General features: G+C 38.3%; 1 protein-coding gene, 1 long non-coding RNA gene and 1 pseudogene across 6 annotated transcripts in view; 2 read left to right on the forward strand and 1 right to left on the reverse strand.

Moving 5' to 3' along the window:
* The first annotated feature begins 14,442 nt into the window (after positions 1-14,442).
* On the forward strand, positions 14,443-37,092 carry LOC126590001 (probable leucine-rich repeat receptor-like serine/threonine-protein kinase At3g14840; annotated as a pseudogene).
* Positions 37,093-37,179: 87 nt separating this feature from the next.
* LOC126590003 (uncharacterized) lies at positions 37,180-40,947 on the reverse strand. 4 transcript variants are annotated; one of them, XR_007612021.1, is made up of 5 exons: positions 40,733-40,947; positions 40,174-40,289; positions 39,888-39,977; positions 39,602-39,739; positions 37,180-39,488 (listed from the first exon to the last, which is right to left on the reverse strand). It is a non-coding gene; the product is annotated as an uncharacterized LOC126590003 (long non-coding RNA). The 4 variants fall into 4 exon arrangements; XR_007612020.1 differs by lacking the exon at positions 40,174-40,289 and having other exon boundaries at positions 40,733-40,937; XR_007612018.1 differs by lacking the exon at positions 40,174-40,289 and having other exon boundaries at positions 39,888-39,987; positions 40,733-40,936.
* Positions 40,948-58,096: 17,149 nt separating this feature from the next.
* The window catches only part of LOC126589991 (probable leucine-rich repeat receptor-like serine/threonine-protein kinase At3g14840), a 97,655-nt gene continuing 83,662 nt past the window's right edge, over positions 58,097-72,089 (forward strand). For both annotated transcript variants that reach the window (XM_050255457.1, XM_050255456.1), the window contains exon 1: positions 58,097-58,416. In XM_050255457.1, coding sequence (XP_050111414.1) covers positions 58,314-58,416 — 103 coding nt within the window. In that variant the 5' untranslated portion in view covers positions 58,097-58,313. The remainder of the gene's footprint in view (positions 58,417-72,089) is intronic.

Consider the following 72,089-nt stretch of genomic DNA (forward strand, 5'->3'; position numbering starts at 1 on the left):
AGCAACCGGTGATATCTTAAGTCGGCATAGATAGCTCTGTCACCGTAGAGTCGGTCGGTCTCGCAGTATCTTCCGTTGGCATCAACAGCACTGCGGCGAGAACGGTCGATTGCCTATCCAAGTCTCGGTCGAGAAGGGTTTTCGAATCCTTGTTGGTCGAGGTCATCTCATTAGCCTTCTCGGCGAGGTGAGGTGTTACAGTTATTACATTCGGCACATTGCAAGCCGAATTCGGTTCGTGAACTTTGTAAGAAATAGCAGCCTTGTCTTCAGGCTCGAGAACCCAAGAGGCCGAGACGCGTTCCTTTCTCGGCCGCAATCGCAAGACGCAGAAGTCAGTAGCGCGACCCAACGCAGCATCATCAAATTTACTCCTCGGCCGAGCCTCGGCCGACGAGTTGGCACGCCCCGCAATCACCGAAGGACGTAGTTAGCGTAGAATATATTCGGCCTGCGCGCCACGTAGGCTTTGTAATTTCTAGGGTCAACATTTTGGCACGCCCGGTGGGACCCAGTGCTAAACTACGAAGTTCATGCCAATTGAAACACGATCGGTAAAAAAGAAAACAGCTATGGGAAAGTCGACAACCGATTTACCGAGTCAGAGCATAGGACAGAGTGTGCCACAGGCGCAGAATCCCCTTAGCATCGGTACACCTGAGTCCACGAGCGCGACTCGCCGAGAGAGAGAACTTAATCTCGGCGGTCAACTCCGTGGTTTAGAGATCCCTAACAGAAACACATGCGTTCTCAATGAAGGGATAATAGAGGAATGTGACGAGGATGGTGGTGAAGGATCAGACCCACCAACGAGGTCGTTTCTCCGAAAGCGACTGGACGAGCAGTCTCGGTCAGTCGAGTAGACATTCAGTCGAGGCATTGACAAGCTGCATGACGCGATACTCAGTGCCAATGATCGGCAAACCAAGCTGCTCGAAATGCTGGTTAGTCAAGTTGGTGGCAACAGACCTTTCGATCTTCGCCAACCTTGTTTACCAGGAAACAACCCGGCACCGATTGTACCGGCCGGGCCTATTCCTGCCCTGCTCAAACCAATTAACCTGGAGAAAGGAGGAGGGTCGAATAGTAGGTCAGACGGGACCGACCAGAGGGTCGAAGTAACACCTGTTGATATGACCGAAGTTCAGCGGATGATTGACTCGGCCATGAAGAAAGGGCCGAAGTTTCCTAAGTTTATTCATCCGTACCCAGCTTATGTGGAATCGTTTGGGTACCCGAAGGGTTTCAAGATCCCAGATTTTAGTCTTTTTGCCGGTGAATCGTCTTTATCTTCGTTGGAGCACGTGGCTCGTTTCACTGCGCAATGCGGAGATGTCAATAGTGACTTTCATAAGTTACGGCTATTCAACTTCTCATTGACCGGCTCAGCATTTGCTTGGTACATTAATCTACCCCCCAATTCCGTCCAGAACTGGGAAGAGTTGGTCGAGAAGTTCCATGAGCAGTTTTATCGACCAGGGATGGAGATGTCAGTTTCTTCCTTAGCAAGGATGGCTCAGGCATCTGATGAATCACCAATGGACTATCTCACTAGGTTCAAATCGGCCCGGAATTGGTGCCGAGTGCCCTTACCCGAAGTCGAATTTGTCAGGCTTGCATTGAACGGCCTCGACGTCGAATACAAAAAGAAATTCCTGGGGGCAAACTTTCGGGACATGTATGAATTAGCCCAGCATGTTGAACAGTACGACTACTTGCTCCGTGAGGAGAAGGTTTCGAAAACGCCATCTCGGGGGACGTTGTACAAAAATCCTACTGTCAGCTATGCGTCAACCGAGGATGAATGCGTCAGTGTGGATGCGGCCGAGATAGTGATAGATAAGCCATACGTTTGTAAGGCATTAACTCAGGTTGATTCTAGAGAAGTCAAAAGTCGCTCGACCGCTGAAGGAGTGTTGAAACCATCAAAGGTCTACACTTTTGATATTACCAAGGCTGACGCAATCTTCGACCAACTGTTATCCGCAAGGATTATCAAGCTTCGGCCTGGTCACAACATTCCTAAGGCCGAAGAGCTTAAAGGGAAGGTGTATTGCAAATACCACAATTCAAGCAAACATACGACAAACAATTGTGTCGTATTTCGCGATAGCGTTCAAAACTGGATTGATAATGGCAAACTGAAATTCCCCGAAAAAAAGATGAGTGTGGATACTGATCCATTCCCCGCGGCAACAGTAAACATGGTCAACGCGTACCTGCCCAAGGATAAAGGGAAAGGCAAGGCAGAAGTGGTTGAGACACAACGCCCGCGGAATCAGAATGTTCGGCCACGGTTCATGGCCGATTTTCGTTCAAATAAACCACCTACGGCTTTAACGGGGCCCGCTATTGTCAAACCTATGGTGGATTATAGCGCCGGTGAAGACAGTGGGACGGCGGTTTTGTGCAGGAAATGTAGAGCGGAGGTCGACAGTGAACCAGAGGAGAAGCCTTCTTCGGAGCCTGTGGCCGCAACTCGGCAAAGGGTAGCCAGTGAAGGCCACCATCACGGGGTTTTTGAGAGGCTTGGTTCTAAAGTACGGATGGAAGAGACACCCCCGGTCAGGCGGCGCCTCGATTTTGATGCTTCATTTTATGACGATGATTACTATAAGCGTAATTCTAGCAGTTCAGGATCATCACGGAGTCAAAAGACTTTCAAGCCTCCCGAGCCTAGAGATCAACGTTGGTATACATATCATTCTTCGAAGGGCGTCTACACCGCGTTGTCCAAATCTCAGAAACGCCGGCATCAACGGATAGATTGCATGGCTCGCCGACAAGCAGCCCAAGAAACTTCGGCCCCTAAGTGGCGGCCGAAGGATACAGTTGCCAATGATGAGGAGCGACTACCTCCAGCAATTATGACAGAGTTGGCTCAGGGGAAACGGCTGGTCGATCAAGACATCGAGACCGTGTTTGAAGAAGCTGATAAACGAATCAAACTTCTTATTCGACCAGGGGAAATGAAGGCACGCCTTGAACATTTTCGGCAAGAGGCCGAAAGCAAATTATCCCCGCTAGTTATACAAAAGCCTTTGGTCAAAATTCGACGGAATTTGCACCCCCCGTTCCTTGGGGAATCTTTGGAATATATGCGAGAATTTCATAAGGAACATTCGGCCAACGATTTGTATGGTTTACCGAAGGCATGTCAGGACACCATTGATCTTGTCTTGACTTGTCCGGATGCTGAGCGGATCATCCAGAAGACCTCAGATCCAGGATTGAAAGCAAGGTTCCAGCACATACGAGAAGCTCGTGTCTTTGGATTTGAAGTTGACCCGTATACCGATATCGATGTCGCTGACCTTCCTTTCTCACTAGAGGACCTTCAGTATTTACGGTATCACTTTGAAGTATTTTCGGCGGTTTCTCTCTTCGGCCTTACGACCGATGAAATCGCCCGTATTGCCCGTCTGGATGCTTATCTCGACACTAGGGATGCTCGGCTACACTACCAGGAGCAGGTTCAGGTCTTGACCCCAAGCTCATTGTCAATCTCGACCTTACCTGAGGCGGTCACGCAGAGCCAACAAGTGGCCGAAGCAGCTTCGCCGAGTGACATTATTGAAGGGACGGAAGAATCTCGTGGTCCGACTCTGACGACAACCGAGTCCGTAGTCGCTAACCAACCGAACGAGGAGGGTCTCGACCAGATGGGCCCGTCCGTTCTGGATAATATGGAAATTAGTATGGTTCATGTATTACCTGCCGATTTCCAATCAAGCACGGCTCAACCAAATTTCCTCGATGGAGATGTGGTTGTCGAGGAACCTGGCCATGTTGATTTTATATCGATTGCTGAAGGCGAGTCAACAGCAAGAGATGATAGTCTAAAGGCCGCTTTGGCCGAATTGTTCCCTCGTTTATCATCGGCCAAGCTTCACCATTTAAAGCCATTGTATGTAACGGCACACATCGAGGGATATCCGATTTCTAAAGTTTTTGTCGATTGTGGAGCCACTGTCAATATCATGCCCCTGAACATCATGAAGGCCTTACGCCGTTCAAATGACGAACTTATTCCGTCAGGGATCACAATGAGCAGTTTTGTCGGCGACAAGTCCCACACTAAAGGTGTGCTTCCGTTAACTGTGAATATTGCCGGTCGCACCCATATGACCGCCTTTTTTGTGGTTGATTCCAAAACCGAGTATAATGCACTGCTCGGCCGAGATTGGATTCATCAAACCAGCTGTATTCCTTCCTCATTGTACCAAGTGCTTGTCTTTTGGGACGGCAAATCGGTCACTGTTCATCCGGCCGATAGCCAGCCCTTTGAAGCCAACATGATTCAAGCACAGTATTATGACGATCACGTCGGCTATATTACGTTGCAAGGCTTCAATGAAGAGGGACGGCCGACTCGGATTTCCGTTCAGAAAGCTATCGAGGTTGGCGCCGAGACTGTCCAGCAGGATTCGGCGAGACTCGGATTAGCTAACTTTCTCCCCAAAACCGATGTTTGACGCCGATCGGGAAGCACGTAGGGCCGCGGTTTCATCTACTATGGAACGACTGCTGGCCCATTGGTATACGATATCTAAACAACCAAATTCGGGCGTCAACCTCGTCGAGTTCCTTGCTGAGGGAGATAATGGGCCTGTATTATCTTTTGATAAAATTCGAGCCGCCCCGGCCGAGCTCGAAGATCATCGGCCCCTTGTTAAGGACCCTTTGGAAGAGATTAATGTTGGGACGGCCGATGACCCACGACTTTTGTTTATTAGTGCGTTACTTCCTCAACAAATGAAGGACGAGTTGCGGGCTTTGCTTACGGAATTCAAAGATTGTTTTGCTTGGAGTTATCATGAAATGCCCGGCTTAGATCGTGCTTTGGTCGAGCATGAATTACGTATTAAGCCCGGATTCAAGCCTTTCCGTCAGCCACCTCGTCGATTCTCGACCGAAGTCCAACTCAGTGTTAAGGACGAATTAGTTCGGCTTTTGAAAGCCGGGTTCATTCGGACAGCTCGATATGTCGAATGGTTGGCGAATATTGTTCCTGTATTAAAGAAAAGTGGTGCACTGCGCATCTGCACCGATTTTCGCAATCTGAATCTGGCAACGCCCAAAGATGAGTATACAATGCCGATTTCAGATCTGTTAATCGATGCCGCGGCGAATCATGCGATCTTATCTTTTATGGATGGACATGCCAGATACAACCAAATATTTATTGCCGAAGCCGATGTGCACAAAACTGCTTTCCGGTGCCCGGGGGCACTCGGCACTTACGAATGGGTTGTCATGCCATTCGGCCTCAAGAATGCCGGCGCCACGTACCAACGGGCGATGAACACCATCTTCCATGATTTAATTGGCACCATCGTCGAAGTTTATATCGACGATGTTGTCGTCAAATCTAAACGCCGACAGACACATCTGGACGATCTCCGACAGGCTTTCCTCCGTATGCGTCAGCACAACCTCAAGATGAATCCTGCCAAGTGTGCCTTTGGTGTATCGGCCGGGAATTTCCTTGGTTTCCTCGTACATCATCGTGGGATTGAAGTCGATGAGAACAAGGCACGCGCAATCATCACCGCCCCACCCCCAACAACGAAGAAACAATTACAGTCCTTACTCGGCCAGATCAAATTTTTACGCCGATTTATTGCTAATTCGGCAGGTAAAATGAAAGCCTTTTCCACACTTTTGAAGCTCAAGGACTCCGATAAGTTCATGTGGAATGAGGAGCACCAGGCGGCGTTCACACAGATCAAGGTTTCCCTTACAAACCCACCTGTCCTGGTCCCTCCTCAGCGCGGTAAGCCTCTCAAGCTGTACATTTCGGCGGCCGACGAGTCCATCGGTTGCCTCCTCGCGCAAGACAATGATGCCGGCCGGGAACAGGCTATCTTCTACCTCAGCCGTAATCTGAGTCCTCCGGAGATCAATTATTCCGCCGTTGAGAAGCTCTGTCTCGCCGTGTTCTTCGCTGCATCCAAGCTTCGGCATTACATGCTCCCGTCGGTCACCCAAGTCATTGCCCAGACCGACGTTATCCGGTACATGCTTACCCGGCCAATTGTGAAGGGCCGAATTGGGAAATGGACGATGGCGTTGTCCGAGTTTAGTTTGCAATACGTGCCGCAAAAAGCTGTGAAATGACAGGCGTTGGCCGATTTCCTTGCCCAGCACCCTTCGCCTTACGATTTCGGGGGTGCTGATGTCGAGATTGGCATGGTGGTGACCCGCGACAACTATTGGACGATGTATTTCGATGGTTCCAGTACTTCGTCCTCGGCTGGTGCAGGCATCGTCATTCAGTCTCCTCACAACGATCGTTGATATTTTTCGCTCAAATTGGATTTCGACTGTACCAATAATCAGGCCGAGTACGAGGCTCTGGTCATTGGTCTAGGCCTCCTTCTTGACCTACATGCCACTCGTGTCCTCGTCCTCGGGGATTCTGAACTAGTGATTAACCAAATTAATGGGTCTTTTCGCTGCATGAGTTGTACTCTGGCGCCTTACCACATGATCGCCAGCTATTTGGCCGAGTCCTTTGACGGTATTACATTCGAGCATATTTCTCGGGTTCATAATACCGACGCAGACGAGTTGGCTCAAATCGCCTCCGGTGCACAACTCATGGGGGGCAAGCTAGGCCGGGAGATACCAATATTACAACAATTATACCCGGCCTTGGTTGATCAGCAAATCCTCCGTCGAGACAATGTGATACGCACCAGGGTCATGTCCTTGCCTTCGTTGTTGGATCGGCAGGACCAGGACTCTATAGAAATTTGCGCGGCCGAGGCAGTACCAGATGATTGGAGAAAGCCCATTATGCAGTACCTTGACAATCCTAACGGAAAACACAGTCGCAGGACACGGGCTCACGCCACGAACTATGTCACGTACCAGAGCGAGTTGTACCGAAAGGGCGAAGATGGTTTGTTATTGCTATGCCTCGGCCCTCAAGAGAGTGCTCGAGCGATCGCAGAGGTTCATGAAGGGGTATGCGGAGCTCACCAGTCTGGACGAAAAATGCGATGGCTACTCGGGCGACACGGTTATTTTTGGCCGAGAATACTGAAAGATTGTATCGAGTTTGCACGAGGATGCGTGCAGTGCCAAATCCATGGGCCTATACAAAGGGTCCCGGCCGAATCGCTACATTCGGTCATTAAGCCGTGGCCGTTTAGAGGATGGGCCATGGACGTAATCGGCAAAATCACGCCGACTTCTGGAGCTGCTAAGCATGCATGGATAATAGTCGCAACTGATTACTTTACTAAGTGGGTCGAAGCAAAATCATATGCCGAATTAACGTCTAAAGAAGTTTGCGATTTCGTGGAGGAACACATTGTGACCCGGTTCGGTGTGCCAGAAACGATCATAACCGACAATGGAACAATCTTCACAGCCGAAAGGTTTAAGGAATACACGGCCAATTTGAAAATTCGGCTGGAACAGTCCACACCGTATTATCCACAGGCGAATGGGCAGGCCGAGGCAAGTAATAAAGTGTTGATTGGCATCCTCGAAAAAATAATAAAAGAGAGGCCTGACATGTGGCATTTGAAGTTGAACGAGGCATTATGGGCATACCGAACGTCGTCCCGATCGGCGACTGCAACAACCCCGTACGCATTGACTTACGGACACGATGCGGTGCTACCAGTCGAGTTGAGCATAAATTTGTTGCGATTAATTGAACAAAGTAGTTTGTTTAGCGCCGAATATAATCAGTCCATGAGACAGGAACTAGAAGATTTGGAAGAGGCGCGACTTGACGCTTATAACTTACTGGTGGCACAGAAACGGATTGCCGAGCGAGCCTATAATCAAAAGGTACGACAGAAAACGTTCGGCGAGGGTGAATTGGTGTGGCAAACGGTGTTGCCCGTAGGGATAAAAGATCCTAGGTTCGGCAAGTGGTCGCCGAATTGGGAAGGGCCGTTCATTGTGCATAAGGTATACGGTAAAGGGGCGTATCATCTTAAAGACCGGACTGGAGTAGTTCACAAATTACCAATTAATGGGAAGTTCTTGAAGAAATACTATCCGGTCACATGGGAAATGCGTGAATAAAAAGTTTGTTGTAGAAAAAGTCATTCCATTAAAATTGACAGGTATTACAAAAATGAGTAGGTCTAATACATTCAAGGAGACGAGGGAAGAAGAGTGTTGAGCAGAGCTTTCAACTCCAACCACCGCACGTCGGCCATGATGACTTCGGCTTGCCGGTTCTTTTTGTCCAGCCTCAGGCGCTCGACCCGTTTTTTGGCCGCCGCATACTCAGTTAGGCGATCCTTCCCGCCTGACTCGAAGTCCCTCGCAAGCTCAGAAGCAATGACCGACCGGCGTTTTGCTAGTTCGGCCATCTGACGGTCGAGTTCGGCTAACGCTTCTCCTTTTGCCCGTAGATCGTCAATCTTCGGACGGAGGGTGTCTTGAACGGCCGTGGCGGCTTGCAGGTCCTGTTCGGCCTGCAGAGCAGTCTGGAAGATGCTAAACGTCTCCCGAACGCGCTCCAAGGCAGACGATGCCCGAACAATGGCATCTCCGCTTAGGCGACCGTCGGCTCCAAGGTCGTTCAGACACACGCCGAGCAGATCAAGACCTTTGCGCTCAAGTACTTGCGATGGTGAGAGTGACAGGATTTCTCGCAACTGGGCTAGGGCGCTTGGATCGGTGGCCTCAGTTGGAGCGGCCGAAGGGCCGGACTCTGCGGTCGTGCTGGAGAGGAGAGCTTTGAATTCAACCTCCCATGAAGCCTGCACGAATAAACAAGGTTAAGCTTAAAAGAAGTCATGACAAGAATAGCAAGAGGGTGTCGTTTTTAACCTGCCGAGAGGAGACCTCGGCCATGTCCCCAGGGTCGTTGCTCGAACCTAAAGAACTCAATGGCCGAGCCCAGTGTCTCAGATTGCTTCTCACTTCACGCGGCCGATGGAGGTTATCTACGTTTGATGGCCACTGAGGCGGCCAGGAAATATAGATAACGCCCTTCGGCGCATAGAATTAACGGTGAAAAGAATGTACAGGCGCCTGACATTTAGTTGTTCCTTGTTTAGAATTCTAAAGCAGAAAAGCAATCAGGAGGAAAATTGAAGGTACTTACAAAGGCCGAGGTAACCTCTTGCGGAGGGATGTGGAAGCCTTGGTCTTGAGGATGGATCGGCGATTCCGCCGTGGCCTCGGGTTCCTCGAGCAGGCGTTTGCCACGGTCGGCTGCCGATGGGCCGACTGGCGCAGCTGCTTCAGTGGAGGCAGGGACGCCCTGGTCTTGAGAAGGAACTAGAGGTTCGGCCGCCGGGGTCGGTTCCTCGACCGTGCGCTTGCCACGATTAGCCGAGGAGGGGCCAGGTTGGACCGCCATCTCGGATACTGGAGGAGGTTGTTGACGAGTAGGAGGACGACGCGCCAGCGGGACCTCGTCGCTCCCCTCACTCTCTTCCAGCATGAAGACCGTGGGCTTTGGATTCTTGGGAAAGGTTTCCTCGGTCGTAGGAACCGCCTGGTATGAGACAGGCGCCTTCTCGACAGAGGGAGGTACGACTGATTCGCCGGCCACAGAAGCAGGCCGCGCTGGGACCGTCTCTATGGCCGAAGCCAGCTGTTTCTTGACCCCAGAATGGCCGGCGGCGGGAGAAGGGGAAGCACTGGGAGTCGTCGTGTGGCTGGAAATAACGTGGATCTCCCGTGCACCTTTCTTCGCCAGTTGTTTGACCCGCTTGGCAGGCGGGGAAGGCTCGATAGCCGGCCCAGCCTCTTGGCGAGGTCGTTTGATAAACCCGGCCCTACCAGCAGGTTTGTCCTTTTTGGACACGACCGATTTTTTCCCGGCCGTAGCAGCGGCAACTGCCTCCGTCTTTCTCAAAGGCCGACTACCTAAAAGGATAAAGACATTTCAGTAGGGCGTACAATATGCAAGGTTGAAGAAAAAGGGGGAATTGAACAACTACCTTGAGAATGGGGGGCCGGGGCTTTCTTAGGTCGGTCACCGAAGAGCCTGCTTAGCACATCTTCGACCGGCGCACCGAAGAACTCCTGAGTGTAATTTTCCCACCACTCACCGAAGGTGTCAGTGCAATGGGTTTCTGGGGTGGCCGGTCGTAGGCGAAATCTTTGGCAGTACTCTTGAAACTCTTTCGCGGCAGTCCTGCACTCGTTCTCTGAAGAGTGAGGCTCGCGTCCGCGGCTCAATACTGTGCGGGAAGAGAGAAGGGGGACGGGACAGCCCTGAAGATAGCCGAGCTGACGGGCAAGGAAGTTCGGATGGTACACTTCCCACCCCGACCGTTTCCCGTCGCAGCCGAGAGGAAGGTCGCGAGCAAGCACGAACGACCCCCAGGTTTGGCGAAGAGCGGCATCCTCCTCTGCGGCCCACGCAGAGGTAGGCAGTCTGATGGAGGGGGGGTAATCGCGACGACGACAAATCAGGAATTCGTCGCTTGAGAGATCGTCAAGGGCAAAGAGGTACCTAAATACCTCTTCGGCCTGATGAGGAGGCGTTGGTCGGGAGGCTAGCTGAGGACCAAGAGCCTCTCTTGCTGAGAAATCAGCTATAGCCGGCCGAAAGGAGGCGAAGTACACCTGCAACCAGAGCTGGAAGACCCAGAGAGGGCCATTCTGGTGGGGGTCCACCGTGTGGAGAATTGCCTCGGCCAAGCAACGGAAGAGGTGGGCAAGAATATTGGAACTTAGCGCCAGGACGTGACCACTGGCCAGGGCTTCGGCCACTGGCATATTCTCGACCAAACATTTGTTTGACTTGGTACAACAAATGTATTTGTTGTACCAGTAGAAGAGGAAGGCTTCATGCTCTCCCTCTCGCAGGTCCTCTTCCCCTCGACCGGCGAAGTGAAGGTAGAGGGTGTTGTAGTTGAGAAAGTTCTTGTGGAGCTTCTGTATTTCATCCCTCGACGGGATGTGACCGTCACTGTTCAGGGTCTCGAAGGCTCGACGGTCGAAGAGCGTCTTCAGATCGATATTCGACGGGTGCCCGGAGAGGGTCGCGTCGATAGGGATCCCGGTGGCCGAGGTCCCCAAGATGGCGGTGATGTTCAGGACGGTGGGACCAATGGGACCAAGGGGAAGGACCATTGTGTTGGTGGCTGAGCACCAGAAGCATAGAGCGGCTAGGAGCAGCTCCTTGTCAGGGACAATGTCCATCGACGAAAGGAGGATGGCGTCGTAGATACCCAGGATTTTCCATTTTTCGCCGAAGAGCCGTTCCATTCGGATAACCCAGGTCGCCCAGGTGGTGGTCGTCGAGGGCCAGGAGCCTTGGGGCTTTGCCGCCTCCCATCTCGACCATTCAAACCCTTGGAGCAAGGGTGTAAGGCAGTGTTCCTGGAGAAGACCAGTGATGGTCGGCGGGATTGTTGCCTTGAAGAGAGGACCCAGGATTTGGTGGACGGTGCTCATGTCGTTCTCGAACCGTATAGTCTTGATCGAGCTCCGATCAAGGATCTTTTGATGATGGTCGCATTCCCGGGAAAGCTTGGAGATGAAGGAGGCCATTGTAAAGCACAGCGTAAGGAGGTTTTCTGGGTTGGGGATTTGAGGACGAAAACTTGGAATGGAGGAATGCACTTGAGAGCAAGGGTAGGGGATTTCAGGAAGTTTGAGAACGTAAAGTACAAATGAGGAAATTTCGGTATTTATAGAGTAATGGGAGGAAGAGCAATCGTTCGAAATTCAAAACAAAGGGCAAAATCGACCGGAGGAATCGTTGATCATGATGAGCATTTGGGAAATGCGGTTGAGAAGACCGACGGTTTTAGGTTTTGGGGGCGCACGATCGCGTGTGACGGCGAAGTTAATAACGAAAGACGGTTCGACGCCTGCACGATGACAGGTGGGCTCACGGACTGATGTAATGGCTCGCGGATTGAGATAGTGGTCATAATGGCGAGACGGTTCGGGCAGGCGCACACTTCAGACGTCATTATCGGGGATTGGCCATGTTAGGGGATGCCACGTGGCGAGTGGTTTAGCAGGATCAAGATCGTGCGATCATGTTCAATAAATGCGCCTTGGAACTCGGGTATTGGGATCCTGAGTGGTAGATTCGCTTTTTCAAGGCCGAAACTCGGCCGAAGGTTGCAAGCCGAGGACCTCAAAAGCGAGGGGGCAATGTTTGGGCCCAAAATAACAGTTTGGGCCGAGGGAGGGATCACTTTCGGCCCTGGAAGACGTACGGCGAGAGAGTCATGGGGGCGTTCAGCTCATGGGCTTCTAGGCCTAGATCGGTTAAATCAGAGTGCAAGTCGAGTCCTAATACAATGGGGACCCTCGACGAGATCAGTAAAACTAGAAGGCGAATCCGGCTCAGTTAAGGACTAGATTCGTAGTCCTAGCAGAGATAGGACTGATTGAGGTAACGTTAATCCGGAGAGGGAAACCTAGTTCGAATAGGATTAGAACTCGGGCTCGGTGTTCTGCTACTATAAATACAAGACATTCAGCAATGGAAAAAACCCCTGCAAATCAACACAAAAATTGCCCTGCGCAAACTCTCACAACTTGAGATCTTTTTCTTTTCCTTTTTCGCTGACACATCTTCCGTTGGCATCAACAGCACTGTGGAAGCAACCGGTGATATCTTAAGTCGGCATAGATAGCTCTGTCACCGTAGAGTCGGTCGGTCTCGCAGTATCTTCCGTTGGCATCAACAGCACTGCGGCGAGAACGGTCGATTGCCTATCCAAGTCTCGGTCGAGAAGGGTTTTCGAATCCTTGTTGGTCGAGGTCATCTCATTAGCCTTCTCGGCGAGGTGAGGTGTTACAGTTATTACATTCAGCACATTGCAAGCCGAATTCGGTTCGTGAACTTTGTAAGAAATAGCAGCCTTGTCTTCAGGCTCGAGAACCCAAGAGGCCGAGACGCGTTCCTTTCTCGGCCGCAATCGCAAGACGCAGAAGTCAGTAGCGCGACCCAACGCAACATCATCAAATTTACTCCTCGGCCGAGCCTCGGCCGACGAGTTGGCACGCCCCGCAATCACCGAAGGACGTAGTTAGCGTAGAATATATTCGGCCTGCGCGCCACGTAGGCTTTGTAATTTCTAGGGTCAACAGTATGAAACTGAAAAGAAATGTAACTAAATATATGAAATTGAAATATTTTTAAAATATTGTATGAAGTTGCAATTGATCTCATACCTGAGGAGGTAAAATGAAATTTATCCTAAAAAAAATAATATATTCTAAAAAACGGAAAAATGATTATTTTTTCGTTTTCAGATGGTGTTGGACACAATTGATTTGTTAACAACTTGACATGAACACCACTGTTAAGCTAATGGATAAATTTGAGGCACAAACATGGATTTCTTTTCTAATAAGTTCATCAAGTAGACATTCTACATAATTAACATTTAAATAGGTGGCCAAATTATATCCTAAAGATATTAATTGTATTAAATACATGCAAGTATTGTAGTTAAATTCATATTTTTATCACAAATAATCTCTAAAATTGACCAGCGCATCAAAATGATACCTAAAATTGAACCTTGATCAATGTCGTTTATGAATATGGAGATTGTTGTCTGGTGGCTGGGTTCAAAGAAGAAGGAGAAGATGAGGATAGTTAGTTTGTTGTTTTTCTTCTTTTTACGTTTTTAATCTTTGAAACACTTTCTTTAATCCACATGTCAACATATTATTGGAATGTAGAGTTTTATGTGTTCCATATCAACACATAATAGAATATATATTTTTTACAAAATTCAAACAGAGGACGACATTGATTTGCAACATCCATATTCAGTGACGGTATTATTCAATTTTCAACTTCAAATATTGTCTTGATGTGGTGTTGATGTGATGGGTCAACCTCAGAAACTACTTACGATAAAAACTCAATATAATATAATAACTTAAGTTTAACAAGTCACTGCCGGCGAAACCAATCTTTTTAATATGTTACTAAGGAGTCTATTCATTGACCAATCTTTTTAACATGTTACTAATGAGTCAATTCATTGTCAAATGATAAGATAATTATATTAAATTTAACTAAATTACGGCAAGCGGAATTCAAACTTGGTGCAGGATAAAACATACTAGCGTAACTATCTTGGCTAAACTCAAATCTTCTATTTTAAATTAATTCTTGTACAAGTAAAAAATGTCGTACCCAGTGCACAAGGCTCCCGCTTTACGCAGGGTCTGAGAGAGGTGAATGTCGGCTAGCCTTACCCCCATTTATGAAGAGGCTGCTCCCAAGTCTCGAACCCGAGACCTACCGCTTATGGGCGAAGACACTTGCCATCGCACCAATTGCGACCTCTAAATTAATTCTTGTACAAGTAATTTATGTAAATGTATCCTTAATTATATAAATAATTAAATAAAAATAAATAGAGTAAGTGGTTGGGAAATTTTTTTATTTTTTTCCCTTTCTTGTTTGGTCTTTGGTTTTAAGGGCAAGTAAGGTAACACAAGTCATTGACTTCCGTTTGTGTCCTTCGAGGTCCACTCCTTCCCTCCCCTCAAGCAAATAAAAAGCTGTAATTCAGACTCATTCTCCTCACAAATCTCTCTTTCTTTACCACTCTCACAATTTTTCATACATACAACAGCAAATTCAAAACCACTCAACATATTCCATCCACCTAGCTGCACAAACTGATCATTTTGTCTCTGGTTTTCTCTTCAAATGTGAAAGACTTTGCTTAGAGAAATGATGAATATGTTCTTCCCTCGACTTCTTCCTCATTCTCTTTTCTTTGTAGCTTGCTTTGTAACTTTTGCCCTTGGAGCTACTCGATTGCCAAATGATGAAGGTACGAGTAATTCACCTCAATATCTCTACGTCAAAATCTTTCTTAGTTTCCTTTGTTTCATTCTATAAATGATAGTTTTAAGTTCGTTTGATAATCTTCTAGTTTTCAATTTTTTTGAGTTTCCAAAATTTGGTTTGGGTTGATTCTGGTTTTCAGTTTACAATTTTCGGAGAAGTGAAAACAGTTACCAATGAACTAAAAATTAAAAACTGAAATTTAAAATGGTTATCAAATGGACCTTAGGTAAAATGATATTTGTGTGAACTTAGTTGAAATTTTCAATCATATGATGCTAAGGTGCACTCTGTAGTTCTTTTCTATGCATCAAATTTTTTTTTTCACCATTTGTTGAGCACGATGTTAATTTGTTTGCATTTTATTTTGCGTATATGCAGTGCAAACTTTGAAAGACATAGCAAAGACACTGGGGAAGACGAACTGGGATTTCAGTGGAGACGCAGATCCATGCAGCGGCCAACTTCCATGGACTGATCTAAGCTTACCCAAAGCAGTTCAGAATGCCATCAGCTGTAATTGCTCCTATGAAAGTTCCACTGTCTGCCATATTACCAGCATGTAAACCTCTCTCTCTCTCTCAAAAACAAACATGCCCGACTAAGAACTTAGTGAGATTTTTCAATGTGCCTAGAATATTAAATAATATATCACGTGTCACTATATAAATGATGAGTTACTTGTGTTAAAAAATTAACACAATTTGAAAAATAAAATTTGCTTCCACTTATACAACGACACATGGTGTACTTTCCGAACGTAATGAAAAATTATTCTACATCTCATAAGCTAATGAAGTTTTTTATGAAAGTATTCATTATTTATTTTTTTAATGAAAGAATAGACTAATTAAATATAATAACAGAAATACAAAGTTAATTTTTAGTGATAATGATGAAGTACTTAAACTAATATTTTTAATAAAGACGACACTCAGTACTACGGTCTGGTGGTATTCCTCTTCACTTGGAAGTGAGATGTTTTAGGTTCGAATCTCATAAATGACGAATTCGATACCAAATTAAAAAAAAAAGTTAATAAAACTGCGAATTTAAAATTCCCATATTGTAGGAAATTAGTTGTTAGATAGCTTAAGTGGATATATATATATATTAAATAAATGAAATAAATGCTGAGTTAGCAATTGATCAAAGCATCTCAATCAAATTTTGTAAAAGAACAGTTGTTTAGTCTAAAGAAGTTGAAAAAAAATGGAGGAAATTCTAAATTCTTTGTTTTCAATTTATTTGACACATAACATGCACATAAGATTATTGTGTTAATAAACACTAATTTAAGTACTTAATGTGATAAAGAGACATAAGTTGGAAAATAAACGTTCGGTTATATAGAACAGTTTTTTTTTTGTCAAGTGATAGATTTTGTTAGGTTAGATGTTAAATTAGCCAGCGACGGAATTTGAACCCACATCATCATGCAAAAGCTCAACACTTTTCCATTATTGTGGTAAAGGAGCACTTGCCTCCTACATAGAAAATTAACTATGCATGTAGACTAAGTGAGACAAATAACTTACATTGTACAAGTTAAATATCATAAAATTTTACGTTTAATCATATATAAATACGTGTAAATTTTTGTTAGCATGGTATATAATATTATATCAAAAATATTAAAAATAATAAATTTGTTTGATGTAAACTGATCACAAGTCCGCGAGGAGAGATTTTTTTTTTTCAAAAAAAGGATTAGCTGGTGATTTCGTCACGACATTTTACCTTTTCGACAACTAGAAAAACTCGTAAAGATAGCAAGAAGAGATGTTGATTAGATGGTTGGAAATCGGTTTTGTGGACCCCACGTCTATTTGATATATGTATCAATCAATTTTTCTTTTCTTTTTTCTATTGAAAAGTATCAATCAATTTTTCATTACATGTCTCCTAACTCAGCCTGCGATTTGAGCCCGTCATCTCACTCGCCCCCCTCCTCCCAGCCCAATCGCCTATATGAGCTGGAGCAAGGAGAGCAGGGCAATTGGATGAAATGATTGCTGGTCCACCAGGCTATCACCCACGATGGAGTTGCTCTAACCTAACCCCATGCCCATGAAACCTCCAAAATAAAGTAGGAATTATAAGGCTTAGTGTAGGCCTCATCGAGTTGCCTATTGGCAAGTTGGCACGTCGTATTCACTCATTCAACCTTATGTCGGGCAAGGTGGTTAAGCCAATTGATTTCAATTGGATTTGAGCGATAGTTTAATAGCAAAGTCGAGCTTGTTTGTTTCTTTTGATTTTCTCACGCCCCGACCCTACCTTAGGAGAGATTTTTTAGTGTGTTAGGAGTACGGCTCAGTACACCAAGTATCATAATATAAATGATTAAGTATTTGAAAAAAAAATTCAAACCACTTGTATTATGATACTTAGTGAACCAGTTTTGTTCTCTGCACACAAAATTTCTCCTAGCTTTGGGGCGTAAAATTTTTAAAGCTTTTATTGTGTATGTAAAACAAGTAAATGTTACTACCGTTTAGAGCTATGAAAAGTGATTATCACTCATCTTTTTCTCTTCATGCACGCTATTGATTTTTGGCCTTTGACGAATCGAGGGACATGAATAAAACCAAATTATGCACTAATCATTTTCATGAAGCTATAAGTTATTCTTGACATGCAAGTTGGATTGAAAATTTCAATTTTGACCAATTCTATTTTTGTCGGGTTACAAACAAAAAATATGAAGAAAATGAAACGCATCTTAAAATTAGGCTGCCTTTGCCATCATTACACAATTACTAATTTGTGATCAATCATTGGGTATAAAGCCAACGTAATTCTGATATCTCTAGACCCTAGTGGGGTTTCCATTTTCCCAAATCCTTTACCCTCTAGATTTTTAATTTTTCTTCAACCGGCAACCAATTGGAAGTTTTTCTTGGTCTAATAAGACCTTGTTGTGCCTTGAAATTCAAGAAATGCAGAAAGACTAAACCATTTCTTTTATTGAATGACCAATGCAACATCAATTACAACCTACCTTGGACCGCAATTCAAGTTAAACTTATCTGCAAAATCGAGTTCATGGGATGTGACCGGTTTGCTCAATTACGACAGCAATGTGTTTTTGAGCTGGCCATGAGCCAGCATAGACGTTCTGTGGCATGCTGCGTTGTTAGAACTTGGTATTACTGCTGTACTGTATTTAGGCTTGATTCTTGCATACTTGATCAACGTACAAAATTTCGCAGTCACCATGATTCTTGCATACTTCTTGTACACGAACAACTTTGTATCGGCCTAGTTATTAGTTACAAAGTCGATGAAAGAATGATTCACAATATGCTTGTAACATATACACATTTACCGTTTGTGTAATTCCTCAAGTTTTATTCTTTCTAAAGAACATTGGACATTTTCCTTCGGTTTTAAAGTAAAAAAACCAGTTCTTTCTTCCTATTTAATTCCCTGACCAAAAGTAAGTATTTTCTGTGATAAATTAGTGTTTTAACTGTTTGGTCTCATTTATGTGGCAGCTTTTTCTTTTAGTCACAGTATAGATGCGTAATAGATATTTAATTTGCAACTGATCTTTGAAACCTGTTTTCCAATGAAACACAGAATTCTAAGATCCCAAGATTTGCAAGGAACACTCCCAGTAGAGCTGGTAAATCTCACCTATCTTCAAGAAATGTAAGCATATTTTTACCCCTCCAAGTTTACATTATTAAAAGTAAAAAGAAAATAACTATGTGTCGTGTAAATGGTTTATTCTAATTTCATATATAGCTTACCTTTATTTCTGTTGTCAACGAGACAATAACTGGTTTCTTTCTTTCTCCTTCAGCGACCTCAACCGCAACTACCTGAGCGGTACCATCCCTCCAGAATGGAGCTCTCTTCCACTTCTGAACATGTACTGTCTTCTCTCAAACTGCATGCATTTTTGTGTTTGATGTTCATGTCATGTTCTTATTGCTTTATTTGGTCATTCCAATGTTCTTCAGCCATTTCTTTCTTAAACTATGAATCTACTACATTGAGTTTTTTTCATGATGGGCTTCCGTGGTCATGAGGCGTTTGAATCATAAATATTGAATCGAACACATGGGGTTCATTGCCTTCGTATTGACGAACATGTTAATGTTTTTGAGCCTCTTGCTTGATAAAAGTGATCTTAAGACTATAGTTTTTGATGCAGATCCCTTCTTGGAAATCGTTTGACGGGTTCTATCCCCAAAGAGCTTGGAGACATCACCACCCTGAAGAGTTTGTGAGTGTTAATTGAGCATTTGTTTCTTGCTTACCCCATGTGATTCTGCGGAGATCCTTAATGATGTTTTTTTAATCAATGGAATTGAATTTGTTTGTATAGGGACATCAGTTTCAATAATTTCTCTGGACCTCTCCCTCAGGAGCTTGGATCTTGGGCCAACATAGAAAGAATGTAAGAGTCCTATTCAAATTTTACCGAGTTAAAAAGTATTTGGTTTATTTGGAATTTTCTTTCTTGTATACAAATTCTGGATGTTTTCACCAGTAAATCATCTACTTCTTTATCATTGATATATTGTTATATCTATTTCATACTTAGGCTGCTTTCCTCAAACAACTTTACCGGGGAGTTGCCAGAAACATTTGCAATGCTTACCAAAATAAAGGACTTGTAAGCTTCTGTGGTTTTTCCTTCTTAAAGGTTTCATGAGCACTTGTACATTTTTTTCACTGCTTTCTGATACTAATTCGAAGTATTTTCCCATTTCCAATCATTATGCAGTCGGGTTTGTGACAGTCACTTTTCCGGGCAGATACCTGATTTTATTGAGAACTGGACAAATCTTGAAAAACTGTGAGTATTTTTCTTTTGTGTGTCATCTTTCTGCTATTTGATTCTGAAATTCATCTCTAATTCATATGTTATGACTCGTTGAAACAGAGTGATTCGGGCTAGCGGTTTGACAGGGCCAATTCCTTCTGGCATTTCTCTTTCGACAAACTTAACTGACTTGTTAGTATATCCCTTCTCTATTTTTAAATACAAAATGATTAGCGAAATGCGTAGTTTATGTTCATGGCTCAATTTTAACTTGCAGGAGAATCACTGACTTGAGTGGACCTGAATCACCCATTCCTTCGCTGAATAAGATGAAAAACATGAGGACACTGTGAGTTAATGGTTCCATGACACACAATTTTTGTCTGTACCAGAAGTCTTCTGTAAACTCAAAGCTTTGGTGTCTGTTGCAGGATGTTGAGGAGTTGCAACCTGATTGGAAAGATACCTCCATATCTTGAGCAAATGAACAAATTGGTAACTTTGTAAGTACTAATGTCTTAGTCCCTTATTTTTCCGTCTTCAAATAAAAAATTTCTTCTGGATGTGATTCTACTAATTCAATGATTATTGAAGTGACTTAGACAATGTAGGGCGGACTTTATGTTTCTGTATTTATTAAGAGAACATCTCTTTCATATGTCATTTCCCTCTCTGCAGAGGGCACATCTAAACTGCATTTGCTATTTGTTTGTGCAGAGACCTCAGCTTTAACAAGCTGACCGGAGAAATTCCAAGCAGCTTCGGTAGTCTACCATATGTGACTTATATGTAAGCAAATGACCAATCTAATCTTTCTCACATGAAATTCAAGGAGACATTCTTCAATGGTTTTGTTACACCCCAGCCTGACAAGCTGGAAGTATTTCCAATCACGATTACTATAATTAAGAGTCACGGGTTATACTGCAATAAAGTTCAGTTTATTCATTAGAGTCATTACTACTCATGCAATTAACTGACATAAGGTGATCACCATCAGATGTGGCTTTCAGGTGGAAGTACTGATCTAATGCACTCAGAGTTGGCAAACTCAAATTTTCAAACCTTATACAAAGAAATTCCTAAGAACAAACACTATATTCTTTACTGAGTTTTTCTGTATTCATTATTTTTAGATTCTTAACCGGAAACTTGCTGACTGGACCTGTACCTGCTTGGCCGCCGAGTCTCAACGTGTAAGCTTCTCTTCCAAATGCTACTTTTTTGCTACTAAGGAAATTTATGCTTTATTTACTAAGAAAGATATAAAACTATTATATCAAAAACTTCATTCGAACCATGTGAATGCGTACCTCTTTCTCCTCACCCTTGTTTCCTTTTGTACTGACATACTACATCTGGAAAAGAATTTGTTAGCGCTTCTTTTATTCTGGTTTATGAAACCTCAATGAATATGAGGACTGGGGGGAAGATGATTAATAATGAAAATGAAAGCATGAAGAAAATCACACAGAGAATGTATGTCCTCGCTGCTCTGCAGAATGCAAAACAACAACAACAACAACAACAACAAAGCCTTTTCCCACTAAGTGGGGTCGGCTATATGAATCCTATAACGCCATTGCGCTCGGTTTTGTGTCATGTCCTTCGTTAGATCCAAGTACTCTAAGTCTTTTCTTAGGGTCTCTTCCAAAGTTTTCCTAGGTCTTCCTCTACCCCTTCAGCCCTGAACCTTTGTTCCGTAGTCACATCTTCGAACCGGAGCGTCAGTAGGCCTTCTTTGCACATGTCCAAACCACCGTAACCGATTTTCTCTCATCTTTCCTTCAATTTCGGCTACTCCAACTTTACCTCGGATATCCTCATTCCTAATCTTATCATTTCTCGTGTGCCCACACATCCAACGAAGCATCCTCATCTCCGCTACACCTACGTGTTGATGCTTCACCGCCCAACATTCTGTGCCATACAGCATCGCTGGCCTTATTGCCGTCCTATAAATTTTCCCTTTGAGCTTCAATGGCCTAAGACGATCACACAACACGCCGGATGCACTCTTCCACTTCATCCATCCAGTTTGTATTCTATGGTTAAGATCTCCATCAAATTCTCCGTTCTTTTGCAAGATAGATCCTAGGTAGCGAAAATGGTCGCTCTTTGGTATTTCCTGATCTTCGATCCTCACCCCTAACTCATTTTGGCATCCGTTTGCACTGAACTTGCACTTCATATATTCTGTCTTTGATCAGGTTAGGTGAAGACTTTTAGATTCCAACACTTCTCTCCAAAGGTTAAGCTTCGCATTTACCCCTTCCTGAGTTTCATCTATCAACACTATATCGTTTGCGAAAAGCATACACCAAGGAATATCATCTTAAATATGTCATGTTAACTCATCCATTACCAACGCAAAAAGGTAAGGACTTACGGATTGTTGATGCACAAAAGCAGTGAAGACTTTGGTACAACAGAAAGTATTAAGTTTGTGATCTTCCCTATATTGCTCCGGTCATTAATGTGGATAAGTATGTAAATGGATAGAGATAGGAAAGCAAACACAAGATGTACGTGGTTCACTCAGATTGGCTACGTCTACGGAGTAGAGGAGTTTTCATTAATTGTGAAGGGTTTACACAGTACATAGGTTCAAGCTCTCCTTTAGTGGGTACAAGTGAATGATTTAGTACAAATGACATTAGGAAATATTGTGGGAGATGGTATCTTTAACTGGTGGAGATGCACAAAGTAATGTATCAATTTCACTTGACGCTTACTTGTAGTTTCAGGCTTGGTCAAGCGTGATACAAACCATGTAGTAGGAGTCCCCCAAGTCGCCGAGCTAGGGGATTTGCTGAAATAGGTGACAGACAAGGTAAGCAATCAGAGCTCCAAGCAATCAGTCCCAGATCAGAAGTTTGATTTCGAGTTCCGGCTGATTGTTCTCATTCTCCCTATCTTGCAGACAACATGAAGGATAAAGAGAAGAAAATGAGAAGAGGTGATATGAGATACTTTTGCTTTTAAAGAAGTAACTTTCCACAGGTTTATTCTTGAACTGGGCTGGAGGGTTTTCTAGTTTCCTCCAGAGTATAAGGCCGATTGAAGAATTTGAGGGTCAAAACAAGTCCATCAAATCTAGAGTACGTTCGACCCTGCTGATATGGGATACTTTTGCTGTTGACAAAGTAGTGGATGTATCGGCACGTGTTCTGTTACGCTTGTCTCCACATGCTTCCTTGTATCCTTCTCACTTGCCCTATCTGTTCCTCAGGCAGATGTGGTATCTTCTCTGGAAGCATAAGATGTTGAAGATGAGTACTCGAGAGCAATGCCATGTAAGTAATCAGGTAAAGGGTTCCAAGCAGTCAATTTCGAACTGGAAGCTTGATTCCAAGTGCTGACTGATTGCTCTCTTTCTCCTTGTCTTGCAGGTAAGAACAAGGCCAAAGGAAAAGACAGGGAAAAAGCATGATATGAGATACTCTTGCTTTTAACCCTGATGATATGAGATATTCTTGCTCTGGTGTGGCTTGTTTGCAGAGGTATTCTCGGGGGGAAAGAAAGTTGAGTATTTCGAGAGGTTTCGTTGGGAGTGCCCTCTCAGATATGAGGAAGGGTTGAGCATTTTTGCAGGTCTGCCTGTCCGTTAGGGATGGAGGTCGACATATATAGGAGTCTCCCTAACAAGTAGTAATGCTATTCATTTACCCTGCTTGGTCATAACACGGTAGTAGGAGCAGCCAGCTTCACGTGTTTTAACTCTGTCAGAGCACTTTGAAAAAGTGGTCTGTGGTATATGGAAAGCTGATGTTGCGTGTGAAGATTACAGACAAGCTTTATCCAAGGAGATCTGGCTCTCAAAGTTGAGAAAACGGTGTGAAGATTACAGACAAGCTTTATCTACGGGGCTCTCGAAGTTGAGAAAGTGGTGCCTCTTCGGGTTTTGAACAAACAATCCTGTCGGGGATCTGTCTCTCGAGATTCGGAGAACGGTGCCTCTTCGATTTTTGAGAAAGCAATCCTACTAGGAGTCTGGCTCTCGAGATTCGGAGAGCAGTGTCTCTTCGATTTTTGAGAAAGTAATCATATTGGGAGTCTGGCTCTCGAGATTCGGAGGGCGGTGCCTCTTCGAACTTGAAGCAAGCAATCTTGTTGGGAGTGTTTTCTCGAATGTGAGTAAAGGTTAGGCCTGTTTGCTAGTCTACCTTGCCACGGAGCACGAAGGTTGACACACATGGACTTTCCAATTATCCAGCAGTGGTCATGTTCCTTTACCCTTGTGGGTAATAATATGGTAGCTAGACCTTCAAAATTTATGTGTCTAAACTTTGTTAGTGTTGTTTCTTTGCTATTCGTTTACCCTTCTTGGTCATAGCGATGTAATGGGAGCTGCAAGCTTCACGTGTCTAAACTTTGTCAGAGATCTTTGGCAAACTTATATGTGGTACCCGTGAGCTGATGTTGCGTGTGGAAAGTGGATGATTAAACAGTAACATTTACGTGCTTTCTACTTCACTAGAAATCTTCGACAGAATGCCTGTAATTTCTGCAAAGTTGAGTGTGCATGTGGCAGGTACTGACAAGGCTGAAAAAGCAGGTGCCTTTTCGATTTCTGAGATCGGCCCTCGTGGTCTCTGAGCAGCCCAGCTTTTGAGAAAGCAAGCGCCTCTTCAATTTCTACGATCGGCCTTCGTGGTCTTTGAGCAGCCCAGCTTTTGAGAAAGCAAACGCCTCTTCGATTCCTGAGATCGACCCTCGTGGTCTCTGAGCAACCCAGCTTTTGAGAAAGCAAACGCATTTTCGATTTCTGAGCAGGCGCCTCTTCGATTTCTGAAGCTCCGTCGAGTGTAGATTTTTATAGAGGCTAGTATTAAGTTCCAAAGCACACTTGAATCTCCACCAGTAGAAGCTCCTTTCTTGCATTTCTAAGATCTTGATTTGTTCGACCTCTTCTCTCTTCAACACCTTTGAAAATGTCTGGCCCCTCCGACCATCGTTTTAACTTGAACCTTGTTGAAGAGGCAGCCACGCCTTCTCCAGACAACATATGGCGCCCATCATTCTTGTCCCATACTGGTCCTCTTACCGTTGGGGATTCCGTGATGAATAATGATATGACCGATGCGGTGGTGGCCAGGAACCTTCTCACTCCCAAAGATAACAGACTACTTTCCAAACGGTCTGATGAGTTGGCTGTTAAGGATTCTCTGGCTCTCAGTGTTTAGTGTGCAGGTTTTGTGTCTAATATGGCCCAACGCCTATTTGCTCGAACCCGACAAGTTGAATCATTGGCGGCTGAAGTGATGAGTCTCAAACAGGATATTAGAGGGCTCAAGCATGAGAATAAACAGTTGCACCGGCTAGCATATTATTATGCTACAAACATGAAGAGGAAGCTTGACCAGATGAAGGAATCTGATGGTCAGATTTTACATGATCATCAGAGGTTTGTGGGTTTGTTCCAAAGGCATTTATTGCCTTCATTTTCTGGGGCTATACCGCGTAATGAAGTTCCAAATGATCAACCTCTGATGCCTCCTCCTTCTAGGGTTCTGTCCAGTACTGAGGCTCCGAATGATCCCCTTTCGGTGCCTTCTCTTTCTGGGGCTCTACCGACTGCTGAGACTTCTCCTAAGCAACCTTTGTGATGCCTTCTCCTTCTATGGTTCTGTCCAGTACTGAGGCTCCGAATGATCCCCTTTCGGTGCCTTCTCTTTCTGGGGCTCTACCGACTGCTGAGACTTCTCCTAAGCAACCTTTGTGAAGGCTCCCTCTTGTTCGTTTATTTTGACTTATGTATATGTACATATTTGTAACTTATTGGAGATATCAATAAATAAGCTTTGTTTCATTTCAATGTATTGTGTTAAATACACCAAAACCTTCTTCACTAAGTTCTTTGAATTTTTCTTTTGTTGAAGCTTGTATCTTGAAGCTTTGTGAGTGGAGCATGTAGGTTGAGGTAGTGTTCCCTTAATTTCCCGAGTGAGGAAAACTTCTCGATTAGAGACTTGAAAAATCCAAGTCACTGAGTGGGGTCGACTATATGAATCTTAGAACGCCATTGTGCTCGGTCCTGTGTCATGTCCTCCGTTAGATCTAAGTACTCTAAGTCTTTTCTTAGAGTCTCTTCGAAAGTTTTCCTAGGCCTTCTTCCATCCCTTCGGCCCTGAACCTCTGTCCCGTAGTCGCATTTTCTAACTGGAGCGTCAGTAGGCCATCTTTGCACATGTCCAAACCACCGTAACCAATTTTTTCTCAGCTTTCCTTCAATTTCGGCTACTCCTACTTTACCTCGGATATCCTCATTCCTAATCTTATCCTTTCTCGTGTGCCCACACATCTAACGAAGTATCCTCATCTCCGCTACACCCATTTTGTGTACGTGTTGATACTTCACCGCCCAACATTCTGTGCCATACAGCATCGCCGGCCTTATTGCCGTCTTATAAAATTTTCCCTTGAGCTTCAGTGGCATACGACGATCACACAACACGCTGGATGCACTCTTCCACTTCATCCATCCAGCTTGTATTCTATGGTTGAGATCTCCATCTAATTCTCCGTTCTTTTGCAAGATAGATCCTAGGTAGCGAAAACGGTCGCTCTTTGGTATTTCCTGATCTCCAATCCTCACCCCTAACTCATTTTGGCCTCCATTTGCATTGAACTTGCACTCCATATATTCTGTCTTTGATCGGCTTAGGCGAAGACCTTTAGATTCCAACACTTATCTCCAAAGGTTAAGCTTCACATTTACCCCTTCCTGAGTTTCATCTATCAACACTATATCGTCTGCGAAAAGCATACACCAAGGAATATCATCTTGAATATGTCATGTTAACTCATCCATTACCAACGCAAAAAGGTAAGGACTTAAGGATGAGCCTTGATGTAATCCTACAGTTATGAGGAAGCTTTCGGTTTGTCCTTCATGAGTTCTTACGGCAGTCTTTGCTCCTTCATACATATCCTTTATAGCTTGGATATATGTTACTCGTACTCCTTTCTTCTCTAAAATCCTCCAAAGAATGTCTCTTGGGACCCTATCATACGTTTTTTCCAAATCTATAAAGACCATGTGTAAATCCTTTTTCCCATCTCTATATCTTTCCATCAATCTTCGTAAGAGATAGATTGCCTCCATGGTTGAGCGCCCTGGCATGAACCCGAATTGGTTGTCCGAAACCCGTGTCTCTTGCCTCAATCTATGCTCAATGACTTTCTCCCAGAGTTTCATTGTATGACTCATTAGCTTAATACCCCTATAGTTCATGCAATTTTGTACGTCGCCCTTATTCTTGTAAATAAGCACCAAAGTGCTCTTTCGCCACTCGTTTGGCATCTCCTTCGTTTTCAAAATCCTATTGAAAAGGTCAGTGAGCCATGCTATACCTGTCTCTCCCAAGGCTTTCCACACTTCAATCGGTATATCGTCTGGGCCCACTGCTTTTCTACGCTTCATCTTCTTCAAAGCTACAACCACTTCTTCCTTCCTGATTCGATGATAAAAGAGTAGTTTCTACACTCTTCTGAGTTACTCAACTACCCTAAAGAAGTACTCCTTTCATGTCCTTCGTTGAAAAGATTATGAAAATAACTTCTCCATCTGTCTTTGACCGCGTTCTCTGTAGCAAGAACCTTTCCATCCTCATCCTTGATGCACCTCAGTTGGTTTAGGTCCCTTGTCTTCATTTCCCTTGCTCTAGCTAGTTTATAGATATCCAACTCTCCTTCTTTGGTATCTAGTCGCTTATACATATCGTCATAAGCCGCTAACTTAGCTTCTCTCACAGCTTTCTTCACCTCTTGTTTCACTCTTCTATACCTTTCACCATTTTCATCGGTCCTATCCTTGTATAAGGCTTTACAAAATTCCTTCTTAGCCTTCACCTTTATTTGTACCTCCTGATTCCACCACCAAGATTCCTTTTGGTGTGGAGCAAAGCCCTTGGACTCTCCTAATACCTCTTTTGCTACTTTTCGGATACAGCTAGCCATGGAATCCCACCTTTGGCTAGCTTCCCCCTCTCTATCCCACACACACTGGGTGATTACTTTCTCTTTGAAAATGGCTTGTTTTTCTCATTTTAGATTCCACCATCTAGTCCTTGGGCACTTCCAAGTCTTGTTCATTTTTCTCACTCTTTTGATATGTACATCCATCACCAACAAGCGATGTGGATTAGCCAAGCTCTTCCCCGGTATAACTTTGCAATCCTTACAAGTTATACGATCCTTTTTCCTCATTAGAAGAAAATCTATTTGTGTTTTTGACGACCCACTCTTGTAGGTGATCACATGTTCTTCTCTCTTCTTAAAGAATGTGTTGGTTAAGAAGAGGTCATATGCCATTGCAAAATCCAAGATAGCTTCCCCATCCTCGTTTCTCTCCCCAAAACCATGGCCACAATGAAAACCTCCATAGTTGCCTGTCTCCCTGCCCACGTGTCCATTTAAATCTCCTCCTATAAATAACTTCTCTGTCTGAGCAATTCCTTGTACCAAGTCTCCAAGGTCTTCCCAAAATTTCTCCTTCGAACTCGTATCCAACCCTACTTGAGGTGCGTACGCACTAATCACATTGATGAGTTCTTGTCCTATTACAATCTTGATTGCCATGATTCTATCTCTTACCTTCTTGACATCTACAACATCTTGTGTCAATGTCTTGTCCACGATGATGCCAACACCGTTTCTCGTTCTATTTGTGCCCGAATACCAAAGCTTAAACCCTGAGTTTTCTAGATCCTTTGCCTTAAGACCAACCCACTTAGTTTCTTGTAGGCACATAATATTTACCCTTCTCCTCACCATAACTTCCACTACTTCCATAGATTTTCCCGTTAAGGTTCCTATATTCCACGTTCCTAAACGCATTCTACTCTCTTGAACTCTACCCTTCTGTCCTAGCTTCTTCACCCTCCCCCGTCTAATAGGATCAAAGTACTTCTTTTGTGTGTCCTGTGTAAAGTTAATAGGAGCATATGCTCCCAAACAACTTTGAGTGGAGTCCTTCGAAAAGAAGTTTCTATGGCCCCCTTGTTAGGCCTGGCAAACGGGTCGTGTCAGTCGTGTTCGTGTCGTTTTCGTGTAACACCTGTTATCTTAACGGGTCGTGTCGTGTCACACCTGTTATCTTAACGGGTCCTTAACAGGTCGGGTCACTTTACCCAACGGGTAAAGTGACCCGACCCGTTAAGAAAAATATTTTTTTTCTTTTTAAATTTGCACATACCACACATTGTCACATAAATATTACTTCAAAATATTAAAACACATTTGTCGTTTAAGCACTACATCTACACTCGAAAATAAGAGCCTCATAAAAAATACATCCATACACTACTAATCTATTACAAATATTAAGTGTGCAAGGATATGCAAAATGAAAGCGTTTTTGTTTTCAAGGTTGTGAAGTCTTTCTCAAAAGTTTAAACCTTACCAATGGAACTCAAAGTTTAATGAAAGTGACCCACTAGAGTGTTTATTCGTACTTTCATTAAGTATAACATAAGACTTTATGGTATCCACTAGTGTAAATATTTTAAATTGAAGATCGAATTCATTCATTGTATTCATATAGGGTCAAGGAGTGTAGTTGTAAAAAATCATCAAAATCGGAGTTAAAATAACCGTTAAATTGTGATTTTTCGTTTATAACCATCGAAAAGTTTTATCCCGTTACTTAATCTTTAAATGTTTGTTTTTTGCAATTTTTGGCATATGCGATCTCGAAGCATATACAAACAAGTATGACGGTTAGATCGTTGAAATTAGTTTCGTAGAATGCGTATCTCATCAAAACAATAGATTCACTAATACTTAAGAATTTATTCTTACTTTCATTAAGTATAACATAAGATTTTGTGATATCCACTAGTGTAAATATTTTAAATTGACGATCGAATTCATTCATTGTATTCATATAGGATCAAGGAGTGTAGCTGTAAAAAATCATCCAAATCGGAGTTAAAATAACCGTTAAATCGTGATTTTTCGTTTATAACCGTCGAAAAGTTTTATCTCGTTACTTGATCTGTGAATGTTTGTTTTTTGCAATTTTTGGCATATGCCTCGAAGTATATACAAACATGTTTAACAGTTGGATCGTTGAAATTAGTTTCGTAGAATGCGTATCCCATCAAAACAATAGATTCACTAACACTTATAGATTTTATTCATACTTTCATCAAATATAACATAAGATTTTGTGGTATCCAATAGTGTAAATATTTTAAATTGAAGATCGAATTCATTCATTGTATTTATATAGGGTCAAGGAGTGTAGCTGTAAAAAATTATCAAAATCGGAGTTAAAATAACCGTTAAATCGTGATTTTTCGTTTATAACCGTCAAAATGTTTTGTCCCGTTACTTGATCTCTGAATGTTTGTTTTTTGCAATTTTTGGCATATGTGATCTCAAAGCATATACAAACAAGTTTGACGGTTGGATCGTTGAAACTAGTTTCGCAAAATGTGTATCTCATCAAAACAATATATTCACCAACACTTAAGAGTTTATTAATATTTTCATTAAGTATAACATAAGATTTTGTGGTATCCACTAGTGTAAATATTTTAAATTGAAGATCGAATTCATTCATTGTATTCATATAGGGTCAAGGAGTGTAGCTGTAAAAAATTATCAAAATCGGAGTTAAAATAACCGTTAAATCGTGATTTTTCGTTTATAACCGTCGAAAAGTTTTGTCCTATTACTTGATCTCTGAATGTTTTTTTTTTCAATTTTTGGCGTATGCGATCTCGAAATATATACAAACATGTTTGACGGTTGGATCGTTGAAACTAGTTTCGTAGAATGCGTATCCCATCAAAACAATAGATTCACTAGCACTTAAGAGTTTATTCATACTTTCATCAAGTATAACATAAGATTTTTGTGGTATCCACTAGTGTAAATATTTTAAATTGAAGATCGAATTCATTCATATAGGGTCAAGGAGTGTAGATGTAAAAAATCATCAAAATCGGAGTTAAAATAATCGTTAAATCGTGATTTTTCGTTTATAACCATCGAAAAGTTTTGTCTTGTTACTTGATCTCTGAAGGTTTGTTTTTTGCAATTTTTGGCGTATGCGATCTCGAAGCATATACAAACAAGTTTGATGGTTGGATCGTTGAAACTAGTTTCGCAAAATGCGTATCTCATCAAAACAATAAATTCAATAACACTTAAGAGTTTATTCATATTTTCATTAAGTATAACCTAAGATTTTGTGGTATCCACTAGTGTAAATATTTTAAATCGAAGATCGAATTCATTCATTGTATTCATATAGGGTCAAGGAGTGTAGCTGTAAAAAATTATCAAAATTGTAGTTAAAATAATCGTTAAATCGTGATTTTTCGTTTATAATCGTCGAAAAGTTTTGTCTCGTTACTTGATATCTGAATGTTTGTTTTTTGCAATTTTTGGCGTATGCGATCTCGAAGTATATACAAACATGTTTGACGGTTGGATCATTGAAACTAGTTTCGTAGAATGCGTATCCCATCAAAATAATAGATTCACTAACACTTAAGAGTTTATTCATACTTTCATCAAGTATAACATAAGATTTTGTGATATCCCCTAGTGTAAATATTTTAAATTGAAGATCGAATTCATTCATTGTATTCATATAAGATCAAGAAGTGTAGCTGTACAAAATCATCAAAATCGGAGTTAAAATAACCGTTAAATCGTGATTTTTCGTTTATAACCGTCGAAAGGTTTTGTCCCGTTACTTGATCTGTGAATGTTTATTTTTTGAAATTTTTGGCGTATGCGATCTCGAAGTATATACAAACATGTTTGACGGTTGGATCGTTGAAACTAGTTTCATAGAATGCGTATCCCATCAAAACAATAGATTCACTAACACTTAAGAGTTTATTCATACTTTCATCAAGTATAACATAAGATTTTGTGGTATCCCCTATTGTAAATATTTTAAATTGAAGATCGAATTCATTCATTGTATTCATATAAGGTCAAGGAGTGAAGTTGTAAAAAATCATCAAAATTGGAGTTAAAATAACCGTTAAATCGTGATTTTTCGTTTATAACCGTCGAAAAGTTTGTCCCGTTACTTGATCTGTGAATGTTTGTTTTTTGTAATTTTTTGCTGATGCGATCTCAAAGCATATACAAACAAGTTTGACGATTGTATCGTTGAAATTAGTTTCGTATAATTCGTATCCCATGAAGTTCAATGGTGTGTGTGTATATATATATTTATTTATTTATTAAGTAGATTTAAATCTATTTATTTTGTATGTATAATTATTATAGTTTTTAGGGGTATAAAATTTAATATATATATATATATATAACTATTATAGTTAATAATTTGGGGGTATAATTATTATAGTATATATAATTATTATAGTTAATTTAATATATATATAATTATTATAGTTAATTTAATATATATATATATATATAATTATTATAGTTTTTAGGGGTATAAAATTGTTAAATTAATATATATATAATTATTATAGTATTTTTTTAGGATTATAAAATTGTTAAATTAATATTCTGCTTATCGTGTATCGTGTTACCCACGTGTATACCCGAACCAACCCGTTATCTTAACAGGTGCTTATCGAGTTACCCGATAACGACCCGTTTCGTTATCGTGTCGACCCGAACACCGGTTAATTTTGTGTCGTGTCGTGTCGGGTTATCGGGTCGTGTCAGGAATTGCCAGGCCTACCCCTTGCTCATTTAACACTGCATCCGGGTGCCGATGGAGATACAGCGACCCTTACTCACTTATCACTGTGCTCGGGCCACACAGCATGCCACTTATGGGTGATGTCCTAGCTTTAGCGCGATTTCGTTCTGGATTCATTTTCATAAGGATTCGACGTAACCGAGGAGTGCCGGCTGTCAACTACCTGACGCCCTCCCCCTCCTCCTTTATCCGGGTTTGGGACCGGCAATGTAAGATAAACTTACACAGGCGGAGTTGCTGCTTTGCAGAATGCAGCAGAGGAAAATCCTTCGTCATTCAAAAATCTCTCACTCTCTCTATCACACACAAGTCATGCAAAGAGAATATTACCTTAGACATCACAAAGTGATCTCAGCCACACATTTAGCTATTTTCTAGGATCATCACACATGACATTATTTGCCTTGCATCTTTGAACCCACACTTGGCAATATTACAAGTCAAGTGAATACACAATTAAAAACTTATTTTTCACTAATTCTAATCAGCCAGAGACTTACAATTCAATAGAATTTGCGTCATAGCTCTTTTTGTGCAGTGATCTTTCATATAACAAGCTCGCCTTAGAGGATGCAAGTTGTCAACCACAAGTAGGCCTGTAAGAATGTCTTCATTAGCTTGAAGTTAATCTGTATGTGTTATGTGGAGAAAAGCTTAACTTTTCATTTTTGTTAATTTCTGCAGTGATTTGTTTGCAAGCTCGTCAAATGGCAATAGTTCGTAAGTTCAAATTAATCGTCTCAAATCATGCACCTATAAATTTACCTCGGCATCAAACGGTGTATTTTGTACTTTTTTTTTTTTCCAACTTCTTCTCATTTATGATTGCTGACATTTTCTGTACCCTGAATTACTCTATCAGGATAACTGTTTCATGTTTAAAAACTTTGAAGTGTCCAAAATGTAAGCCGAGTTTCTACACAAATAATTACCTTTATTTTTTCGGTTCATTCTTTTTTAGTTTTCCTCCTCAATGCCAACTAATTTCCATTTTCTTTTTTCATAGATTTGTACACTCTCTCCATATAAATTGTGGTGGGAAACAATTTACTGTCGCTGGAGAGAAAGATACAGTATATGATGATGACACATTTCAAGCTGGACCTTCATCATTTTACCAGAGCAGCACAAATTGGGCATTAAGCAGCACCGGTTGGTTCATTGATGTTGAACGCCCTTATGACACCTATATAGGGACTAATGGAACTAGACTCTCTATGGCCAATCCTCAACTGTACATGAACGCACGCCTTTCACCCATCTCTCTAACTTATTTTGGGTTTTGTCTGGGAAATGGAAACTACACTGTAAACCTCCATTTTGCTGAGATAAAGTTTAGAAACGGCAAAACGTATAAAAGCTTGGGAAGGCGCATATTCGACATTTACATTCAGGTAAGTATCGCATCCACTTCCATGTATACCAGTGAATTATTCTAATTTTCAACAAGCATTGTTTATATCATTAAGCCGACCCCACTTAGTGGGAAAAGGCTTTGTTGTTGTTGTTGTATTGTTTATATCATGAAATGTTAAGCAACTAAATTAGTGTGTGTGTGTGTGTGTGTATATATATATATGTATATATTGCAGGGAAAACTAGTGAAGAAGGACTTCAATATCATGGATGAAGCTGGTGTGTTTGGTGATGTAGTCATAAAGAACTTTACTGCTCTTGTGACTAATAATACATTGGAGATTCGTTTCTATTGGGCCGGGAAAGGGACGACGGCGATCCCTGTTAAAGGAGTCTATGGTCCACTTATTTCAGCTATATCAGTAGACCCAAGTAAGCTTCCACTGATTTTAGCTTCGTCTAATTACTATGCATCGACCATATGCATTGATATATCTACTAAATTAAGAGATCCTACTTCTGCAAGGTTCTTCTTCTTCAATATTTCCTTTCCCTTGTTATTTCACAAAAATGCTTCTGCGTGTTTCTCTTGTTTTACATAGTTTGAGCCAAGACTTGAAGAAATACTCTCTTAAATTTTCTTATCACATAATATGCTTCTTTTTTTCCTAGGTGATGGGTATGCGCTTTTAAATACAACAAAATTCAACTTCGAGCATTTTTAACTATTTACATGAAAACTATCCAGTTCACTAGAGTAAACATATAATATTTACAACCATCCAACGAAAGTTTGTTCGAGAGATTACTTCATATACTATCTAATTATTTAAGGATGCCCTAAAGACCGGGTTCAATCTTCTGTTTCGTTTTGCATTAGATAGCTGGTTGAGCAATCCAACCTCATATTAATTACATTTACATTTACACTCATTTAAGCTATATTCTTGCTTTCGACAGACTTTGATCCCCCGCCAAAACCTGGTGGAAGTGGCCTGCCTGTAGGTGCTGTGGTTGGAATTGTGGTTGGAGCAGTCTTCATGATACTACTGATATTTGGTATTCTTTGGAAGAGAGGCCTCCTAGGACAACAAAAGACATTGGAGGATGGTATTAATTTGCAGTTTATTCTGTTATACTTATTTTTCCTTTCTGTTTCTCCGTTACTTTTTCTGATCGAGTTTTTTCGTAACTAAGTACAATATTTAGGGTATTTTGCATGGTTTTCAAGCATATTAACGTGCACCACAAAGACAGTAATTATTTAGATATTGAGCTTTCCGGCACTTTGATGTTGCTGTAATATATGTATCGTCCAAACTCATGATGCTAAGTGTCTGCCTATGGATCCAGTTACTAGTTAAATTCTAGAATCAGGCACAAAGTATTAAGAACTAAGAATGCTATCGTTCAAAACGTTTTCTTAGACACAATTTCTTATGAATTTTACTTGTTATACAGATTTGAAGGGTGTGGACCTGCAAACTGGTAAATTTACCTTCAAGCAACTCAAAGATGCCACAAGCAACTTTAACAAAGCCAATAAGATTGGTGAGGGTGGTTTTGGTTCTGTTTATAAGGTATTCTTCGGGGCAAAGAATTTAGTTATTGATTACACTTTTTTTCTAATTTGATACTGTCCGGTCTAATGAAAGTTAATTTGCTCCGTAGTGATGCTAATTTGATTATCTTTCTCAAATGTAGGGCATTCTAGCAGATGGCACCGTAATAGTTGTTAAGCAGCTTTCTTCCAAATCAAAGCAAGGGAATCGTGAATTTGTTAATGAGATTGGCATGATTTCTGCTCTGCAACACCCTCATCTTGTCAAGCTCCACGGATGTTGTATTGAAGGAAATCAACTATTGCTTGTTTATGAGTACCTGGAAAATAATAGTGTCGCTTGTGTTTTATTCGATAAATATTAGTCTTGTTTGCCAAAAGTTCATTTCATCATACAGTGGGCATAAAAGATCTTATGCACTAAAAATATGTCCCTTACAACCAACTTTGTTTAATTTGGCAAATTGAAAGGGTAGAAGAAAGTCAATTGAAGTTGGATTGGCCAACAAGGCACAAGATTTGTATTGGTACAACAAGAGGTTTGGCTTATCTTCATGAGGAATCAAGATTGAAGGTCGTTCATAGAGACATCAAAGCTTCTAATGTTCTGCTTGATAAAAATCTTAACCCGAAAATATCTGACTTTGGATTGGCCAAGCTTGATGAAGAGGATAATACACACATTAGCACCCGTATTGCTAGAACTTAGTGAGTCCCTAAACTTTTATTTATCTTCTTATTGTCTTGTTTTAATCTTCTTCCACCCTTAAAAAAGAAGATAGAGCAACGGAAAATCTCTAACTTACATAATTTTCAACCTCATCAAATCTTTGTTGTTCAATTCAAGGGCAGATTTGTTCTTTCAATATAGTTGTATTACTGTGCATCTCTCTAACTATTGGATTAATCATAAGTATTCAATTAGCAATATTTTTACTAGTTACTTTAGCTAAATTTGGGTTAATGATATGATTTCATGATATTGCAGTGGATATATGGCACCTGAATATGCAATGAGAGGTTATCTGACTGATAAAGCAGATGTCTATAGTTTTGGTATTCTCGTATTGGAAATTGTTAGCGGGAGGAACAACACAACGTACCGGAAAAAGGAAGAAAGCTTTTATCTTCTTGATTGGGTAACATGAATTTACTAGTTCCTAATTTAACTTCAAATTTTCTCACTATACCTTATATGTGTGAAAGTACGTTTGAATCGTTGAAGTTTAATCCAAAGACAAAGTTTATATTGCTTTTGCTACTTCCATTTTTTGTAGGCACGACTTCTAAAACAGCAAGGGGATTTGATGGACCTAGTTGATCCAAGGTTGGGATCAGACTTTAACAAAGAGGAGATGATTGTTGCAATTAATGTCGCTCTTCTTTGTTGCAATGTTACTTCGACAGCTAGGCCTACCATGTCTTCGGTTGTGAGCATGCTCGAAGGAAAAGGCTGTTGTTCAGGAGTTGGTCTCGGATCCAAAAGCCGAGAGTATTGAGATCGATGCAATGAGGAAACATTTTCAATCTAGTTTTGGAAGGGGCACGAGCGAGAAACGGATAGAAATGGATCAGTCAACTGAAGGGCCATGGACTGCTTCGTCTGCGTCTGCTCACGATCTGTAACCCATCAATCCTGATTCAGATTAATGGGAGAACAGAAGCGAGAGAACTTGAGCTGCACGGTTCTCTGTTTGACTCATCCTCAGCACACTAAACATATCAGCTAATAAATAATTTGCATTTCCTCTATAGCTATTCTCTTTTTTCTGTTTGATAATATAGTAGAAAGCAGAACTGAAGAAGTTTCTACAGCATGGTAACTATAAATTGTGAAATCAGCTCTTTTCAGTATTTTGTAGTATGATAAAATGATTTTCTTTTCGAATAATAAATTTATACTTCAATACCTAGATTGGATCAATTGTTACTAAAATTAAAGTAACGGATTTAGTACTAGTTTGTTACTGCTTGAATTATAAAATAAAAAACGGGTATCAAAAAAAGTTTCCAGCTTCAGAATTTTATTATCACAAATCGTCACTAACGTTTTAAAAAGTCAATTAAGTTTAGGCAAGTTTCATCGTATTGCAAAGACAAAAGTTGTAAAGGAAGGGAATAGAGTAAGTTGGTTGAACACTATACTATTTTGGCTATGCGGTTGTTTGTGGAGAGAGTAGGTAATGTACACCGAAATTGAAATGGAGGAGAATACAGCAAGTTGGTTGAGAGAAGGAACTTAATTTAGTAAAATCGGAAATCATTTACGGAGGATTTTCTACAAAAAAATATATAGCTAATATATAAGGTAAACAAGTTCAAAGAATGTGCACGAAAAGAAAAATGATACGTGACGTAAATCATTCCCAAAAGATAAACAAATTGCCAAGTTTTCTTAAAATTAGTTCTGGAAGTTCTGGAATTTACTTCAATTGGATTGATTTTGATTGTTGTAAAATATAGGTATATACAATTACAAGAATCCCTACTACATAGCCAATTGGTACAAAGTAATTAAGTAATCAGCCCGTGATGCTCTCCCTTATTAAAAACGTCCAACTTGCCTAATAGAGATTTAAAATGTTCCTTTCCCAAAGCTTTAGTAAAAACTAGAAATATGGCGCGCGCGCTACTGCGGGATTAGAAACCATTTTTCAAAGCTATAAGAAATTGTTACAGAAGTTAATGTTACTTACTGGGGTAAAAAGACAATTCCCTTGCAAGAGCAAAACCACTATGTTTGCCACTACTTAACTTAAATACTTACCCAACAACAATAACAATAAAAAATTAGCACAGAAAGCATAGATCCGTAAAACACAAAGTACATACCACATTCACTGAATGACACCCTCAGAAGCTGATGCTTCTTCTAGGCCACATAGCACCAAGAAGTGCAGCATCCCTATGAAACATAGCTCCCTGTAATGGTCAAGAAGAACAATAACACATAAAATAATGAAAGAACAGAATCAGATGGTGGAAGCCAATACCGAACCGAATATAATTTAAATTACGCATTAAAAATAGCTCCATGTACTTGTTCACTTGCTGCCACCTCTTCCTCCTACATTATACACATTAAAATTACATGGGATGCTGTAATTTTATTGTTTTCAGTTTAATTACTTTTCTTATCATATCCTTGTTGGAATATAATACGTGTTTCATAGCGCTTTGTGACTTGATCGCATATGATCTTATGCTCCACGACCTTACCAAATTGTGAAAGGAAGCTTTCGAACTCATGTGATATTCAAATTGAAAATTCTTAGTGAGAAGATAACGATTAATCAGTTGTGCAACGAAAAACATAACATTAGAACACAACCAGTGGAGAAAACAATTACAACAACCTTTCATTAACTATGGATGAAATACCAGCAGCAAAATTTTTCTTTGTTCTGAAATCATTTACAAAACAAATCCTGGAATGAATGCTCACGAAAGATGAATTACATATAAATTTAAACATAAAAAAGAAGAAAGAAAAGGTGAGAAAAGTACCTCAACCGAAACATATAGGCAATAGTTATACTAAAACAACAATTAATTGAAACCATTACAACAACAACAAAGTCTTTTCCCACTAAGTGGGGTCGGCTATAATTAATTGAAACCATTGAAGGGAAAAAAAAAAGCAAAAGTGGATAAAAACTTAGAATTCAACAAAGATTATGTTCCCAATCTAAATACATATGAACTCCAGCACAAAATAAAACCCAGGTCTGTTCAGCACTAAAGTTCAGTTCATGTGGATTTTGGAAGAAGAAATGTTCAAAATTTAACCATCCAGATGTTGGGGCTTAAATAGACTTCACTACTTTGGAGATATTTATCTCACAAGGAAGAATGTAACGCAGCGGAATTGATAGGCTAGAGAAAGAAAGAATACTTAAAGTATTACACAAGACTTTTATTCACTCACAAACTTAGTGCAAGAGGAAACACTCAAACACTCTTAGAAGCTTTGTTGCTTCTTCTCACTTCTCACTACTTGCTTTCTTGGTTGTTTCAAATGGTGTGGACGCTTTCTCCTTTTATAGGCATGGATGGAACCTTGGAGAAGCATGGAAGCATCATGCTAGAGATATCTAGATAATTCCACTACCTTCCTAAGCTAGAATTATCTACATTAATCTTGTATGTTGGTGGAATCCTCACCATTCTTCTAGACTCTTCCACCAACTTGAACTTTGCTAGAATTCTCTAGCACGTGCATGGATCTTTCTTTGTGTATAGGCCGGATCAATTGTCTTGGGCCAAGACAAGATTACAATTCAACACCAGATTAGGGGAAACAACTAAACTGTAAAATTAGCAACAATTAAACATTAGGAAGAGAAAATTTTATGTAATTCATAAAACATATAAAATAAATTGAAAAGAGTTCGCAAAGGAGATTTAGAGTTAAATCCATACCTTGATACTTGATGGCGAGGTCGTAAGGGATAGGTCAATGGCAAAAGCCAACGTATAGCGAGTAAGAGAAACTTAACGGATGTCCACTGCATGCTACACTGTGTTTCGGCATATTTTTTCTGGGATTTGGTCAGGAAACTACAACCATTTTTACAAATTTCCATAAGCCAACAATGGAAAATGAAAATACTTAAGCAACTTAGAAGGAGGCAGACAACAGAAACCAAATAACGGAACACGCGAGAAGTAAAACGTTAAAAACAGAACATACCATAAAGTTTAATACCTCTGCAAAAGCCTACAAATCATGCAAAGACCAAAAATTTCAAAGACCACAAATCATGCAGAGACAAAAAATTCAGTATATTAGCAGTCCCTACAAAAGCCTAAAATAAGAAAATTACTAAAATAGAATTTGATAACATTATACTTTAAGAAACCCTAAATTTCCAGTCAAAGGAAAATTAATACCTCTGCAAACAAAAAAAAAAAATCGAGAGATAAAAACTCAAATCCCAGAAAATAAATCATAAAGTTTGATTAGAATTTAGGAGAAGGGTAAGATTGGATACGCAAAGAGAGGGTGGCCTTGTATTTCTACTTCTCTGAAATGCAATCCTCCTTGTCCCAGGGCTCTTCACAAACTTCTCCGAGTACCACCCGCACACAGAAACAATATCCATTTACCCTATTCAGAAATCGAAAAATGGATTTTAGAGAGAGGCGAGAGAAGTAGGATTTAAGAGTAATCATGGAAACTAATTGTGCTGAGCGGAAGCAATTGTGGTTGGCGTCTCTGAGATTTGAACGGGGAGAAATGGAGGAGCTGTGAGAGAGAGTTGGACCAAAGGTTGAGAGATATCTGAAGAAATGAGAGATCGAGCTCTAATAACAACGGATTTATCAGAAATCCGTTCAACAAACGAATAAATAAATAAAAACTGTTATTTTAGTTAATTAAAATTTAACGCTCCGTTGGTTGGCGAGAAACCGCGGAGGATTAGAAAACAAAAATTTCTGGTGATGTGAAATTTTAGTTCCTATTATTCCTTGTGTAATTATATTTATAGGTATTGGAAATGGAAAACTGAATTAAAAATGGAATTAAATTAAGAAGCCGGCGGGTATTACCTTGAAAGCGTGGATTTAAAGGTTTGAGGATGAACAGAGAGTAGGGATTTTCCCACCAACCAAACAGACGGGAAAAGAAAGTTGAACTAAACACGAAAGCCAACTCGATCGATCTCGTCCGCTCCAGCTAGGTATGGTCCTCAAGCTCGTGACCGATAGCAGCTCGATTAACTTCCTGAGGGGTTTTTTTGGTGTCATTTTCTCTCTTTTTTGGTGTCCCAACGAATTATATGTGTCATTTTCTCTCTTTTTCGATGTCCCAACAAATTATATGAGGATTGACTAGATAGATATCATAAAGAATTATAGATGAAGCAATCGATGACCCTTTAATTAATCTAATTTGTATTTTACTCGCGGCCCATTATAAATAGGATTAAATCATTGGATCCATCTCATTACTTGATTAGAGATTTGGGTCTAAGACTAACTCTTGAACAATAACCTTGCCTTCGAGCATGCTCACAACTGAAGGCATGATAGGCTTAAATTTTGAAGTGACATTACAGTAATGAGAGACATATTGATTGTAACCATAATCTCTTCTTTGTTGAAGTCTGAGCCTAACCTTAGATCCACTAGGTTCATCAAATTTGTCACAACCCGTCCCGGAAAATAATTCTTGTTAACGTGAAAAGACGGGAATACCCTCAGACGTTGAATGATATGTGTATGTTATGTTTTGGTGTAAGTATTTGGGATTGGTGACCCAATTAGAACTAAGATTTTTCTTAGTTTTGGTTGGTGGTTTTTGGACCACACACACACCCACCTACCCACTCTCTCTCTCCTTCCCGTGCTCTCTCTCTCTCAGACTCACTCTCTCTCTTCTCTCTTGTACGGACACAACCAGAAGCCCTTGCAAACATGGCAGATAGAAGAAGAAAATGGTACCATTGTGTTCCTATGGTCTTCACGAGTTCAAAGGTACCAAATATAGGTAAGATTACCTTCGATTTCACGTCGAATCACAAAATCCGATTTGAGGTACTATTCATGCTCACTTAAAATGTTGATTTTAGGGAATTTAAAGGACATAGGGAGCTTAAAGAGGTCCTTACGAAGCTCGGAGTACTTCATTTGAAGATTTTAGACGTCGGAATAGTGAGAACGGAGAGTTTCAAATCTGGCCGGAATTATTGAGGCTTTTTCCGGCCAATTTCCAACGAGTCGAAGCTCAAGCCAGGTACGGTTGTGTTCATCTTTGTGAGATCTTCATTTTGGTATAAAGTACGTAGAAAATGGTGCAAAAATGAAGAAGAAACCATAGTTAAAATTTTCCAGTTTTCCGACGCCGACGACGATCGTCGGAGTTCTGAAGAAGGAGACGACAGAATATTCCGTCAAGTCTGATGGAATATTCCGACGCCGTTAGTTAGTTTGGATGGATTCTATTAGGACTTAACGGAATATTCTCGAAATATTCCTGACGGTGTTAATTGATGTCGTCAGTGTGCCTGGCACATGGCCGCGCTTGGGGAGGGTCTGACCGTGCCATTGTCAGCGCATGGGGGCGCGTGAGGCTTCCAAAAATTTATCTAAAAATTTGGGGATGATCCTGAGGTTGTGTAGGTCTCGATGGTATATTCATATACCCAATTTGAGCAATATATGAGAAGTTATTACCTATTGTTGGTTATGTGTGTTAAATAACGTTTATTCGATTATTACACCTATAGGTGAGGCCTATTCTTGGGACGAGCGTAATCAATCGAGGCTCGGGGGCTACGACCCATTGACATCTCAGTGAGTGGGCAGTTATTTTCAGTATATATATATATATATATATATATATATATATAGATACTTGACGTTTTCCCCAGAAAACGTATTTATAGGAAATGCAATTCAAATGCCATGCATATACAATTATGTTTCGTGCATGAATTGATGTGTGATACCTTATATATATAAATGTGGTGTTGTGGAGGCACATGTAAGTTCAGGTAAGTTGTGTTTGGTTATGTAAATCATCGATGATGTGATATATGATTGAGAAGCAATAGCTCATAAACTTGCACTCAGGGTGATTGCGATTTAGCCGGAGAGAGCTGGCACAGGCCTGTATATTATGTCACATCCCGCACCATATGCTCACATTGGATCCAATTAGGTGCACAGTCTTGTCGTACAGACCACTATAAGTGGTTCCGACTCGTAGGTGACTAACGTATTATCGCACAGCTAGCATTGAGAGAGTGGAATTGAGCATAATTATATTACACCCAACCTTGTCGTACAAACCATTTTCAGTGGTTCCGACTTATATGCAGTATATTGTCGTATAGGTCATTACAGTGACTTCGGCTAGATTGACTATTGAGCTATAAACTCAGCCGTACATACCACATCAGGGATTATGGCTAACATATTATATTTCTATGAAATTATTCTTACCTGAATTGTGTACTTTGTTATATATTGGCATGGCATGCATATGTTTATGAATATGTAAAGCATGAATTGAATTGAAACGATATATTTATATGCTTATTTATGTATTCTAATTTCTGGGGAAAATAATCATATACTTGTTTTACGGCGAGGGGTTAGTATATTCCAAGGAAAATAAGGTTTTCGTATAAATGTGTTTTACTGACCCACTCAACTTTGTTTTTCGCCCCTCCAGGTCTTAGATAGCAGAGTTTGGTGGCCACCAGAACTTCAACGGTGTTCTGACAGAGTCTGTAAAAGTAGGATTCATCTTCGGGTGTTGTATTTTAGTAATCATCCTACTCGACTGCAACTAGACGCTCTTATTGCTTTGAAAGTGTATTTATACACTTACACTCTCACTGGCATCCTTTCTAGAATGGGATTGTTAGTTAATAGGTTTTAAATTGTTAGTATTTCTCTTACTCTTTATCGTTTCCGCCTTGTACTCATGGCTACGTCACTCTCACGTGACGGCCAGCACGTCTCGACTTCGGTCAGGGTGAGTTAAAATTCCCGTCCGATTTTAGAACATGTGACTTAAAACATGAAAGGAATAGAAGCAAAAAAAAAATATTTTCTTAAAAAATAACCAGAGAACTTTCAACAAAAAAAATATAAAAGTTGTATGTGTTTGCTACTAATGTTAGTTCTTCTTCCACTACTAATGTCCAATACAACAATTCCAAAGTTTAAACATCTTCTTTATCAGTCAAGTAACCTCTAATTGCATATTCCGATTCCATATATCCATTGCAAAATCATAAAATCATGAAATTGATTAGCTAGAGAAAATACAAAGAATACTACTAAGCTTACAAAAACAAGGTATTTTTCTCCTAATTAAAAGCTTCACATCCATACAATAGTTATAGAAATATGCGGTAATACAACTATACCGAAACCAAAAGTATAACAAGATAAGTTAAAATATAGACTCACAAAGTTCTAGCAATACGGGTACTTATGTGTGTTTTAACCTATATTCATCAAGTTTGGCCAATGAAAAGTCAGATATCTTTGGGTTAAGATTTCCATCAAGTAGCACATTAAGTAGCATTGATATCTTTATGAATGGCCTTCAAACTTGATTCCTCATGGAGGTAAGCGAAACCTTTCGCTATACCAACACAGATTTTATGCCTTCATTGGCCAATCTAATAACGGGCTTAACCTCGAAACGTGCTTGCCTATAATTGTTGGGTCAGCTTGGCTCGCCCATTCTCAAGTACAATTGTAATCCTATTTTTGGATGAAGCAACTTCAAAATTGAATATTGAAGTTAATATTGTATCGTGATGTACACATGACATTAGTATTTATATTCTATTTTATGTGTTCATGTTGCGTTAGAAATTGGTTAAGAGAGGTTGAAATGGAATTAACATGCTCATTGAGTGAAAGCTTCACTTCAAGAAAAAGTGAATCTAATAAAGAATCACTTCCAGTAAACTTGAATCTAAAAGGGTATAGACAAATATGTATATTTGTGCTCTAAATTTACTCTTGCATTAAACCTATTCTTTATGAATGTTTTCTTTAAAGGTGTTACATGAGCATAACTATTTAGATCCGAGTCCAAAAAATTGAGCTACTTTCCGATTGAGTCCAGTTCCATGTGCCTTCTCAATTTAGTTTCAATTAATCATTTTTATGTCCATTTTGCCCTTTTATAATCTAAATGAAAATATATTTAAATTTCTTGATTTATCCAAATTTTGAATCTTTAAAGCCTTTAATCTATTCAATATCCAACAAAAAAAATTAAAATTGATGGCACGTTTATCAACAGCAAAATATACTGTGATATAAATTCTTGACAAAAGTAGATTACAAAAAGAAAAAAACCTATGATATGGGTACATAAATACAAAATATGTGATAAAGATATATGTAAATAATATCTAATTAAACTATGGTGTAGGTAGATAATGCAACTAATCAGTGACGCAGGTAGGCAATGAAATCAATATGTGATGCAGGTAGTTAATTTACAAACAAAAAAACATACTATGCACAGGCAATTAATCTCTAATGTAGGTAGAGTATTATAAAAAAAACCCTAAACACAATTAATCTTAGATAGATTATCAACAAAACATGTAATATATATATACACACACGTAGATAAATACAATTATTCATGATACAGGTACAGTATAATATTAAAAAAAAAAGGACAAGTGATTTAGGTAGATAAAAACCAAAAAAAAAAAAAGGCAGGGGGGGGGGAAGAAAAATGATATTGAGGGGGGGGAACACTAGAGAAAATGCTAATTCGATGGAACTTCAAAATAAATAATAAATAAATAAAAAGTAGAAATAAGCCAACAAAAAAGGGGGGGGGGGACGAAGAACCCAAAACACAAGATTGACTAATGCAATTTTTTTTTTCAAAACCAATCAAATGTATATTGATCATCCTTATGGAAGGAGCTAGGAGAAGAGGAATATTATGGAAGAGTATTCCTGGGCAAAATAACATAGGAAGAGAAAGATATTGTGAGGGAGAAACAAGAAAAAGAAATGAACGGTTTGGGGAATGAGAAGAAAAAAGGAGATTTAAATCCCTAATCCTATAATTAAGGATAAGATTAACATTAATCACAAATTTAAAAAAAATGTAATTACTTAATTAGTCAATTTGAGAGTAAATTTGGCAAGAGAATACAAATAAGCTTATGTGGATAATGAATCACTGGACCTAACCCAAAAATTAAAACAAAATTGGACTATAACTAATAACGGTTCATAAAATTGGACTTATATTAAGTTTCCCCTTACCCAACCCACTTTAGGATTTAGGGTTTAGGATTTTTTTTGCCCAGCTCACTTTTTTTTTTTTTTTTCTAATTTTCCCTACACCATTTCTCACATATTTTTCACCATTCCATACTATCTTACCTCATTTTATTTCAATTCTTCACATTTCATAATATCGCTCTTTAACCCTCGATTCGAGATGGTTTTTTATCATAGGGCTATGTTTGGCATATGGCCTTCTGGCCCTTCGGTTGGAGATGGTAAGAAATATGGTCATGCACTGTTCATTAAAATATTAATTTATTGGAGGATCAGAGGGCTAAAATGAGCCATCTGGCAAGCCTTCGGTTGGAGATGGCCAGATAGCTCGTTTTAGCCCTCTGGCCCTCCAAGAAATTAATTTTTAATGAATAGTGCATGACCATATTTCTTACCATCTCCAATCGAGGGCCAAAGAGCCATAGGGCTCATTTTAGCATTGTCACAAAATTTCATCTCCAACTTATGGCCAAAGGACCATAGGGCCAAACATATTATTTAAATTTAAAAACTACAACAACTTAAATTAAATGCACATTTACCATGTATAAATGCACATTTACCATCTATGATAGGAAGCTTATATTTGGGGCACCCATTATATTTGTCCCACATCGGATGTGGGAGAGTTTTGAGCAATCAAACATGCTTATAAAAGCAACAACCCCACATAGAACCAATCACCTTTCTAGACCTTAATTAAATATATATTTTTTTGGCCCAAAAATAAAACTGTAAAATAAAAATAAAATAATGGCTAGCTGATGTTAGTTAGTGACCGTTGGGATTTGAATTCCAACCCGGCCCGGGGTTGGTCAGTTGGCCCTTTGTTGTCTAGTGAGGCCCAAGAGCCCTTTGGCTTGACCCTAAGTTGGAGATCGTTTTAAGATTATTTTTTATCATCTGACTCTTTAGAACCTTCGGTTGAAAATGATCTAAGGTCATCCTAGTTAACGCGTTTTGCTCTTTGGACTGAACTTTCGCTTTATTTTCTTGCTCACTGGAAAGTAATTTTGGCCTTTGGGAATAAAGTTAGAAAATTCACAGGTTTATGGGGATGGATTTAAAATGTATGAATGAGTCAGACGATCACAGGGCTATTTATGCAAGTTGAATATGATTATATTATTATTATTTCTTGGCAGATGCATAATGATTTACTTGTGATATTTGTTGGATTAATTCCCAGTTATGGCATCCCATAACTCCTATCCTAGCTGTCAGCTCAAAATGGTCGGCTTGACCTCCTGTTTCAATTCAATGTCAAAAACAACCAGCTTCAACGCATTGACTGGTTGATTTGGAGACGAAAGATGTTGGGCTAAAAAGTTATTAATAATGGAAAACAGATGAAAGCTGTGGCCTTTTATGCGGTTGAGCTTGAGAGCCTTTTGGCTTGACCCTAAGTTGGAGATCGTTTTAAGATTATTTTTTATCATCTGACTCTTTAGAACTTTCGGTTGAAAATGATCTAAGGTCATCCTAGTTAACGCATTTTGCTCTTTGGACTGAACTTTCGCTTTATTTTCTTGCTCACTGGAAAGTAATTTTGGCCTTTGGGAATAAAGTTAGAAAATTCACAGGTTTATGGGGATGAAAGCTGTGGCCTTTTATGTGGTTTTGGGCAAACAACTTTTCGTAGTTACGTGTTTGCATGCAGATATGAGAATTAAATAATTAATTGCTGATGACCGGAAACAGTGTTCTTCCAAAAGTACGGAAAGAGATTTTCTTCGAATCTCTTCCATCAAGATCATCGGATTAAATGATCTGAATTTTTGAAATTTCATCGAACGATAAAAAATTATTATAACTTTTAAAGAATCAAAACAGATGGTCAGTTTGATGAAATTTCAAAGATCGAATTAAGTGATTCAGTTGCTTTGGTGGAAGAGATAAGGATAAGATCTCTTTCCCAGGAGTACCATGGAAAATGAAAGGACAAAAAATTCCATGATGAAAAGTTTTCATGTCCCTGAGTAGTTGGTGACCTGGGATTTTCCACACATAATATTGGTTGGAGAAAACTGCATGCATCGAGTTATTTCTACATGCAATCATGCAGGTTTAGATACTATCTCACAATATATAAGCAAAGAAGCAAAATCAAAGTAAAAAAATGTAAGCGAATAATTGCAGAAAAATATCCTAAAACCGTGTGGTACATTACAATAAAAAAAAATTGTGACAATTCATTTTTATAGACTTTTCAAATTGACTATTTTTTATATATCGCAACAGACGATTCCAACATTTATAGTCGAAAAGAATAGTCACAATAGATTTTTCAAACCAGAAGATGTCTCTTTATAAACCAAAAGGGTAATGCTAAAGATATCGAATTTTAAAACCAAATTTATAAACCAAATGATGTATCACGGATAAAAAATAAGCATGTTAATCTATGCATAATTAATAATCAAATCATTTACAACCACATAATTTGATTTACAAATTTAATTTAAAAAAAATATTCTAAGCATTATTCAAACCAAAATATTCCAAGAGTATAATGGTATTTGAAAAAACATTAAAAGCAAGTCTTTGAAAATATAAATCCATGACATTAAAAGCACGTCTTTAGAAAGAAGACAAAATCCAGCGTATTAGAAGGTAGATCCCTATAACCTAGCACAAGCTTTCCACATAAATACGAGAGACAGGCCCTATAGTCCTAGGATTCCCTGTCAAGATTAGGCTTGGGCGAGTGATTTTCAGGGGACTGGATCCTCTCCGGATCCAATGATCTGAGCCAATTGAACAATCCATTCGGACCATTGAAATTTGATCCAACATGCTACAAACATGAGACCTCCTCTAAAGTTATAATAATGGTAATCGTTGAATCAAATTTCAATGACCCGAATACATTACTCAATGAGCTTAGATCATTTTGGATCCGGAGAGGATCCAGTTCTGATTTTCAGAAGGGATTGAACACAATTGGTCATGAAATTATCATAAACTGGTATATGGTTTAAGTCATTTACAAATCATTTTTACATGTTTTTACAATGCTTATATGGTGTTTTTATAATCTCTCATATCTAGTATTTTATAATTCATTTTTCACTAAATTGGTCTTAAGTTCACAGGGCTAGAATCCTTCCCCCAAACATAGCTCAGAGGACTCGCACCCTCCAAATAAAGTAGACAACAATACTACAATTGACATAAGTTTTTGTGTGGTAGTGAATTATTGTCACATGCGCTCATGTAAATACTAATATGTAAATAAATTACGAGAAGTGAATTCTATATACTTCTTTTCGTTGCAATCTCTTTTCATTTTTTTTTATATGAATTGAATTCAGAAGAATTCAGGAAACAAAGTAGCCCAAAATGATCTATGTTAAAATTATTTCTATAAACTCTAATACACATACACAAAAACATTTGAGTATTACTTTAGTCATGGAATGCTGATCAAAGTACAATTAAATAGTATCACTTAGAATTATAACTCTTGGCTTATAGTATGAAAACAAAAATACAGAACATTTGTATATTGCTTGCAAGCAATTAGCTTCAGTAGTAAACTCCAGCAACTTGATTAAGAAAGCATGTATATAGAGCTGCGCAATTACCATGTCCACATATCCTGATCAGGAAATTTCCCATGCTTGGCTTAGTTGAAAATAGCAGATAAGTCAACAGTGTATTTTAAAGGGATGTGCTATCCACACACCTATTTTTACTTCTCATACACTCCTTGTTAATTTATGTCTGTTGATCTTCTTCAACTCATCCGATCCGACGGCCTAAAACCAAAAAGGTGTGGGAGAAGTAAAAAGAGGTGTGTAGATATCACATCCCTATTTTAAATTACTGTTACTTAATTATTTTAAATTTCATAATCAATATTAATTACCCGTGGGTGTGCTTTAAATTATGCTTGATTAATTATTTTAAATTTCGTAATCATAGAAAACTAATAGCTTATTATATACTGTTGTCAAAATCGTGAGTTCGGCTGTCGGAAAGGTTTTTTAATTAAGCTGACTATGAGCTGCAAATAATATGCGTCGACACTGTTTTGTTAATTACAAATATAGCTCAGGTCCGTGATCTCGTAATATTTTTAGAAAATTTTCATTTCCTTTGTCAACTAAAAAAAAAGCTCTTTGTTTTTGTTGTTAAAAAACGACTTTCCAATATTATAGAATTCCCACTTGATCAAACAATTGAGATAATTATTCAACAACAAAAACAATTGCGATAATTATAATCCATCCATCTCAACTATTTGCAGTTTTACTTAAAAAAAATTATTCCACATACATCTCAGTCATCCATTTATGATCACATGACCAAAATTTCACATACGTCTCAATCAACCATTTATGTTAAAATTGACTAAAGTGGAAAATTCTCATATATTAAAGTCTTGAAATTGGATCCTTATGAAAGAGTGTCACTTGGGTGTGTATGCATATCTTTAGCTGCATCTGGCCGGCCACCTGTGTTGGTCAAAAAACAGGTTTTCAAAATCTTTTTTATGATATTTTTCTACTAGAATTTGTCTTTGATTAGTATTTTGCATGGACTATGTTCGAGGGAGCTCCCAAACTTGACCTCGGCAGGCGTTCACTGTTTAGTAATACATAGTTCATACAAATTTTCGTGCTAATTATCTGAACTATATATTAATACAACTCTCATTGTTAACCAAAAATTCATGAAATTACCATTCTAACCCTTTAATTAAAACTGAATATAGATAAGAAACATAGGCAGTAATGTAATTTCACACAACCAAAATTTTGTTTTTTTTCTTCTTCAAAGCCTATCCTATATGTGATTCTAACATATTTTTTTATTAAAAAAATAAAAAATAAAGCCCTCTCCTCTCTCTCTCTCTCTCCACATCCCACGCTCTCTCTCTCCCTCTCTTCCTCTTTCCTTCCATTTTAAATACAAAAATACAAAATTTTCACACACCTTTTGCGCGTGACCATATGCTAATATTCCACAGTATGATTCAATACTTTTTGGTAATTTAGGTCATGATAATCAATTCAATAATTCCCACCTTATACCTATATAGTGAAAAGTATAAGGGCCAGATTCATGTCACCATATTTTTACACAACTTTTGATACTTGTTTTTGTGGGGGTTCATTTTGTAATGTATTTCAAGGATCTGAACTGTCTATCTTTTAAGTTTTCTTTCAAATACGATGTCTACCAAAAATCACCTAAACATGAAATCTTATGACCGTTGAATGTCTTAACGGTTTTATATTTGATTAATTTTTTGCAAGAATGATTTATGAATAATTTTCTCAAAAATAAACAGTTTAGATCGTTAAAAGTATTTTACTTAGTGGAAGCCACAAATGACACACCCGGACCCGAGATGTCCACTAGGACTCCGAATTGAGCTGTGTTAGCTGACACCTGGAGGGTGACGAAGTCATAAAGTATGATGATGTGGAAAAAATGTGAATAAATTTAAACCTAAGAGTGCCTAAATACCAGAATGCGCTGGTGAGCGGGAATGAACCCACTTCACATATGACGTTAGAGTATAAACAAGTACAATAGAGTGAATTAAAAATCGTACCCTTGAAATAATCTCCAATACTAAGAATCGTCATGAATCTTCGACGATAAGAAAGCTCAGCTAATAAAACATGGAGGGTCAAAACAAAACAAGGGTGAGTGGTCCTAGAAATAAAATTTTAATAGAAACCATATAAAACATTATAACCCATCGCTACGACACCTATATAGTTTTTCGAAAAATCATAAATATACCACAACACATCATCTCATCAGCAATATCAATAATCATGTGATTAATAACCCATACTAGCACGCAAGTCGGAGTCACCTATGGTGACCTGTACGACTGCACCCATATCTCATCAATCAATGTTAACTCATAAGTCGGAGTCATCTATAGTGACCTATACAACTTACCCATATCTCATCACATATGCTAGCTCATCACATATCTCATCACATATGTTAGCTCATTACATATCTCATCATATATGCTAACTCATGACATATTTCATCACATATGCTAGCTCATCACATATTTCATCACATATGCTAGCTCATGACATATCTCATCACATATGCTAGCTCATGACATATTTCATCACATATGCTAGCTCATCACATATTTCATCACATATGCTAGCTCATCACATATTTCATCATATATGTTAGCTCATCACATATTTCATTATATATGCTAGCTCATTACATATCTCATCACATATGCTAGCTCATAAGTCGGAGTCACCTCTAGTGACCTGTATGACTTATCCATAGCTCAATAAGTATACATGCACACGAGTCGGAACCACCTAAAGTGGTCTGCACGACAGGACTGGGTGTAAATAAATACGCTCAAGTGCTACGATTACGTGAAGACTGTGCGAATAATCGCGGGTCACCTACGAGTCAGAACCACCTATAGTGGTCTGTACGATAGGACTGTGCACCTACCTTGGATCCAAGGTGAGCGTAAGGTGCGGGAGATGAACATCACGTGAAGGATTGTGCCCTGGCCACGGGCAGGAGCACTAACATTGGGGTGCAGGTTTATGAGCTTTAAATGCATCTCATGTAGTGGCGAAGCCAGGATTTCTCGAGGGGAGGGGTGAATTTAAAACAGTGCAAGGTTAAAAAAATAGCAATATTTCATCCAACTCAGTAATCTCACTTTGTTGTGCACTACTCGGAATACTAGAAGGAGGAGGAAGACTACCCGGAATATTTGAAGGAAGAGGAGGACTATCCGGAATATTTGGAGAAGGATTTAAGCACTGTTTCTTATAATATCGTTCCATTACGTAACTGTATAACGAAAGAAAAACAAATATATCTTAGACTCTTAGTTCTAGAGTAGACTACGAATTTAATTAATCAGTACCAACAATCATATGAATAATCAATTTTTATTCCACAGTAGAGTATGTAGACTACGAATGTAATTAATAAGTACCAACAATGCATTTGAATGAGGGTTTTAGTTAGTTGAATTGGGGTTCATTATGTTAATGTATATATAATGTATCAGTCCTCTTTTATGTACTTCAAAAAAAAATCAATAATCATAGTATTCATATGAATAATCTACAATCAATAACCATATAATGTATAACCCTATAATCCTACATCAATTAAACAAAAATTTATATTCAATAATCAATTAGGGTTTGAAATAAATTAAAATTTTTACCTTAATTGGAATTTGGAGTGGCTGTGCAGATGTGCTTGCAGTTGCAGACTGATGTGTCTGCCAATGGAAAGTGAAATCTGCTACAGGACAGAAGGTTTTGTCGTGTGGGGTGGGGAAAAGGGGGGAAAAGGTGTGGTGGGGGGACTGACGGGATGGGATATGGGGAATAGGGTTAAGGGTTTTTAATTTGAAATAGAATGGAGATTGAGATGGGGATGTATAGGAACCAGTGGTCCCCCGTTTATATATATATATATATATATATATATATATATATTTTTTTTTTTTCATTCAACCAAAACGACGTCGTTTACCAAAAAAATTTAAATTTTTTTTTACCAGGCCCAAAACGACGTCGTTTTGGCCTGGATTTTAAAATTTAAAAAAAATCCCTCCTGGTCGTCTTCCCCGAGAGCTATCTATTTCTGGTTTCAGAACCCGGTGCTCCCCAGTTTCCGGCCGAACTAGAGGGGTTCAAGCGTCGCTCCTGCCTTTGTTTTCCGGCAAGCGGAGGGGCAAACGCCCCCCTTCGCTCCTACGTAGCTTCGCCTCTGATCTCATGTGACATATACAACTCATAGGCAACTTGTACGAAAATGTCGGAGTTGCCTAAAACATGATGTGATCATGCCATAACTCAATCATTTCAACTAATACCATAACTCGCCTGAACTTACCTGTGTGTTCCGCGTTCATCTTCGCACTTCAAAGCATTCATAATAATTATGAGCAAGTAACATACATATGGATATACCATGATGCAATCTAATACTCAACCATGACATAGCATTATCAATTATACACACACACACACACACACACACACACACACACACACATATATATATATATATATATATATATATATATATATATTATATGGCATAAAAATGCATAAGTTGTAATGCACTACTCTCGAACTATTTATTTTTGGGAATAATTATCGGGGATAAGTCCAACTAAACACTAGTTTAATTAACTATCATTACTTACGTTTCCTTATTTCAGTTTCTTGATTTCCTTCCACATTGATTTATGACTAACATCCAATCACTAAAAACATAAGGTTAAATCTCATATTTTCACCAATTTCCTTCACATTGCTCAATTCCCAAACAAGGTTTTTGTTTCAAATATTGTATGGCTGCATCTAACGTCTCGTTAGACTGCCTACGTACCCTAAACAGGGATCAAGCCATTCGTAGCTCACATAAGTACTTCAAAGCATTTACAGTAATTATACGCAATAAGCAATTTATAAACGTTGTGGAATTGTCAATCACACACACACACACACATATATATATATATATATATATATATATATATATTATACAATAAAAAAAGGAAAATACCCACTTACTTGAGGTCCGTGCTACGACTCCCTAGCACGCATATCGTGACATCACGAACCATCATCGCCTATGACCAATTATCAAATCACATCTCAAAGTTCTGACCGATAAAATACATAATTTATATAAAGCGCATCCCTACGTAATTCAATTCAGAAGATCTGCATCATGTATTTCCAATCCGTTGCTTACAAAGATCCACATTATACTTCTAGAATAACATTCTAAAGTCTCATTACGATCCAACGGTCGGATCTCCGCCAATTGCCAAAACCAAGTGGCGGTTAACCTTTTATTTTATGAACTTACAAATCCAATTCGGGAAGATCTGCATATCGGATTCCCGATCCCTAAGTTCCTATGGTCCTCAAATATTATGTACTATAACATATTAAAGTTTGGTGATGATCCAACGGTCAGATCATCAATTCATACAATGACCTATTAACGTAACGTAGAGAATTCAGATTCTAACAATCAACCTATGTCATACAATTACCAAAACTGAACTCAAGGTATCTAATTAGCCTAAGAATGACATCGACGGCCCCCTGGGCACGCGCAACCGCACGCACCGTCGTGGGTGGCGATCGGCCGCCCCTACTCGCCGGAAAATTCAACTATTTTTTAAAATTACCAAAATTTATAAGAATGAAGATCTCAACGAGTAGGGCAGCTTTCATACCTGTGACCAAGGCCAATTTGGATGGGAAAAGCCCCAATTGAGCTAAAATCCGTCGGAACCCTAAGTGTGGGTGTGCTTCGATTCTTCCTCCTCGATGATCCGCCGCCCCTACAACTGATTGGGCTTTGCTCCATACCTCAAGGGAAGTCTAATGGTGGTAGTAATTGATCCAATTAGTTTCAGATTTGGGGGAATTCGAACAAGGAGGGCCGCGGCACCCACGGTACAATCTTCATGAAATCTTAACCAATTCATGTCTATTTTGGCTAGAGTGGAATGATGGGATGTTGGGATGATGTTTAGTGGTGATGGGAGGTTGTAACTCACCGGAGATTTGGAGAAAAACCATCGGAAAAACACACGGGCGTTTGGGTTTTAAAACGGGTCACGCGGGTCAGAAATGGGTCAAGGGGAAGGAGATCATGGTTAGGTGCCTCTCACCTTCCTCCTTTCCCTCCCTGATCTCTCCCTAATTCGTCCTTCCATCGTCCTCCTTTCTGATAGGGCAGCAGCCCTCTCCTCTTCTCTCCTCAGATTGGGCAGCTCCGCCCAATCTCCTCCTCTCTCTCCTTTTTTCCACCAGCCACACACACACATATATCATAAAAATCATTTAGTAATAATAATAAAAATATAGTGTATGATAATTAAAATAATGATTCATTCCAAATACTTTCGGGTTCGTAATTCCACGAAACTTTAATCGTAACCCCAATTTCACTTCTACTTGTGTCTATGCGTCCGTAGGATCGAGTTCTATCCAAAAATGTCGAGAAACATGACAAAATATACGAGAATCACATGCATCCTCAAAAATTACGCTTTGGCCTTAGGGTATTCCCGTAATTTCACGTAATAAAATTATAAAAAAAATTTATACTTTTTAGGGACGGGCTGTTACAACAAAACAATTGTCAAAAATTGTGTAAAAATATAGTGTCACAAATTCGGCCCAAATATATATGTTATAGTTTTTTATTTTATAATGAATATCTACTCTTTTAATTACATTTTATTTTCAGTAGTATCTAAGAAGGGTTGTGTTATCTACACACTCTTTTTTACTTCTCACACACCCTTATTAATTTTTATCTTTTAATTTTCTTCAATTTATCTAAAGTGAAAAATAATGTGTAAATAGCACACTCTATCTGAGAAACCATTAACGAACTGGTCTGTAATTCTAAATTTACAAGTTTTTACTCCCAAAAGGAGACAGAGCTTCGTAATTTTTAATTTTTTAAGTTTCTGATTGACTTGGGGTTGCCGTACATACGGAATATGGTGCTTGGTCTCAGCTGAATAGTCAATTGATCGTATTCATACACCAACCAACCTTTGCTTTTGATTGAGTGTTAGTGAAGAAGTCCAAGTCCTGTAAGATTAATTTCGAACTACATTTATTTAGCCTTCCGGTACTCTGTGCCATTCATTTACTTAATGTAGACGTGCACTTAATTTCATGCACGGTTTTTTTTGAAGTTTTTCCTTTTTATTTCTTTTATAACATTATATAAGTGTCGGATTGTCCAAAGAATATGACTTTTTTCTTTAATTTATTGTGTTGCAAGTTTAAACGCTCCGATCTTTGTAGTTAAACTTAGATTATTAATAATAAGATTGATTGTAATAAAAATATATATATTCTCAAAATGGAAAAAGGGTTATTTTTTACGAAAACTAATGAAAATAGTTTGAAAACTTTAAATTTTAACGATAAGGACAAAATAAAAGGGAAAATAAATAGTACCAATATTGACTTTTTAGTGTAAAAATGTGGTTTTTCGTTAAAGTGAACAGTACCATGAACTTTTCGTTAAAGTTCCATTATTTTTTTCGTTTTCAGATGGTGTTGGACACAATTTATTTCTTAGAGACTTGACATGAACAGCACTGTTAAGCAAATAGATAAATTTGAGACACAAATATGGATTTCTTTTCTAATAAGTTCTTCCTTTAGACATTCTACATAATTAACATTTAAATAGGTGGCCAAATTATATCCTAAAGATATTGATTGTATTAAATATATGTAAATATTGTAGTCAAATTCATATTTTTATCACAGATAATCCCTGAAATTGATAAACGTATCAAAATGATATATGAAATTGAAAATTGATTAATGTTATCTATAAATATGGAGATTGTTGTTGGTGGCGGAGTTCAAAGAAGGAGAAGATGAGGATTTTTAGTTTGTTGTTTTTCTTCTTTTTACCTTTTTAAATTTTTGAAACACTTTATTTAATCCATGTGTCATCATATTATTGGAGTGCAGAGTCTTATGTGTGTCACATCAGCACATAATATATTTTTTTAATAGAATTCAGACAGAAGACAACATTGATTTGCAACACTCATATTCAGGGACCACTTATAATAAAATTCTATATAATATAATAACTTAAGTTCAACAAGTCACTACCCGCGAAACCAGTCTTTTTAACATGTTACTAAGGAGTCTATCCATTGTCAAACAATAAGATAATTATATTAAATTTAACTAAATTACGGCAAACGGAATTCAAACTTTGTGTAGGATAAAACACAATGACATAACTAGCATGGCTAAACTCAAATTATGTAAATGTATCTTTAATTATATAAATAATTAAATAAAAATAAATAGAGTAAGTGGTTGGGAATAATATATTTTTTTAGGAAAACTAATGAAAATGGTTTGAAAATTTTGAGTTTTAACGATAAGGACAAAATAAAGGGTAAAGTAAATAGTACCATAATTGACTTTTTAGTGTAAAAATGTGATTTTTCGTTAAAGTGAACAGTACCGGAAGTTTTTCGTTAAAGTTCTCTATTTTTTTTCCTTTCTTGTTTGGTCTTTGGTTTTAAGGGCAAGTAAGGTAACACAAGTCATTGACTTCCGTTTGTGTCCTTCGAGGTCCACTGCTTCCCTTCGAATAAAAAGCTGTAATTCAGACTCATTCTCCTCACAAATCTTTCTTTCTTTCTTCGCCACTCTCACAAATTTTCATACATACAATCCAACAAATTCCAAAACCTCTCAACATATTCCATCCAGCTAGCTGCACAAACTGATCCTTTTGTCCCTGGTTTTCTCTTCAAATGTGAAAGACCTTGCCTAGAAAAATGATGAATATGTTCTTCCCTCGATTTCTTCCTCATTCTCTTTTCTTTGTAGCTTGCTTTGTAACTTTTGCCTTTGGAGCTACTCGATTGCCAAATGATGAAGGTACGAGTAATTCACCTCAATATCTTTGTGTAATATCTTCCTTAGTTTCCTTTGTTTCATTCTATAAATGATGGTTTTAAGTTTGTTTGATAATCTTTTAGTTTTCAAAATTTGGTTTGGGTTGATTTTGGTTTTCAGTTTACATTTTTCCGAGAAGTGAAAACAGTTACCAATGAACTAATAATTAAAAATTAAAAATTAAAATAGTTATCAATCATATGATGCTGAGGTGCACTCTGTAGTTCTTGTCTATGCATCAATTTTTTTTTTTTACTATTTTGTTGAGCACGATGTTAATTTGCTGCCTTTTATTTTGCGTATATGTAGTGCAAACTTTGGAAGACATAGCAAAGAGACTGGGGAAGACGGACTGGAATTTCGGTGGAGACGCAGATCCATGCAGCGGCCAACTTCCATGGACTGATCTAAACGCACTCAAAGGATCTGAGAAGGCCATCAACTGTAATTGCTCCTCCACTGTCTGCCATATTACCGGAATGTAAACCTCTCTCTCTCTCTCTCTCTCTCTCTCTCTCAAAAACAAACATGCCCAACTCAGAATTAAGTGAGATTTTTTAATTTGCCTGGAATCATTATATAAATTGTAAGTTATTTATGTTAAAAAATTAATATAATTTGAAAAATAAAACTTTCTTTTACTTATATAATGACACGTGTTCTATGTTTTGAATTTTTCCACATCTCACAAGCTGATACCAAATATTCTTGTCGGCTTTTTGTGATTTAAATTGATGTGTATTTATTGGTGCCACCGACAAAGGTTTTTCCGGAATATTATTAGATCGTTGGGGATATTTACTTCGATTAGAATTAAGAAATTAAAATACTACTTGTTTTTTTATTAACGGGGAGACAAATTTGAATTTGGTACATCTTTTAAATCTAATAAGAGAAGTACCATTAGACCATCAACTAGTTAGTAAAATCTAATAAGAGAAGTACCATTAAATCTCATTCTACACTCTTTTTTCTGTTTCACCATAGAGAACATATCGTTAATATATATATATATATATATATATATATGGAAGTGTTATTAACATTCCAAAAATCTCATTCTACATGCACAAATGTTTTTTTTTCCTAATATAGAAAGTTTGGAGTGTAATGAGAATTTTGAGATGCTAATAACAATTATATATATATATATATATATATATATATATATATATATATCTCTCTCTACTAATTAATAAAACACTTATTGTCAACCAAAATCTTATGAAATTACCAGTTTAACCCTTTAATTAAAACAGAACATGAATAAGAAATATGAGGTAGAAATGTAATTTCACACAACCAAATCTTGCTGTTTTTTTTTTCAAAACATCACTTATATATAATTCTAACATATCTCTAATTAAAAAAAAAAATTCCCATGTTCTCTATCACTCCCTTCCTCTCTCCTATTTCAAAAACAAAAAAAAAAAAAAAAAATTCCTTACACTTTGTGTGTGCCCATGTGCTAGTGTGTGTGTATATATATATATATAAGAATAGTTTTATGTTTGAGACACCTTGTGACTATAGAATGTTACTTTACAGTGAAAAGAGTTGGAAAGATATATATATATATATATATATATAAGAATAGTTTTATGTTTGTATAGTTCTCTTGTTTGAGACACGTTGTGAATATAGAATGTTACTTTATAGTGAAAAGAGTTGGAAAGAAGTTGTTAATAATAGATTACCGAGATAAATAGGTGATTCTTTGTTTTCAATTTATTTGACACATAATATGCATATAAGATTATTGCGTTAATAAACACCAATTTAAGTACTTAATGTGTCATCAAATTTTGTAAAAGAACATATGTTTAATCTAAAAAAGTTGGAAAAAATGCAAGAGATTCTAATTACTCCTTTTTCTGTTTCACCATAGAGAACATATCGTTAATATATATATATATATATATATATATATATATATATATATAATTAGTATATATATATGGAAGTGTTATTAGCACTTCAAAAATCTCATTCTACACTCATTCTACTAATTAATAAAACACTCATTGTCAACCAAAACTCTATGAAATTACTAGTTTAACCCTCTAATTAAAACAGAACATGAATAAGAAATATGGGGTTGAAATGTAATTTCACAACTGTCAACCAAAACCATATGAAATTACCAGTTTAACTCTCTAATTAAAACAAAACATGAATAAGAAATATGGGGCAGAAATGTAATTTCACACAACCAAATTTTGTTTTTTTTTTCAAAGCCTCACCTACATGTAATTCTAACATATCTCTAATTTAAAAAAAAAAAAAAACTTCTGACGTTCTCTATCACTCCCTTCCTCTCTCCTTCTATTAAAAAAAAAAAAAAATTTCTCACACACTTTGTGTGTGCCCATATGCTAGTGTGTGTGTATATATATAGATATGAATAGTTTTATGTTTGTATAGTTCTTTTGTTTGAGACACGTTGTGAATATAGAATGTTACTTTACAGCGAAAAGAGTTGGAAATAAGTTGTTAATAATAGATTACCGAGAGAAATAAGTGATTCTTTGTCATAATATGCATATGAGATTATTGCGTTAATAAACACCAATTTAAGTACTTAATGTGTCACTTAGTTTTTTTTTTTACTTGTAAGTGAGAGGTTTTAGGTTCGATTATGGCCAAAGGCGTATTTGAACCATATAATTACTAACTCATTATGAGGTTTAGACAACTCTCTCATGCCTTAGTGTAGATAATCGTTTATTAAAAAAAAAAACTTAATGTGATAAAGAGAACATAAGTTGGAAAATAAACGTTGGGTTATATAGAATTGTCATTGATTAACTTATTTCTTAAGCCATTAAAAATTGCTCATTAAATTTTTCTTTCCTGGATAAATAGTTTGCTCGTTGTGTTTTGAACGAGCTCCATCTCATGATATATAGAACTATTAAGAGAAAAAGAAAGAAAAAGTTGAGAAAATAAAGAAAAAGCAACGTACAGATTAGGCGCCTTTTGTTGTGAAAAGGTTGAGAAGGATAAGATCAAAGTTTTTCAGTCTTTGTCATAAGAATAAACACTAAAAGAAAAAACAAGAAAGGTCTATGTCCACGTACCATCCAGTGACATTGTATAATATCCACATGAAGACTTTTTAGGTCAATGAATCTTAATGAGCAGAAAATTTTGTAATTGTTCATTATTCAAGCAAATAATTTAAGTGTTATAAAATAGGTGAGGGAATACGAAAAAAAAATATCATTTTCTCTATGTGTAATATGATATTTGGTGTACCACTTGAAAAAATCTCTTCTCAATCAGCGTTGTCTCCTACAAAGAAAATTAACTATGCATGTAAGAGAGGAAAATAGCTTATATTGAACAATTTTTTTTTATTTATTAAACAAAGCTTCATATAAACAGAGCTTTATAAAATTTACGTTGAATCATATATTAATACGTGTAAATTTTTCTTAGCGTGATATATATTATTATATTAAAAATATTGAAAAAAAAAAATCGTTCTATCTAAACTGCTCACAAATGTGCGAGGAGAAATGTTGATTAGAAGGTTGGAATTCGGTTTTGTGGACCCCACGTCTATTTGCTATAAGTATCAATCAATTTTTCACTAAATGTCCCCAAACCTAACCCTATGCCCATGAAACCTCCAAAATAAAGTAGGAATTATAAGGCCTAGTGTGGGCACCATCGAGTTGTCTATTGGCAACTTGGCACGTCGTATTCACTCATTCAACCTTACGTCGGGCAAGGTAGCTAGGCCAATTGATTCCAATTGGATTTGAGGGATGTTAGTTTAATAGCACAGTCGAGCTCGTTTCTTTCTTTGGGATTTTCTCACACCCCGACCCTAGCTTCAAAGGGATTTTTTAGTGCGTTGAGAATACGGTTCGGTACATCAAGTATCATAATACAAATATTTAAATACATGGAAAAAAATTTCTACCACTTGCATTATGACACTTAATGTACCGAACCTTCTTCCTAACACAATGAAAATTTTGCCTAGGTTCGTGGCGTAAAAATTTGAAGCTCTTATTGTGTATGTGAAGTAAGTAAATGTTGCTACTGTTTAGAGTTATGAAAAGTGATTATCACTCATCTTTTTCTCTTCATGCACACTGTTAAATTCTGTTTTTGACGAAACAAGGGGCATAAATAAAAATAAATTGAATCAAATTTCTTAGAACTATAAACTATTCTTGACGTGCAAGTCAGGATTGAAAATTTCGATTTCCACCAATTCAGTTTTTGTTGGAACAAAATTATGATGAAAATTGGAATATATCTTAAAATTCTCAAATGGGTTTCGGCCGCCTTACACTAGAACGGGCTTAGCCGTCCGTACACTAGTTGGGTTTCCATTTCCCAATACTTTACCCCTCCAGATTTTTTATTTTTTCTTCAACCCGCAACCAATTGGAAGTTTTTCTTGATCTAATAAGAACTTCTTGTGCCTTGAAATTCAAGAAAATGCAAAAAGACTAATCTATTTCTCTTATTGAATGAACAACAAAACATTCAACCCTACCATGTACAGCAATTCAACTTAACTTATCTGCAAAATCGAGTTCTGGGATGTGACCAATTTGCTCAATTACTATAACAATGTGTTTCTGATCTGGTTATGAGCCAGCATAGATGTTCCATGTCATGCTGAGTTGTTAGGACTTTGGTATTACCGCTGTGCTGTATTTAGGCTTGATTCTTGCATACTTGATCAACGTATAATTGTACGTAGTCACCATGATTCTTGCATACTTATTATACACATACAACTCTGTATTGACAAAGTTATTAGTTGCAAAGTTAATGAAAGAATGATTCACAGTGTGCTTGTAACAAATACACATTTACCGTTTGTGTAATTCCTCAAGTTTTATTCTTTCTAAAGAACATTGGACATTTTCCTTCGGTTTTAAAGTAAGAAAACCAGTTCCTTCTTCCTATTTAATTCCCTGACCAAAAGTAAGCATTTTCTGTGATAAATTAGCGTTTTACCTGTTTGGTCTCATTTCTGTGGCAGTTTTTCCTTTTAGTCACAGTATAGATGTGTAATGGATATCTGTTAATTTGCAACTAATCTTTGAAACTCTGTTTTCCGATGAAACACAGAGTTCTAAAAGCCCAAGATTTGCAAGGAACACTCCCACTCGAGCTGGTAAATCTCACCTATCTTCAAGAAATGTAAGCACATTTTTACCCCTCCAAGTTTACATTATTTAAAATAAAATAACTATGTGTCGTGTAAATGGTTTATTCTAATTTCATATATAGCTTACCTTTATATATGTTGTCAATGAGACAATAACTGGTTTCTTTCTTTCTCCTTCAGCGACCTCACCCGCAACTACCTGAGCGGTACCATCCCTCCAGAATGGAGCTCTCTTCCACTTCTGAACATGTACTGTCTTCTCTCAAACTGCATGCATTTTTGTGTTTGATGTTCATGTCATGTTCTTTTTGCTTTATTTGGTCACTCCAATGTTCTTCAGCCATTTCTTTCTTAAACTATGAATCTACTACATTGGGTTTTGTTCATGATGATGGGCTTCCGTGGTCATGAGGCATTTGAATTATAAATATTGAATCGAACACATGGGGGTGTATTGACGAACATGTTACTGTTATTGATCCTCTTGCTTGATAAAAGTGATCTTAAGACTATAGTTTTTGATGCAGATCCCTTGTTGGAAATCGTTTGACAGGTTCTATCCCCAAAGAGCTCGGAAACATCACCACTCTGAAGAGTTTGTGAGTGTTGATTGCGCATTTGTTTCTTGCTTACCCCATTTGATTCTATGATGATCCTTAATGATGTTTTTTTAATCAATGGAATTGAATTTGTTTGTATAGGGACATCAATATCAATAATTTCTCTGGACCTCTCCCTCGGGAGCTTGGATCTTGGGCCAACATAGAAAGAATGTAAGAGCCCTATTCAAATTCTACCGTGTTAAAAAGTATTTGGTTTATTTGGAATTTTCTTTCTTGTAGACAAATTCTGGATGTTTTCACCAGTAAATCATCTACTTCTTTATCATTGATACATTGCTATATCTGTTTCATACTTAGGCTGCTTTCCTCAAACAACTTTACTGGGGAGTTGCCAGAAACATTTGCAATGCTTACCAAAATAAAGGACTTGTAAGCTTCTGTGGCTCTTTCTTCTTAAAGGTTTCCTGATCACTTATACATTCTTTTTACTGCTTTCTGATACTAATTCGTAGTATTTTCCCTTTTCCAATCATTATGCAGTCGGGTTAGTGACAGTCACTTTTCAGGGCAGATACCTGATTTTATTAAGAACTGGACAAATCTTGACAAACTGTGAGTGTTTTTCTTTTGTGTGTCATATTTCTGCTATTTGATTTGAATATTATCACTAATTCAAATGTTATAACTCGTTAAAACAGATTGATTCAGGCTAGCGGTTTGACAGGGCCAATTCCTTCTGGCATTTCTCTTTTGACAAGCTTGACTGACTTGTTAGTATATCTCGTCTCTATTTATAAATACAAAACGATTAGCGAAATGTGTAGTTTATGTTCATGGCCCAATTTTAACATGCAGGAGAATCACTGACTTGAGTGGACCTGAATCACCCATTCCTTCGCTTGATAAGATGAAAAACATGAAGACACTGTGAGTTAATGGTTCCATGACACAAAATTTCTGTCTGTACCAGAAGTCTTCTGTAAACTCAAAGCTTTGGTGTCTGTTGCAGGATGTTGAGGAATTGCAACCTTACTGGACAGCTACCTCCATATCTTGGGGAAATGACTAAATTGAAAACTTTGTAAGTACAAATGTATTCGTCCCTATTTTTTCCGACTTCAGATAAAAAAATTTCTTCTAGATGTGATTCTACTAATTTAAGGATTATTAAAGTGACTTGGACGATGTTGGAGGGACATTATGTTTCTGTATTTATTAAGAGAACATCTCCTTCAGATGACATTTCCCTCTCTGCAGAGAGCATATCTAAACTGCATTTGCTATTTGTTTGTGCAGAGACCTCAGCTTTAACCAGCTGACTGGAGAAATTCCAAGCAGCTTCGCTAGTCTACCAAAATTGGAGTATATGTAAGCAATTGGAATGACCAATCTAGTCTTTCTTATATGAAATTCACGCAGACATTCTTCAATGGTTTTGTTACACCCCAGCCTGACAAGCTGGAAGTATTTCCAATCACGATTACTATAATTATGAGTCACGGGTTAAACTGCAACAAGACTTAGTTTATTCATTAGAGTCATCACTACTCATGCAATTGACTGACATAAGGTGATCACCTTTAGATGTGTCTTTCAGATGGAAGTAATGATCTAATGCACCCAGAGTTGGCAAACTCAAATTTTCAAACCTTTACAAAGAAATTCCTAAGAACAAACGCTATATTTTTTACTGAGTTTTTCTGTATTCATTTTTTTAGATTCTTAACTGGAAACTTACTGACTGGACGTGTACCTGCTGGGCTGAAAAACAACGTGTAAGCTTCTCTTCCAAATGTTACTCTTTAGTTACTAAGGAAATTTATGCTGTTTTTTTACTAAGATAGATATAAAACTATTATATCAAAAACTTCATTCGAACCATGTTAATGCCTACCTCTTTCTCCTCACCCTTGTTTCCTTTTGTACTGACATACTACATCTGGAAAAGAATTTGTTAGTGCTTCTTTGATTCTGGTTTATGAAACCTCAATGAATATGAGAACTGGAGAAGATGATTAATACTGAAAATGAAGGGATGAAGAAAATCCTTCTTAATTCGACATTCTCTCAATCTCTCTCTCTCTCTCTCTCTCACAAGTCGTGCAAAGAGAATATTACCATTAGCAAAACACAGCTGGATCCTTGGACATCACAAAGTGATCTCAGCCACACATCTAACTATTTTCTAGGATCATCACACATGGCATTACTTGCCTTACATCTTTGAACCTCACACTTGGCAATATTACAACTCAAGTGAATACACACTTAAGCTCATAACTTATTTCACTGATTCTAATCAGCTAGAGAATTACAATTCAATAGAATTTGCATCATAGCTCTTTTTGTGCAGTGATCTTTCCTATAACAGCCTCGCCAGAGAGGATGGAAGTTGTCAATCAGGAGGCGGCATGTGAGAATGTCTTCATTAGCTTGAAGTTAATCTGTTCGTGTTATGTGGAGAAAAGCTTAACTTTTCATTTGTGTCAATTTCTGCAGTAACTTGTTTGCAAGCTCGTCAAAAGGCAATAGTTCGTAAGTTCAAATTAATCGTCTCAAAGCATGCACCTATAAATTTACTTCGGTTTCCAACGGTGTATTCTGTACTATGTTTTTTTCCAACTTCTTCTTATTTATGATTGCTGACATTTTCTGTACCCTGAATTACTCTATCAGGAGAACTGTTTCATGTTTCAGAAAAAAAACTGCACAATGCCCACCATGTAGGCCGAGTTTCTACACAAATAATTACCTGTATTTTTTCAGTTCATTCTTTTTTAGTTTTCCTCCTCAATGGCTACTAATCTCCATTTTCTTTTTTCATAGATTTGTACTACTCGCTCCATATAAATTGTGGTGGGAATCAATTTACTGTCCCTGGAAAGAATGGTACACAATATGATGATGACATATTTTCAGCTGGACCATCATTTTCCGAGAGCAAAACAAATTGGGCATTAAGCAGCACCGGTTATTTCCCTGATGATGACCGCACTACGGACTCCTTTATATGGACTAATGAAACTAGACTCTCTATGGCCAATCCTGAACTATACATAAACGCACGCCTTTCTCCCATCTCTCTAACTTATTTTGGGTTTTGTTTGGGAAATGGAAGCTACACTGTAAGCCTCCATTTTGCAGAGATAATGTTTAGAAATGGCAAAACATATAGAAGCGTGGGAAGGCGCATATTCGATATTTACATTCAGGTAACTATCGCATCAACTTCCATGTATACTCACCAGTGATTATTCTAATTTTCAACAAGCATTGTTTATATTTTGGTCGATTTGAATGTTAACTTTCACATTTATGATCATGAAATGTTAAGCAACTAAATTAGCATATATACATATATATTGCAGGGAAAACTAGTGATGAAGGACTTCAATATCATGGATGACGCTCGTGTGTTTGGTGATGTAGTCATAAAGAACTTTACTGCTCCTGTAACTAATAATACATTGGAGATTCGTTTATATTGGGCCGGGAAAGGGACCACAGGCATCCCTGTTAGAGGAGTCTATGGTCCTCTTATTTCAGCTATTTCAGTAGTCCCAAGTAAGTTTTCACTGATCTGAGCTTCGTCTAATTACCATGCGTCAAGCACATGCATTGATATATCTACTAAATTACGAGATCCGACTTCAGTTCTGCAAGGTTCTTCAATATTTCATTTCCCTTGTATTTTCATAAAAATGCTTCTGCGCTTTTCTCCTGTTTTACTTAGTTTGAGCCAAGACTTGAAGAAATACTCTCTTAAATTTTCTTATCACATAATATGCTGTTTTTTTTTTCTAGGTGACGGTATGCGCTTTTAAATACAACAAAATTCAACTTCGAGGATTTTTAATTATTCACATGAAAACAATCCAGTTCACTTAAGAAAACATGTATATAATATTTACAACCATCCAAAGAAAGTTTGTTCGAGGGATTACTTCATATACTATCTACTATTTAAGGATACCCCAGAGACCGGGTTCAATCTTCTGTTTTTGTGTGCATTAGATAGCTGGTTGAATAATCCACTCTCATATCAATTACATTTACATTTACTCTAATTTAAGCTATATTCTTTCTTCGGACAGACTTTGTTCCCCCACCAAAACCTGTAAGTGACACATCAACTGGTGGAAGTGGCAGCGTGCCTGTAGGTGCCGTGGTTGGAATTGTAGTTGGAGGAGTCTTCATTGTACTACTGATATTTGGTATTCTTTGGAAGAGAGGCCTCCTAGGACAACAAAAGACATTGGAGGATGGTATTAATTTGCAGTTTATTCTGTTATACTGGTTTTTCCCTTTTTGTTTCTCCATTACTTTTTCTTATCGAACTTTTTTCTTAACTAGGAACAATATTTATGCTATTTTGCATGGTTCTCATGCATATTGACGTCCACACACAAAGATAGTAATTATTTGGATATTGAGCTTTCCGGCACTTTGATGTTGCTATAATATATTTATCGTCCAAACTCATGATGCAGAGTGGCTGCCTATAGATTCAGTTACTAGTTAAATTCAAGAATCAGGAACAAAATATTAAGAACTAAGAATTCTATCCTTCTGAAAGTTTTCTTAGACACAATATCTTATGAGTTTTACTTGTTATACAGATTTGAAGGGTGTGGACCTGCAAACTGGTAAATTTACCTTCAAGCAACTCAAAGATGCCACAAGCAACTTTGACAAAGCCAATAAGATTGGTGAAGGTGGTTTTGGATCGGTTTATAAGGTATTCTTCGGAGCCAATATTTATTAATGTATTACATTTTTTTCTAATTTGATACTGTCCGTTCCTAATGAAAGTTAATTTGCTCCATAGTGATGTAAATTTGACTATCTTTCTCAAATGCAGGGCGTTCTAGCAGATGGCACCGCAATAGCTGTTAAGCAGCTTTCTTCCAAATCAAAGCAAGGGAATCGTGAATTTGTTAATGAGATTGGCATGATTTCTGCTCTGCAACACCCTCATCTTGTCAAGCTCCACGGATGTTGTATTGAAGGAAATCAACTATTGCTTGTCTATGAGTACCTGGAAAATAATAGCGTTGCTCATGCTTTGTTCAGTAAATATCAGTCTCATTTGCCAAAAGTTCATTTCATTCATACAGTGGGCATAAAAGATCTTATGCACTAAAAATATGTCCTTTACAACTAATTTTGTTTATTTTGGCAAATTGAAGGGGAAAAAGAAAGTCATTTGAAGTTGGATTGGCCAACAAGGCACAAGATTTGTATTGGTACAGCAAGAGGTTTGGCTTATCTTCATGAGGAATCAAGATTGAAGGTCGTTCATAGAGACATCAAGGCTACTAATGTTCTGCTTGATAAAAATCTTAACCCGAAAATATCCGACTTTGGATTGGCCAAGCTTGATGAAGAGGATAATACACACATTAGCACTCGTATTGCTGGAACTTAGTGAGTCCCTACACTTTTATTTATCTTCATATTCTCATGTTTTAATCTTCTTCCACCGTGAAAAAAGAAGATAGAGCCAAAGGAAAGTCTCTAACTTACTTAATTTTCAACCCAACCAAATCCTTGTTGTTCAAGAAATTTGAAGGGCAGATTTGTTCTTTCAATATAGTTGTATTACTTATTATCTCTCTAACTATTGGATTAATCTTAAGTATTCAATTAGCAATATTTTTACTAATTATTTTAGCTCAATTTGGGTCAATGATATGATTTCATGATATTGCAGTGGATATATGGCGCCCGAATATGCAATGCGGGGTTATCTGACTGATAAAGCAGATGTTTATAGTTTTGGTATTCTCGTATTGGAAATTGTTAGCGGGAGAAACAACACAACTTACCGGAAAAAGGAAGAAAGCTTTTATCTTCTTGATTGGGTAACATGAATCTACTACTTCCTAATTTAACTTCAAATTTTCTTAATATGCCTTATATGTGTGTAAGTACGTTTGAATCGATGAAGTTTAATCCAAAGACAAAATTTATATTGCTTTTGTTACTTCCATTTTTTGTAGGCACGACTTCTAAAAGAGCAAGGGAATTTGATGGACCTAGTTGATCCAAGGTTGGGATCAGACTTTAATAAAGAGGAGATGATTGTTGCAATCAATGTGGCTCTCCTTTGTTGCAATGTTACTTCGACAGCTAGGCCTACCATGTCTTCGGTTGTGAGCATGCTTGAAGGAAAGGCTATTGTTCATGAGTCGGTCTCGAATCCAAATGCTGAGAGTATTGAGATCGATGCAATGAGGAAACATTTTCAATCTAGTTTTGGTAGGGGCACAGGCGAGAAACAGATAGAAACGGGGTCAACTGAAGGGCCATGGACTGCTTCGTCTGCGTCTGCTCACGATCTGTATCCCGTCAATCCTGATTCAGATTACTGGGAGAACAGAAGCGTGAGAACTTGAGCTGCACGGTTATCAGTTTGACTCAACCTTAGCACACTCAAACATATCAGCTAATTAATCATTTGTATTTCCTTTATAACTCTTTGTTGGCGTGAATCAACCATATAGTTTGGGAATGTGATCATGTGATTGATTCCTTTTATAATTGAGATTCTTATTCCCTATTTTATAGGACCACTTGTACCATGATCATTGGGTGTCTTTTCATTAAAGGAGAACTGTAGCTCCGTGTGCTTTGAAAAAACTGGCTTTTTTTCAAAGCAGCAAATAGCAGCTTCAGCTTTTCCTTTGATTTTCAGCTTATTCTCACAGCAGCTTCCAAAATAAGCCTTTTTTTTTCAGTTTACCAAACACAAAAATGACCCTCAGCTTTTTTTCACAGTGGCTTTTTTTTTTAAAATCACCTCAATCCCAAACGGGGCCTAAGAGGAGAGGGTTATATTATGTGGATGATGTGGTACCGGGCCGAGTCAACCATGTCCGTAGTGGTCACAATAACAAGATCAAGCAAATTCGGCTATGGCATCGTCGACTAGGACATGCATCCTTTGGTTATTTAAAAAAATTACTTTTGTCCTTATTTAATGACATTTCAGACTCTGATTTTCAATGTAATGATTGCATTCTTGCAAAAAGTCATCGTACTTCTTATTATTTGAGTTTCAATAAAAGAACAGTGCCTTTTGAGATAATTCATTCAGATGTTTGGGGCCTTCACCAATAGTAACGCACCATGGAATTCGTTAGTATGTTACGTTTGTCAATGATTGCACCAGAATGACTTGGCTCTATATTATGAAACAAAAGAGTGATGTTGGGCAAATCTTTCAACAGTTTTATCGCATGATTGGAAGTCAAATTTCTCTTTTGTCCTATCAAAGTTCTTCGAACTGATAATGGTGGAGAATATCTTAATTCGAAGCTACCACAATTTTTTCACGGCGCACGACATACTTCATGAGACTACTTATCCTCAAACTCCTCAACAAAACGGTGTGGAAGAACACAAGAACAAACATATCTTGGAGACTACACGAGCTATTCTCATTAGAGCTCATGCCCCTCCTGCTTATTGGGCAGATGTAGTTATGTATTCCGTTTATCTCTTTAATCGAATGCCTTCTCAAGTTCATGACTTTTGAACTCCCATGGAAATCTTAACAGATCATGTTACTTTACCATCCTCTCTCCAATTATCACCTCGCATATTTGGGTGCGTGGCCTAAGTGTATCTTCACAAGAATCAACGAAGTAAATTGAATCTGTGTGCCGTTCGTTGTGTCTTTTTTGGATTTAATAGCCAACAAAAAGGATACTGGTGCTACCATTCACCCACTAAGCAATTTTATGTCACCATAGATATCACGTTTTTCGAAACAGAGATGTTCTTCATCACTAATCAAACCCACTCTACCCTTATAGGGAAGTTGCATAGTACAACAAATGAAGAATATAGTGGGTTTGATGTCCCACTTGAACGAGACAGCTCAGGTAGCCCATTTGATGGATCTGGGCCCAATAACAGTTCTGGAGAGACCGAGATGGCAGATTGAG

Source organism: Malus sylvestris, chromosome 11, assembly GCF_916048215.2.
Source record: "Malus sylvestris chromosome 11, drMalSylv7.2, whole genome shotgun sequence".
In the NCBI taxonomy this organism is placed as follows: domain Eukaryota; kingdom Viridiplantae; phylum Streptophyta; class Magnoliopsida; order Rosales; family Rosaceae; genus Malus; species Malus sylvestris.